The sequence below is a fragment of the Miscanthus floridulus genome, chromosome 15 (assembly GCF_019320115.1).
Source record: "Miscanthus floridulus cultivar M001 chromosome 15, ASM1932011v1, whole genome shotgun sequence".
Classification (NCBI taxonomy): domain Eukaryota; kingdom Viridiplantae; phylum Streptophyta; class Magnoliopsida; order Poales; family Poaceae; genus Miscanthus; species Miscanthus floridulus.
Genome location: NC_089594.1, coordinates 68,855,593 through 68,927,681, shown reverse-complemented (window position 1 = coordinate 68,927,681; position 72,089 = coordinate 68,855,593). Strand labels below are relative to the sequence as shown.

At 44.8% G+C, this 72,089-nt stretch overlaps 1 protein-coding gene and 1 pseudogene across 4 annotated transcripts; both read right to left on the bottom strand.

Moving 5' to 3' along the window:
* Nucleotides 1-42,009: 42,009 nt before the first annotated feature.
* On the bottom strand, nt 42,010-43,303 carry LOC136507871 (myb-related protein MYBAS2-like). 4 transcript variants are annotated; one of them, XM_066502466.1, is made up of 3 exons: nt 42,935-43,303; nt 42,683-42,812; nt 42,010-42,595 (listed from the first exon to the last, which is right to left on the bottom strand). In XM_066502466.1, the coding sequence occupies exons 1-3, from the start codon at nt 43,062-43,064 to the stop codon at nt 42,124-42,126; spliced, it is 732 nt and encodes a 243-aa protein (XP_066358563.1). In that variant the 5' UTR covers nt 43,065-43,303; the 3' UTR covers nt 42,010-42,123. The 4 variants fall into 4 exon arrangements, with proteins under 4 accessions (XP_066358563.1, XP_066358564.1, XP_066358565.1 ...); XM_066502467.1 differs by having other exon boundaries at nt 42,944-43,298; XM_066502468.1 differs by having other exon boundaries at nt 43,002-43,298.
* Nucleotides 43,304-51,902: 8,599 nt separating this feature from the next.
* On the bottom strand, nt 51,903-53,739 carry LOC136507601 (protein ALP1-like; annotated as a pseudogene).
* Between the last annotated feature and the right edge of the window lie 18,350 nt (nt 53,740-72,089).

Below are 72,089 nucleotides of genomic sequence, written 5' to 3'. Positions count from 1 at the left end.
AAAATTAGACATGGTCCAAAAATATGAGCTCAAAATGCACTTGCCCATCCTTCAAAATTACACTCAAATATGTATCACTATGGTGATGTCGTACGTTGCCTTTCCAAAAAATCATGGCACTCACATCCCATATGGAAGATATGTGTTCCATTCCCACTTTATGGAATTCAACACATCTACAATCCTGCCCATGTCAATCAAAATGATAAAACATACGAGTAAACCTATGTTGACAGAAAATGATTGCCTCGATCAATTACAAGATAAATGTAACGTAGTTACCTGTAGATGTGTGTATCGGTGATTGCATGCGGTGGGTCAGCGTACACCCTCTTTCTTTTGAGCGACCGACAGCTAGAACCCATATCGGCAACTAAGAAACCAAAATCATGAAAAATATACAGGATGACATTGGTCGAACATAATATACTATTATTCTATGGAGATCGGCAAGTAATTAAAGATTTAAAGTTGTCCGCGTGCTCTGTGCCTCTATCCTGTTATCTTGATGACGTCATGTGAGGCCTCTGAAATAACTACAACACCTACATTGTTAATTTGTTAGCATACATGACCGCAAATTTGATGCCCATGCGTGGCCACATGCCAGACGACGATGGCTACTGCTCCGTGCTCTGGTGTTGCGACAAGCAGCTATGGCTCTGGCAGCGAGGCGCATCTAAGGCAAGCGGCTTTGAGCTGGACCCATCCGAGACGAGCGGCGGCTCCGGCGGCGCGGCGCATCCGAGGCGAGGTGCTGCTGCTCTGGCGGCTCATTGCATCCAAGGCGAGCGGCTGTTCCAGTGGCGGCACGGCACACGGCGGCCTGAACGGCGACACAGCACACGACGGCTACGGGACAACTAAACTTTTGTATACACGGATCGCACGATAAGATAACTAATATTATGAAATTAAATACCGACGTTAAAGTAACATTTAATCTAAAAAGCAAAGTTCATGACTTGCACATAAAGAAGCATGCGTGCCAATAACCATATCAAAATCAAAATGGCTTCTTAATTCTATGATGACACATGCATCTAGCGTTGGTACTGACAAATAAGTGATTGAGGAATTCCATCATGCATGCCATTCCACACCTTTGGACTCGAACTCTACGGGTCGAATTGTCCCAAGAAGAAAAGTGATACTAAATTCAGATCAGCATCTCCATTGGCAACTTGGGTTTTAATTACACAACTCATTGTTTTTCTTTCTTTCTTTTTGGGTGGTCTACAGAATTTTAATGCTTACTAATGTGGTGATTTATTCAGTACTCAACCCCATCCTTGTCCTCATCCTTCTTGCCAATGCTCTTCAGGCACCAGAATTGCTATAGTTGAATGTCTTCTGGTTATGCTTTCAGAAAAATAATAATCACATATAAGCAATTGCTCTGTGCTTATTGGTTTTTCTATTCAGAAATTGCAGGCTTACTCCTAAGAAAGATATGAGCAGAACAGAAGAACACAAATAGTTGATGAACATCACAGAGAAAGCGATATCTCTCTCTTTCAGCAACCTGCCACTTGAATGGATAAGTACCTGGAGACGACGGTGCTGGAGCCGAGCGAGGTGCACTGCGGGTCGCCGTCGATGGCAGCCTTGGCATGGAGGTCCAGCGTCTCCGGGGCAGTGTCGTGTTGGTGTCCGTGCTGTGCTCGTCGTCTGGGTGATGGCGCCAAGACAGGAGATCACGACAAAAAGAGGCGGCGGCGCGACAGTGGCTGGCACACCACGATCCCAACGGATAGTGGCTGGTGAGGGTGGGCACTATGGCGAGGCCACATGATTTATAGCAAAGGATTGATAGCAATCTCTCTCTTTCCTTTTTTCTTAATTCTCTTTCTTTCTGTGTTAATTCTCTTTCCTTGGAGCAAGGCACAGGGGAGCCTAGGAGAGGCTCGTTGCCATGTATGCTGGTGCATGCAAGCATGCAGTGTGTATATGGATTGACACAATAATTTTCTACTTCCTATTTTGTCGTGATTCCTCTATCACATGACTGGCAATATTCAATCAAATAGGAGATGTAATCGAGTACTATTAGAAAAGTAGATTCAATGGATTGTACAATGGCACTATATATGGATTGAGAGCTAGATTGTTTTTTAAGTCGGAATCCTATAGTGAAACAATTTGATGATGACAGTCAAATAGTTGGTACAACAGAGCAAGCTGAAAAGGGCAAGTCGTATGCATAGTTAGGCCACTTAGGCTAACAACAATTTAATTCAAACAACAGTGATATCTAAACGATATTTATAAAAGCAAGATTGGCCATTACACAGGGCAATGGAGCTTATAAGTTGTCAATGGAAAAATTATTTCTGAGACCCAAGACCACTGGAAGGAGGGTGTCCTGAAAGCACACAGAGAGAGAGCGAGTAGGCTATGAAACTAAACATTGTATCGTGCAAAAAGAACAACAATAAGCAATAAATCGTTATAGTTAGATATATTTTTATTACAGTGAACCAAACCAAAACCGAAGGCAGCGCTTGTTCGTTGCCTGGCACTGGACCATTTGTAAACAAATCGATTATGGTCTCCATCTGCAAAAGCATTTGCCTCCATCTGCAAAAGCATTTGTAACATAGGGTTAACGTAGGTTTCCTTCATATGGTGTATCCATGGTCAAGAAAGGAAAAAAGGGATATAGCTATGCATTCAGGAAATAACATGAGCACATGTACATATGTGTGCTGACATGTTGATGGCATCATACATCATTTTTGTGAAGAATGTTGTATATATAACCAACAATAGAGAACTGAATTAAAATATAGAGAACACGTGAGAAAGACGGGGTGGGGGGGGGGGGGGGGGGGGGAGGATGGAAGAGAGCTCCATATGTAACTGACAATAGAGAACTGGATTAAGCTAAAGGGAACACGCAAGAAGAAATGGGGGCACATCTGATAGTCTGCTGGAAGCATTCATTTTTTTTAAAAAAAAAATTGGTTTGGAATGGAGGTGATGGTGGAAGCATACGATAGGAACTGTTGATAGGTGAAAGTGCATCTAGCCCTTTAGTGGGTTTTGGATGATTGAATGACAACGTGATTCAAGGTCTTAAGAATTAATTAATGAGACATGAGAGATTGCATATGGAATGGTCTTATATTTGAAGCTTGCTAAATTGAAATGAAAAAGATAACAATACAAATGAATGGATGATTCAACACAAGATGTGATTTGATGGCTTGAGATGGTGAAGATAGCAAGGAAAAGCTTCGAGGTACTAAGCAAGGGTGAAGGGCAAGCGATGGTTTGGCGGCCGAAGAACCGAGCTAGGGTGAAGAAGGAAGTACTTGCATTTAGTTAAGGTACTAATCAAGCTATGATGGTCATATTGATGTGGAGGATCAAGTCTATATTGGACAAAGTGTTGGAAGTGACTTGATGCATTTAGAGTTATTCATATTTAATGAATGGAATCAAGTCATGTGCTCAAGATGGCTATGCTCAAGTGAAAAAGATCAAAGTTGACATGTTGGCACACTCACTTGTTGAAGATTGAAATACACGGCTTCGGTTGAAAGAGAACGACTCAAAAGGTTTAAATTCGTTATACTTTTAAATTTGAGTTAATAGGAATGTCATACTATTAAGAGGGATGCATCACGTTGATAGATAATGTTTCATAAGTGCTCAAGCCAACCCATGTGAATTTTTAGTGTTTGAGAGACAAAAGAGCTAACCTGTTTTTTGCTGGTCTGGCAATACCAGACGTGTTCGGTATTTGCCCAGCAATGGTAAAATTATTGTTCTCGAGTTGGTTCATCAGGAGTTCCGACGGTCGTAAGTTTCGGCAATGGTCGGGAGTTCCGACGTCTTGTGCTTAACTGACTTGGAGTATTCACTGTTCTGGTCATACCGGACGTGTCCGATATGGATGGCCAGAGGCCAACGGCTATTTTTCAAATGTGCTGAGGGTCGGGAGTTCTAACGTGAGTCGAGAGTTCCGATGGTCGGGAGTTTCGGCATTCATCAGGAGTTCCGACGCCTCACAACGACACTGTAACTCGGTTACCATTAGCGCAGTGTAAATCATACCGGACGTGTCAGGTATGCAATGACAACGACTATAAAACGACTAGTTTTTCAAGGGGGCTATAAATACCTCCAAGCCTCCACCTTTGGAGGCTGTTGATTCTGCTGATACACATACACGTTTTTGAGCCTTGCCAACTCTCCCAAACCCTCTCTTAGTGAGTGTGTGATACAAATCACAAAATCCACTTGTGGGTTAAGAGAGAATTTGAAAAAGAGAGAAAGCCACCACTTGAGCACTTGTGCATATTGTCTATTTTATGATTTGCATTTGTTACTACTGGACACTTTGGTCCTAGATGGTTAGGCATCGCCGGAGAGCATCCGAGAGATTGTGGTGTGACTCAGAAAGTTTGTAACGGTCGATTTTGCCGCCTCGGAATCAACTAGTGGAAGGAGAAAAAGGAGTTGGAAAAGACTCTGGCTAGAGTGACCTTCATGGTATCCTCTAGGGCTGACCTTCGCTGGGTCGCTCACAACCCCCTCAACGGAGAGTAGGACTCGAACGAGTCCAAACTTCGGTAAAACAAATATCATGTCTCAATTCGCATTTCATTCGATATATGTGTTGCTCTAGCTCTTGTGTAGGTTCTCTGTGTATATTGTCATCTCTAGTAGGTGTCTGCAGTTTGATTTGAAAATAGAAATCAAAAGGAGCAAGTTCGGGTCTGCTCTGCAGAAATCGTGTATGCCAGACACGTCCAGTATTCATACCAGACACGTCCGGTATTAGAGCTTAGTGCTGAATATTATTTGATCTCTGTTCTAACTTTATGTTATAGGGTTGTAGCTTCTAGATATATTCTTTATACCTTGTTTACTCTGTGGCTAACTTGTGAGGGGTGGTATTACTCTTAAATTGGAGTTTCCATTTTGAAAACTCCCTTTTCTAATTGTTTCCGCATTTAAATGTGTTAATTTTCAGAAACGCTTATTCACCCTCCATCTAGGCGGCATCCTAGGTCCTTTCAATTGGTATCAGAGCGAGGTTCTCACCTAAAGCTTCACCGCCGTGAGAAAAGGATGTCGACGCCTATCGAGTTGGAGCCGGTGCTTCTCCAAAATGATGGTTCAAACTTTCTACCTTAGTCAATTCATGTAGTCAATGCTTTTAGGGATATTAGTCCTCTTGTTGAGTATATTGTGGATGCAAGCATACCTCTTCCTATAGTTGATTGGAGCAACTACAAAAATTTGTCAAAAGAGGAAGAGATATGCGTGTAACTCAATGCTCAAGCTATTAATGTCATGTTGAGTACATTGAGTGCAGAGGTTCAAGATGAGGCAATCTTCAATGGACAACCACCTTCGGAGAGTGCTCATCTCATTTGGACGAGACTTTTTGATTTATATGGAAAATCCAAATGTGATGATGCACTTGAGATTGAGTCAATGGAAAGTATGTCCATTGTGTCTTTATGCAGCGAAAAAGCATCACAAGACCTTAAGAGCGCCGAGCCGGAGCAAGAAGTGCAAGCAGCACATGACCTGTTGTTTGCCTGCACATACCGGATGTGTTCGGTATGCCTACCGGACGTGTCCGGTATGCCGTGGCAGCAGGACATCATGCAGTCTATGATGATGAGGCTCAAGCCCGGTGGCGACCAAGTGATGAGTCAACCTCAGTATCTCATGATACTCATCACTTGTGTCTCATGGCTAAGAAAAGCAAGAAGAAGAATAACAAGAAAGATCAAGAAAAGGAGAAAGCACAAGTGGATGATCAAGATAAGAGTGATGTTGAAGTTGAAGACAACTACAACCTTGATCATCTCAACCGCAAAGACAAGTTCATCATCACGAAGATAGTTGAAAAGAATGATGAGCTTGAAGAGGAAAATGAGAAGCAAGAGCAATCACTTCAACGGCAAGAAATGTTTCTCATCTCCAAGTTAGAAGAACTAAAAGAAATCAATGAGAGGTATGAAAAATTGTCAATTGAGCATGCTTTAGTTACTAACTCCTCTTCTAGTGTTTCACAACTAGAGAAGGAAAACTTTGAGCTCAAGGCAAGGCTAGATGAACTATCAAGCAAGTATAATGTGCTACAAGCAAACTATGTTCATCTAAAGTGCTCTCATGAGGAAGTAGTAGAATCAAGCATCATGCTTGAGGTAGCTCATGAGGTTGTGATCACATCGGTAAAATTTTCTCAACCTCTTACACATTCACTCACTAGTACACCATCTCAATTAAGTATTTCTTGTACTAATGAGTGTGCTCCTCAAGCAAGCCAATCTTCGATTGAGCTAAATCTCATAGAAAACATAGAGCCCAAAGAAGAGGTGAAAAGATTAAAGAAAGATGTGATTCGGTTGAAGGGTAAAGAGAAAGCACAACCTTCTCAAGATAACCGTGATAACATGGTGAAGAAGCTTGAGAAGGGTTCAAACCTTGCTTCCTCCAAAACCCAACAAAAGAATCACATTTCAAGTAAGGCCAACACAACCAAGAGCAAGAAACATAGAAAAAGGTTATGCTATGGTTGTGGATTATATGGACATGAGTGGGTCATGTGTCCATATAAGAGTTGGGCCGACAAGTGTGAAGTGGCCGAACAAAAGGCCTCAAACAAGTTGGCTAACCAAAAGAAAAGTGATGAACAAAGCGCTTGTCTCATGAGCAAGAAATTGGGGCATCCTACCAAGAAATGCCCAATGTACAAAGAGGCAAGAAAGGAAGCCCAAGTTGCAACAAGAAGATGCTATGGATGCAATGAGATGGGCCACAAGGTTGATAGATGTCCATACAAGCAAAGCAAGCATAGAGCAAACCAAGGTCGCATATGCTATACTTGTAGAAGAAAGGGGCATTTAAGCTATGAATGCCCAAATGGTAACACTCCTAAGCCAAACACATTCATTTATAATGATATGCTTAGGAAGACCACAAATGAAGTTAGCACTAGCAAAGTGATGTGTTCACCACAAACTAGTATTAAAGCCATTTGGGTACCTACGCACTTATTGACTAACCCTAAAGGACCCAACAAGAGTTGGGTACCAAAGTATGCTTAGGTTAATGATGTAGGTACTTGGTGATGAAATGAAGGCTTCGGGGTGGTTGAGCAAGCAAATTGATAATATTTACTCAATCTATCAACCAACTCTCATCATAATCTCCTATATGGTTGACCTGAAGATAATTCAATGAATATATCATTTACTTAATCTTCACCATTGGTAACAAGTACCTAAACCTTATAGGATAGCCACTTCGTTTGTTTTGTGCTCAATGACTCACAAATAGGCATATTTGTGAAAAATTAAAAGTGGCTAATTAGTTTTACTAGATAATATCATGTTTGCCATATGGTGCTTTTTAATAGCTCTCTAGTAGAGCAATTTATTTGTTGAGATGCATGGCATAAAATAAATAAAACAAAGAATCACAAGCAGCAGGTTATTTGTCTCTGTCCTGCACTTATCAGATGTGTCTGGTATCACTATCGGACGTGTTCGGTATGGCCAGGGACAGAAAGAAAGTGTTTCTATTCTGCGTATTCCGAACATGTCCGGTATACCTACCGGGCAGTGTTCGATATTGCAAAGAACCTAGAACACTAATGGGATTGCAATTGAGTCTTTGATCCATATATTTTCATATTTCCTCAATTTACTGGTCCAGGGGTTCAAAGGCTAGACCCCAAAAGGTTTCGACAGCCGCCCTAGGATAACAGAGTCAGGGACGACCGTGGGTGAGCCTATACGGGGCCGAGACCCAAGCAAGCGAAACGCTTGGGACGCCCAAAGTCATGTCCGAGACCGGCAGGAAGGTCTCCGAATGGGATCCCACCGTAGGGAGGCACCGAGCCACCGAGGCCCAGCGAACGGCCTCAGCACCCACTAGAGAAATCCTCTAGTACTCTTGGAGTGTGTCTCTGGACCACTAGCCATCCCCTAGCGAACGGGGTTCGGGCCTCCACTCGGACTACCCGATAACAGCTCACCGGAAGTGCCACCGCTCGTGCCCATCGAGGGTAGCGAGGCACATTCCACCCCTCCTTCTGAGCGAAAAGGAAGTGTGAGGGTCGCACAAAAAGTCAGGGGAACCCTCGATGGCCTTCTTGCTCTATGCAGAGGCTAGGGGGCTCTTCCTGCAACCTTGCCGAGACCCAGCGACCCCGGCTCGCACTCGAAGGGGCTCGGCAAAACAAACCCTCCTTCCGAGTGAAAAGAAGCGTGAGGGTCGTACAAAAAGACAGGGGAGCTCCTGACGGCCCTCTCACCCTGTGCAGAGGCTAGGGGGCTCTTCCTGCAAATATGCCGAGACCCCACGACCCGGGCTCGCGCCCAAAAGGGCCTCGGCAAACAAACCCTCACGCGCGAGGGGCGTATAAAAAGCCAGGGGAACTCCCGACGGCCCTCTCACGTAGAGGCTAGGGGCTCTTCCTGCAACCTTGCCGAGACCAGAATGGGCTCGGCAAACAAACCCTCCGTTCGAACAAAAAGGATATGTGAGGGTCGGATGAAAAAGCCAAGGGACCCCTGACCGCCCTCCTACTCCTGGCGGAGGCTCGGGGGCTCCTGCACCCAAGACATAGACAAACGGTCTAAGTCCGTGCTAGAGGTTTCGTTACAAACACGATAAAGGGCACCGAGCCCGTTACGGTCCAGGGGTTCGAAGGCTGGGCCTCCAAGAGGTTTCGATAGCCGCCCCAGGGCAACAGAGTCAGGGACGACTTCGGGGCGAGCCTACGAATGGCCGAGGCCCGAGCAAACAGTCACTCGGGGCATCCTAAGTCGTGTCCGAGACCGGCAGGGAAGTCTCCGAATGGGATCCCACCGTAGGGAGGCACCGAGCCACCGAGGCCCAGCGAACGGCCTCGGCACCCACTAGAGAAACCCTCTGGTACTCTTGGAGTGTGTCTCTGGACCACTAGCCGTCCCCTAGTGAACGGGGTACGGGCCTCCACTCGGACTCACCCGATAACAGCTCACTGGAAGTGTCCACGCTCATGCCCATCGAGGGTAGCCTGGCACATTCCACCCCTCCTTTCGAGCGAAAAGGAAGTGTGAGGGTCGTACCCAAAGTCAGGGGGACCCCTGACGAACCTCTCGCTCCGTGCGGAGGCTAGAGGGCTCTTCCTGTAGCCTCGCCGAGACCCCCGCAACCCGAACTTGCGATTATGGGCTTGGCAAATGCGATAAAAACTACTCGCTCAAACGTAAAAATGAAAAAAGCCCCCTGGAGGACTCCACTCCTCCAGGGCCTCAGGGGCTACACCCAGCGGGTGCGCTCGCGCGCACCCACCGGAACCTCAAAAAACAAAACCCAATTCCTACGGAGCGGGTATAAACCAAGCCTCGGCAAACCCTCAGGGAGAGTGCACGCACTCCCCCGGAGGCACGGGGGCTACTGTCGGGTACCTTGGAACGGGGTACCCCGAGCGAACATCAAAGGGGTCGCTAAAGTTCCATAAAAAACAAAGCTAGAAGGTAAGCCGTGGGCCCCTCACCCGCCACATCCGAGCCCACCAGGCCCTCCGCCTCGCCTCGAGCCTCACGCAGGAGGGTCTCGGCATCCTGACGCAATCTCCGCCTCGCGCGAGGCTCTCCACGGGAGGCCTCGGCAGGGAACATGATCTCCGCCTCGCACGTGGCTCTCCACGGAAGGCCTCGGCAAGGGGTGCATTCTCCGTATCGCGCGAGGCCTCTCGCAGAAGGCCTCGGCAAGGAGTCTGATCTCCGTCTCACGCGAGGCCTCATTCTCCGTGTCGCTCGAGGTCGGTTCGTCCGCAGCCCGTCGCCCCCCGCCTCGACTGACCCTCTCGACAGCGCATCATGTCTCATTAATACTTTAACCACTCCCGCAATCTCAGCCGGACGATGGCTCGACGCCACAGAATGGCCGATGGGACCCGAGGTCGCATCAGCGCCATACCGGCTGGGACAGGGCATGGTGGGGATTATCGGCCACTGTGTTCTGACGCTGATCCCACGATCAGCGCCCACACTGCACTGTGTCCCATGATCCCCGCCTCGAAAACAACATCGCACGGACAACTTGGCCCGGGTCATCACCGCCTCCAAGCCGGCGCACCACATCAGCCGCCCACTCGGGGCCTCGGCACTGTGCACCAAGGTCTCGGCTATCTCGGGGTTTGTGCCCGCCGAGACCCCCCACTGTGGTGCAGCCTCAGCACCGACAAAGCCTCGGCCTCGCGCACAGTCCATCCACAGCGGCTTGCACGTTCACCGCCGCACCCACTCCGAGGCAGCCCAGGGGCTCCCATGACGCACAGGGTCGGACGTGACCAGCACGTCGCCCCAGTGCTCCAAGGACGGACCACTCCGACGACCACGCCGCCACAGGAACATGTCATAGGGCTTAGGCACACCACCCCTGTTGGCACGACGCCATATAGTTAACACATGTACTGTCCTTGTCCTCCCTTCAACTATAAAAGGAGGGGACTTGGGCCACTTAGAGGGGAACTGGAAGAGAAGAACACCCTGTAACACACACACACACATGCACACATCCCAGTCGCCTGAGAGCAACGTCTCAAGCAGCCCACACGACACCTTGCCGAGACCTGGGACTAGCTCCCTCTCTCCCCCAGCTTGTAACCCCCTACTACAAGCACTTCGGTGCAAGGAATACAAGATCGATCTCTCAGACTGGACGTAGGGCATCGATTGCTTGAACCAGTATAAACCTTGTGTCTCTTTGCATCACTATCCGGGATTAGGGGCACGCAGTTCAAATTCACTGGTTGGTTGAGGACCCCCCGGTCCGAAACACCAACACATGTGTTTTGTCTCTGTCTCATGTACACCACTAACATTAGTGATGCGTCATCTCATTGTAGTTCTCAGGTTTATTTTTTGTTGGTAGTGTGACCTTGATTTTTCTAGTAACATCTCAATGGACATTACTAGAGTCTATTAGATAGCGTGTCCGTACGTTACTACAGGATAATTAAACTTTTATACTAAAAATATATAGATCGCATAATAAGATAACAATACTGTAAGACATTAAAATGACATTTAATCCAAAAAATAAAGTTTGTGAAGTTAACAGTCACTAAGAGTACGGCATCGCATGCTCATAAACTCTACTATATAGACCTTTTCGTGATATGGCTAAAATAATATTTTATATCGACAAAAAGTCTTCGATATTATAAACTAAATGAAGCAATTAAATATGTCAGATAAACATTGCTCAATCTACATATTTTGAACCTGTTTGACCAATGAAAATGCACAAAATGACTATTATATTAAACTAAATTCATGTCCATCATCTATTCAAAGTGCATATCACAAGCGTGGAAATAATTTCAATATTATTTAGTTCTCTAAATCTATGAGACGCGACATGGTGTCCTTAGTAGATTCTTGAACTCGGCGACGGTCTGGCTTCATCAACAAGCAGACGATTGCGTAGGCCTATAAATAAATAAAAAAACTTTTGGGTCCGTGTTGTAGTCAATAAATTAAATCAATGAATTACCTCAAAGAACCTCTCTTTGAAAATCACTGCGCCTGATTACAAATAGGACTGAATACCAATTCGCTGAAATCGTTAGTAGTGGTCACTCCGTCTATCATACACGAGCAAAAAAATGTAATAACTGATACTTTATTTAGTCAATACATACGAGGACATCAGTGATACAATACCTCTCTATTCATTTGTACATGGAGACCAGCTAAAATGTGCAACTCTGATGCCGCTCGCCGCCATTCTAATAAGTGGCGGCATATGTGTGTATACTTGACTGGTTATTATGATGCAGTGGTACCTACGAGTTACAAAATTGATTAGCATCAAACAATAAAAAATTGATAGCATGGAGCAATGATAAAATTTTTAATCTAAGTACCTTTTATTCATCAGCACCACATATCTGTACGGTCGCATCCGCACGTCGTCCCTTCCTTGAATATTAGACACATACATAACTATACCAATGACATCTACAAACATAAACGATAGTTATTGATGGAATAGGAGCATGAATAGTTAACTATGTATTTTTAAATATAGGCGTATGAGGTATACCTGCAAAAAAGTACTCAGCTTGAGCATATACATCCTTAAATTCCATAAAGGTACGAGGACACTGATAAATCCATAGCTCTCTCGGTGGTGCATTAGCCATACTTTGTGAAGATAGAACCACAAAGTAGTCGGCAAATAAATGGAAGATATAGCCTAAAGGACCAACATGAGTAGGCGCGAAGCTAACTCTCATGAAGTCATAATATTCTCCTACACGAAGCAAACGGGTGAACCTCATGGTTTGGTCGCCGTACGCAACCGCTTCCATTTTGGTTCCCTGTAAGAATATTAGATCCAACAGATAGATAACAATGGTCTGTAGAAAAAAAATTAGACATGGTCCAAAAATATGAGCTCAAAATGCACTTGCCCATCCTTCAAAATTACACTCAAATATGTATCACTATGGTGATGTCGTACGTTGCCTTTCCAAAAAATCATGGCACTCACATCCCATATGGAAGATATGTGTTCCATTCCCACTTTATGGAATTCAACACATCTACAATCCTGCCCATGTCAATCAAAATGATAAAACATACGAGTAAACCTATGTTGACAGAAAATGATTGCCTCGATCAATTACAAGATAAATGTAACGTAGTTACCTGTAGATGTGTGTATCGGTGATTGCATGCGGTGGGTCAGCGTACACCCTCTTTCTTTTGAGCGACCGACAGCTAGAACCCATATCGGCAACTAAGAAACCAAAATCATGAAAAATATACAGGATGACATTGGTCGAACATAATATACTATTATTCTATGGAGATCGGCAAGTAATTAAAGATTTAAAGTTGTCCGCGTGCTCTGTGCCTCTATCCTGTTATCTTGATGACGTCATGTGAGGCCTCTGAAATAACTACAACACCTACATTGTTAATTTGTTAGCATACATGACCGCAAATTTGATGCCCATGCGTGGCCACATGCCAGACGACGATGGCTACTGCTCCGTGCTCTGGTGTTGCGACAAGCAGCTATGGCTCTGGCAGCGAGGCGCATCTAAGGCAAGCGGCTTTGAGCTGGACCCATCCGAGACGAGCGGCGGCTCCGGCGGCGCGGCGCATCCGAGGCGAGGTGCTGCTGCTCTGGCGGCTCATTGCATCCAAGGCGAGCGGCTGTTCCAGTGGCGGCACGGCACACGGCGGCCTGAACGGCGACACAGCACACGACGGCTACGGGACAACTAAACTTTTGTATGTAAAATATACGGATCGCACGATAAGATAATAATATTGTGAAATTAAATACCGACGTTAAAGTAACATTTAATCTAAAAAGCAAAGTTCATGACTTGCACATAAAGAAGCATGCGTGCCAATAACCATATCAAAATCAAAATGGCTTCTTAATTCTATGATGACACATGCATCTAGCGTTGGTACTGACAAATAAGTGATTGAGGAATTCCATCATGCATGCCATTCCACACCTTTGGACTCGAACTCTACGGGTCGAATTGTCCCAAGAAGAAAAGTGATACTAAATTCAGATCAGCATCTCCATTGGCAACTTGGGTTTTAATTACACAACTCATTGTTTTTCTTTCTTTCTTTTTGGGTGGTCTACAGAATTTTAATGCTTACTAATGTGGTGATTTATTCAGTACTCAACCCCATCCTTGTCCTCATCCTTCTTGCCAATGCTCTTCAGGCACCAGAATTGCTATAGTTGAATGTCTTCTGGTTATGCTTTCAGAAAAATAATAATCACATATAAGCAATTGCTCTGTGCTTATTGGTTTTTCTATTCAGAAATTGCAGGCTTACTCCTAAGAAAGATATGAGCAGAACAGAAGAACACAAATAGTTGATGAACATCACAGAGAAAGCGATATCTCTCTCTTTCAGCAACCTGCCACTTGAATGGATAAGTACCTGGAGACGACGGTGCTGGAGCCGAGCGAGGTGCACTGCGGGTCGCCGTCGATGGCAGCCTTGGCATGGAGGTCCAGCGTCTCCGGGGCAGTGTCGTGTTGGTGTCCGTGCTGTGCTCGTCGTCTGGGTGATGGCGCCAAGACAGGAGATCACGACAAAAAGAGGCGGCGGCGCGACAGTGGCTGGCACACCACGATCCCAACGGATAGTGGCTGGTGAGGGTGGGCACTATGGCGAGGCCACATGATTTATAGCAAAGGATTGATAGCAATCTCTCTCTTTCCTTTTTTCTTAATTCTCTTTCTTTCTGTGTTAATTCTCTTTCCTTGGAGCAAGGCACAGGGGAGCCAGGAGAGGCTCGTTGCCATGTATGCTGGTGCATGCAAGCATGCAGTGTGTATATGGATTGACACAATAATTTTCTACTTCCTATTTTGTCGTGATTCCTCTATCACATGACTGGCAATATTCAATCAAATAGGAGATGTAATCGAGTACTATTAGAAAAGTAGATCAATGGATTGTACAATGGCACTATATATGGATTGAGAGCTGGATTGTTTTTTAAGTCGGAATCCTATAGTGAAACAATTTGATGATGACAGTCAAATAGTTGGTACAACAGAGCAAGCTGAAAAGGGCAAGTCGTATGCATAGTTAGGCCACTTAGGCTAACAACAATTTAATTCAAACAACAGTGATATCTAAACGATATTTATAAAAGCAAGATTGGCCATTACACAGGGCAATGGAGCTTATAAGTTGTCAATGGAAAAATTATTTCTGAGACCCAAGACCACTGGAAGGAGGGTGTCCTGAAAGCACACAGAGAGAGAGCGAGTAGGCTATGAAACTAAACATTGTATCGTGCAAAAAGAACAACAATAAGCAATAAATCGTTATAGTTAGATATATTTTTATTACAGTGAACCAAACCAAAACCAAAGGCAGCGCTTGTTCGTTGCCTGGCACTGGACCATTTGTAAACAAATCGATTATGGTCTCCATCTGCAAAAGCATTTGCCTCCATCTGCAAAAGCATTTGTAACATAGGGTTAACGTAGGTTTCCTTCATATGGTGTATCCATGGTCAAGAAAGGAAAAAAGGGATATAGCTATGCATTCAGGAAATAACATGAGCACATGTACATATGTGTGCTGACATGTTGATGGCATCATACATCATTTTTGTGAAGAATGTTGTATATATAACCAACAATAGAGAACTGAATTAAAATATAGAGAACACGTGAGAAAGACGGGGTGGGGGGGGGGGGGGGGGGAGGATGGAAGAGAGCTCCATATGTAACTGACAATAGAGAACTGGATTAAGCTAAAGGGAACACGCAAGAAGAAATGGGGGCACATCTGATAGTCTGCTGGAAGCATTCATTTTTTTTAAAAAAAAATTGGTTTGGAATGGAGGTGATGGTGGAAGCATACGATAGGAACTGTTGATAGGTGAAAGTGCATCTAGCCCTTTAGTGGGTTTTGGATGATTGAATGACAACGTGATTCAAGGTCTTAAGAATTAATTAATGAGACATGAGAGATTGCATATGGAATGGTCTTATATTTGAAGCTTGCTAAATTGAAATGAAAAAGATAACAATACAAATGAATGGATGATTCAACACAAGATGTGATTTGATGGCTTGAGATGGTGAAGATAGCAAGGAAAAGCTTCGAGGTACTAAGCAAGGGTGAAGGGCAAGCGATGGTTTGGCGGCCGAAGAACCGAGCTAGGGTGAAGAAGGAAGTACTTGCATTTAGTTAAGGTACTAATCAAGCTATGATGGTCATATTGATGTGGAGGATCAAGTCTATATTGGACAAAGTGTTGGAAGTGACTTGATGCATTTAGAGTTATTCATATTTAATGAATGGAATCAAGTCATGTGCTCAAGATGGCTATGCTCAAGTGAAAAAGATCAAAGTTGACATGTTGGCACACTCACTTGTTGAAGATTGAAATACACGGCTTCGGTTGAAAGAGAACGACTCAAAAGGTTTAAATTCGTTATACTTTTAAATTTGAGTTAATAGGAATGTCATACTATTAAGAGGGATGCATCACGTTGATAGATAATGTTTCATAAGTGCTCAAGCCAACCCATGTGAATTTTTAGTGTTTGAGAGACAAAAGAGCTAACCTGTTTTTTGCTGGTCTGGCAATACCAGACGTGTTCGGTATTTGCCCAGCAATGGTAAAATTATTGTTCTCGAGTTGGTTCATCAGGAGTTCCGACGGTCGTAAGTTTCGGCAATGGTCGGGAGTTCCGACGTCTTGTGCTTAACTGACTTGGAGTATTCACTGTTCTGGTCATACCGGACGTGTCCGATATGGATGGCCAGAGGCCAACGGCTATTTTTCAAATGTGCTGAGGGTCGGGAGTTCTAACGTGAGTCGAGAGTTCCGATGGTCGGGAGTTTCGGCATTCATCAGGAGTTCCGACGCCTCACAACGACACTGTAACTCGGTTACCATTAGCGCAGTGTAAATCATACCGGACGTGTCAGGTATGCAATGACAACGACTATAAAACGACTAGTTTTTCAAGGGGGCTATAAATACCTCCAAGCCTCCACCTTTGGAGGCTGTTGATTCTGCTGATACACATACACGTTTTTGAGCCTTGCCAACTCTCCCAAACCCTCTCTTAGTGAGTGTGTGATACAAATCACAAAATCCACTTGTGGGTTAAGAGAGAATTTGAAAAAGAGAGAAAGCCACCACTTGAGCACTTGTGCATATTGTCTATTTTATGATTTGCATTTGTTACTACTGGACACTTTGGTCCTAGATGGTTAGGCATCGCCGGAGAGCATCCGAGAGATTGTGGTGTGACTCAGAAAGTTTGTAACGGTCGATTTTGCCGCCTCGGAATCAACTAGTGGAAGGAGAAAAAGGAGTTGGAAAAGACTCTGGCTAGAGTGACCTTCATGGTATCCTCTAGGGCTGACCTTCGCTGGGTCGCTCACAACCCCCTCAACGGAGAGTAGGACTCGAACGAGTCCAAACTTCGGTAAAACAAATATCATGTCTCAATTCGCATTTCATTCGATATATGTGTTGCTCTAGCTCTTGTGTAGGTTCTCTGTGTATATTGTCATCTCTAGTAGGTGTCTGCAGTTTGATTTGAAAATAGAAATCAAAAGGAGCAAGTTCGGGTCTGCTCTGCAGAAATCGTGTATGCCAGACACGTCCAGTATTCATACCAGACACGTCCGGTATTAGAGCTTAGTGCTGAATATTATTTGATCTCTGTTCTAACTTTATGTTATAGGGTTGTAGCTTCTAGATATATTCTTTATACCTTGTTTACTCTGTGGCTAACTTGTGAGGGGTGGTATTACTCTTAAATTGGAGTTTCCATTTTGAAAACTCCCTTTTCTAATTGTTTCCGCATTTAAATGTGTTAATTTTCAGAAACGCTTATTCACCCTCCATCTAGGCGGCATCCTAGGTCCTTTCAATTGGTATCAGAGCGAGGTTCTCACCTAAAGCTTCACCGCCGTGAGAAAAGGATGTCGACGCCTATCGAGTTGGAGCCGGTGCTTCTCCAAAATGATGGTTCAAACTTTCTACCTTAGTCAATTCATGTAGTCAATGCTTTTAGGGATATTAGTCCTCTTGTTGAGTATATTGTGGATGCAAGCATACCTCTTCCTATAGTTGATTGGAGCAACTACAAAAATTGTCAAAAGAGGAAGAGATATGCGTGTAACTCAATGCTCAAGCTATTAATGTCATGTTGAGTACATTGAGTGCAGAGGTTCAAGATGAGGCAATCTTCAATGGACAACCACCTTCGGAGAGTGCTCATCTCATTTGGACGAGACTTTTTGATTTATATGGAAAATCCAAATGTGATGATGCACTTGAGATTGAGTCAATGGAAAGTATGTCCATTGTGTCTTTATGCAGCGAAAAAGCCTCACAAGACCTTAAGAGCGCCGAGCCGGAGCAAGAAGTGCAAGCAGCACATGACCTGTTGTTTGCCTGCACATACCGGATGTGTTCGGTATGCCTACCGGACGTGTCCGGTATGCCGTGGCAGCAGGACATCATGCAGTCTATGATGATGAGGCTCAAGCCCGGTGGCGACCAAGTGATGAGTCAACCTCAGTATCTCATGATACTCATCACTTGTGTCTCATGGCTAAGAAAAGCAAGAAGAAGAATAACAAGAAAGATCAAGAAAAGGAGAAAGCACAAGTGGATGATCAAGATAAGAGTGATGTTGAAGTTGAAGACAACTACAACCTTGATCATCTCAACCGCAAAGACAAGTTCATCATCACTGAAGATAGTTGAAAAGAATGATGAGCTTGAAGAGGAAAATGAGAAGCAAGAGCAATCACTTCAACGGCAAGAAATGTTTCTCATCTCCAAGTTAGAAGAACTAAAAGAAATCAATGAGAGGTATGAAAAATTGTCAATTGAGCATGCTTTAGTTACTAACTCCTCTTCTAGTGTTTCACAACTAGAGAAGGAAAACTTTGAGCTCAAGGCAAGGCTAGATGAACTATCAAGCAAGTATAATGTGCTACAAGCAAACTATGTTCATCTAAAGTGCTCTCATGAGGAAGTAGTAGAATCAAGCATCATGCTTGAGGTAGCTCATGAGGTTGTGATCACATCGGTAAAATTTTCTCAACCTCTTACACATTCACTCACTAGTACACCATCTCAATTAAGTATTTCTTGTACTAATGAGTGTGCTCCTCAAGCAAGCCAATCTTCGATTGAGCTAAATCTCATAGAAAACATAGAGCCCAAAGAAGAGGTGAAAAGATTAAAGAAAGATGTGATTCGGTTGAAGGGTAAAGAGAAAGCACAACCTTCTCAAGATAACCGTGATAACATGGTGAAGAAGCTTGAGAAGGGTTCAAACCTTGCTTCCTCCAAAACCCAACAAAAGAATCACATTTCAAGTAAGGCCAACACAACCAAGAGCAAGAAACATAGAAAAAGGTTATGCTATGGTTGTGGATTATATGGACATGAGTGGGTCATGTGTCCATATAAGAGTTGGGCCGACAAGTGTGAAGTGGCCGAACAAAAGGCCTCAAACAAGTTGGCTAACCAAAAGAAAAGTGATGAACAAAGCGCTTGTCTCATGAGCAAGAAATTGGGGCATCCTACCAAGAAATGCCCAATGTACAAAGAGGCAAGAAAGGAAGCCCAAGTTGCAACAAGAAGATGCTATGGATGCAATGAGATGGGCCACAAGGTTGATAGATGTCCATACAAGCAAAGCAAGCATAGAGCAAACCAAGGTCCGCATATGCTATACTTGTAGAAGAAAGGGGCATTTAAGCTATGAATGCCCAAATGGTAACACTCCTAAGCCAAACACATTCATTTATAATGATATGCTTAGGAAGACCACAAATGAAGTTAGCACTAGCAAAGTGATGTGTTCACCACAAACTAGTATTAAAGCCATTTGGGTACCTACGCACTTATTGACTAACCCTAAAGGACCCAACAAGAGTTGGGTACCAAAGTATGCTTAGGTTAATGATGTAGGTACTTGGTGATGAAATGAAGGCTTCGGGGTGGTTGAGCAAGCAAATTGATAATATTTACTCAATCTATCAACCAACTCTCATCATAATCTCCTATATGGTTGACCTGAAGATAATTCAATGAATATATCATTTACTTAATCTTCACCATTGGTAACAAGTACCTAAACCTTATAGGATAGCCACTTCGTTTGTTTTGTGCTCAATGACTCACAAATAGGCATATTTGTGAAAAATTAAAAGTGGCTAATTAGTTTTACTAGATAATATCATGTTTGCCATATGGTGCTTTTTAATAGCTCTCTAGTAGAGCAATTTATTTGTTGAGATGCATGGCATAAAATAAATAAAACAAAGAATCACAAGCAGCAGGTTATTTGTCTCTGTCCTGCACTTATCAGATGTGTCTGGTATCACTATCGGACGTGTTCGGTATGGCCAGGGACAGAAAGAAAGTGTTTCTATTCTGCGTATTCCGAACATGTCCTGGTATACCTACCAGGGCAGTGTTCGATATTGCAAAGAACCTAGAACACTAATGGGATTGCAATTGAGTCTTTGATCCATATATTTTCATATTTCCTCAATTTACTCAAAAGCTTGTGGTTTACCAAATCTAAGTGGTTTGTGAGCATCTCTTGAACTTAAATTTAAATATGGCAAATTATTTGGTTATGGTTCAAAATAGAAAATTGACTCCCAAATTTTTAATAGAATAAAATGCTAGTTGAAAGTTATTCAAATTACTTAAAGCACTTATTTAGGGGGAGCTCAGTTTCTATTTTGCACCTTTTGTGGACTAACAAATTTACCTAGCATTCTTTGTAGTCCTTTAGGATGAAAAATTGATTTCGTATCTAGCATGACTATTTGACAATTGAGTTCAACATAAAGATTATCATGCTATGTATCTTCTCAGTGGAATTCTTATGGGTTCAAGGCAACGGTATGTATTTACATACATGCATTGTAAGTGCATCTAAGGCCCTTTATATGTAAGAATGTGCATTTGTGTGACATAGGAGAGATGTTTTTCAAAACCCATAACTAGCATGTGTAGGTGGTGTGAATTTGAAAAACTATTTGAATCTTGGTCTTTGTGACCTAGCCTTGTCATGTGATGATTATAGCTCTCCTTGATTGTTTGATTGGCTAATCACACATGACATGGCTTTCTTAAGTCCACAATCTACTATGTCTCACAATATCTCTCTCAAGTAATCTACATCTATATATGCCAAATATTTGGAAAAGAGAAGTGATACTCTTGGCATTCAGATCAGAAAAATTATTGCACCGTATTTGGATTAAGAACAAATATTATTTTGGAGTAAGAAATATTTGAGAAGGGTTTTGGAATCAAGACATGAAATTTTGGAGCATGGGATCTACCTGCAAATACCGGACGTGTCTGGTATAGCCGCGTGGTGGTCAGAATAAATTACCCCTTTGGCCCAATTCCGAGGCCCAGTCATTCTTTTCATCCTCTTCGCCAAGCAGTGCCGCTGCTCGCTTTGCTCTCGTCCTCACCACCGGCCGTGCCTCCACGTCCTCACTCTCCCTTGCCTCCACACCGTGAGCCTTCTATTCTGCAGCTCTCCCTCGCCCTCAGCCGCAACGGCGGAGTGCAGGCCCTCAGTAGGACCCATTGCAGCCCGTACTATCTCCTCTGACCAAGGCCAAGCAAGGAGAAGAAGAAGAGAAGAAAGAAGGGGAGAAGGAAGAAGGATTGGAGTGCCCTTGCAGCAAGGATCAAGGATCTTTGCCGTGGATTTGAAATCAATTTCGTGTTCCTCAACCTAGGTATTTCAAATCTCAGAACCCGTTCGATCTACTCCTTAGTGCCTCATTTATAAATTCATTTGGTCAAGGTGTTGCATTGGAGGTCTAGAAGCCATGGTTAAAATTTGGATTGAATTGGAGATGAGATTGAGCGTGAGCCCCTGGTTAGGGTTGCTATGTACATATACCAGACGTGTCCGATATTCATACCGGATATGTTCGGTATGAGCCAGCAGTGTAGACTAAGCTACAGTTTTAACTCAATACTCTTTGATTTTTGTCCCTATATATTTTATTGTTTGTCTAAATTAATTTTGCAAACCTTGACCACGGATGGGATAGGTGATTGTGAGATTTTGGATAAATAATTATATATATATATGGATGATGATATAAGAAATATTGTTTGGTCATGTATCTAAGATTCTTTGCAAATCATTTTGGATATAGGGCAGCAACCATGAGTGGAAGATAGGAGCTCAGATCCAAGCATAGGCATGATCTAGCTTTAGAGAAACACAAAAAGGCAAGGCAGGACTTGCATCCTAGATTCAGTCAGCAGCAGGAGACCCTCTAGAGCCACTAGGGCTGCTCCACAGTACAGAGAGGGTGGTAATGGTGATAGCAGCCCCTCTTCTGGTAATGAAACTAAGGATTACTAGAGTTGAGCACAGAAAAAGGAAGAGCACTGACAGAGACTCAGATAGAGAGTCAAATGATGGTGACAGCTCTGAGGAAATAGAGGAGGAGCAACAGGCACCTCCAGTGCACCACCTAGGTCAGGGCATGGACTATGGCCTTCTTGAAGTACATGCTCCAGTTTTACCCAACTATGTTGTCAGAGTCAACTACAAAGGAAATGGTATGACTGAGAGAGCAAGAGATCAGAGGAGGATTGATCCCAGAGGTTTGCCTAGGATTCAGTATGATCATCGCTTTCACACTATGTTCCACCTAGATTATTACACTAGTGTGATACTTGCTAGGAATCCTGTGGTAGCCAAGTCTCAGTGGATAGATTGGAAATATGTTAGAGAGCTATGGGAAGTCCTCCATTGACTATGCTATTGTCACTTGTCAGCGCATAGGTGTATACACGCTCATGGAGTTTGTGCATGATTAAAACTCTGAAGTCATTGCATAGTTTTATGCCACTCTGTTTCTGGAAGAGGAGCCAAGGCATATGCATTGGATGCTTGAGGGCCAGTGGTACAGTGTTGACTACAACACCTTTGTAGCTTTTCTTGGCTTCTTAGAGGAGGACCTTCAGGGAGACAGGATCCACACCGAGGTGTTACCTCCTGAGCAGCTCACCTATATGTATCCACCAGGAGGTGAGAGAGGAGCAGTGGGGAAGGTTCTAGGTCTTCACCCTACTTACAGATACCTGGATAGGATGTTTATAAAGACTATTAACCGTAAGGGTGGAGACAAGGGCAACATTGTAGATTATTCCAGGAACCTGCTCCACAGGATGGCACCTGATGCTCAGCCATTCAGTGTTTTTGACTTTATTTGGTCAGAGATCAGGAGTGTGGGAGAGAGGCCCCTCAAGGGCTGTGGATTTGCACCTTACATTATGTTTATGATTGAGAAGGTCATAGGACATACATTTGAGTATGACAAGAAGCATAAAGTCCTAAAGATAGTAGATGACTTGACAGAGGTTGGAGTACCCCCACCTAGTCTACGGGGAGCCGCAGAGGTAGATGCACCTGAGAGTGGTGCAGCAGCAGCAATAGGAGCTTCACCTCCACCACGTGCTCCTTCATGTTCTTCTTCACACCATGGCAGTCCTCCCTCGCCAATCCGTAGGTTTTTTAGTTCCATATTTGGGATGTGTAGAGACATCCAGACCAGGCAGCAGAGTGAGAGGGAGGCTAGGAGGAAGGACACCCGAACTCTGAAGTAGAATGCTGCTTGACTTGAGCTTGATCCTCCTAGGTCTCCATTATCAGATGAGGTAGCCAGTGAGCCTGAGATAGAGGAGCAACAGTAGGCTAGGTATGACAGAGAGTATGCTGAGTTCCTTCACCGACAGCAGTAGCAGCAACAGGCACCAGAGCACCCTGACACTTTACCTCTATAGGCTCGTGTGCCTACTCACTCTCAGCCACATCCCAGTGTTGCAGACTAGTATGCCTTAGATTGGTGGAGTGACCTCATAAGGTGGTGGCGGCTACTACAGGGTCTAGTGGCTATGACCCGTCTGGTGCAGGGTGGTTCTCATCCAGCTAGTGCTACATGCTCAGATGATGAGGATCAGCCTGTTCAGGTTGGCTGTTTCGTATCGTTGCTGGTTCATGAAGAAGTACTGCTGGCTGGTTTGTGTGAGAGAAAAATACTGTTTCGGCTAGAAATTTACGATCGTTTACTGACAAGCCACAGCCAAACGAACAGGCTAGATGTTGGTAGAGATGAAGATGATGATGAGTGATCATAGCCTTCAGAGACATCTTGCAGCCCCTTTATGCTTAGTATGTTATTGTTGGACCTTTGTGGTGATAGATGACAAAGGGGGAGAGAGACTGATTAAAGCTTCAGGATATTTGCTTCATTTTAATTTTTAAGCTTCATTGATGTATCTTGAGTTTGAGATAGATTGTATCATGTGAGAGATGAGACTTATACTCATGCTTTATCTATGTATCTCTTGAGACATGATCTTTTTTTAATATATTAGTGGCTTGTGGACTTGAGAAAATGTGTAATGAGTGCTATGTGTGACATACATGTGTTATATTTATTTTTATAAGGACTATGCATGCTAGAATGAAAATATTTGATTAGATGCCTTTATATTTATTCTTGTGTGATATATCTTGTCATATGCATTATGGTTTTACTTTGTCACACACACATGTATCCCACGGATGCAATGATTTAGAGGGAGTCTCCTATACGTTTTAGTATGTGCAATTGACATTTGAGGTCATTTTGTGAATTCTAATCATAAGCACATATTAAGGGGGAGCGTCTCATAAACCATTGAACCCAAAAGCTTAAATGTTTATATTCTTTTATAAGCTTTAATCAAGTTGTCATCAATCACCAAAAAGGGGGAGATTGAAAGTGCATCTAGCCCTTTGGTGGGTTTTGGATGATTGAATGACAACGTGATTAAAGGTCTAACCTGTTTGCTAAGTGTGGACAGGTAATAAGGTTATCTCACCAGTACTTAATGAAAGCCAAAATGATGTGTTGTTGTATAAACAATCTAGTTCAAGCATAAGACAACAATGCAAATGGAATTCATACAAAGGCTTATTTATTGTGGGATTTCCATGTGCTATGTGAAAGCAAGCTCTTGAGAATTAATTAATGAGACATGAGAGATTACATATGGAATGGTCTCATATTTGAAGCTTGCTAAATTGAAATGAAAAAGATAACGATACAAATGAATGGATGATTCAACACAAGATGCGACTTGATGGCTTGAGATGGTGAAGATAGCAAGGAAAGGCTTCGAGGTACTAAGCAAGGGTGAAGGGCAAGCGACGGCTTGGCGGCCGAAGAACCTAGCTAGGGTGAAGAAGGAAGTACTTGCATTTAGTTGAGGTACTAATCAAACTATGATGGTCATATTGATGTGGAGGATCAAGTCTATATTGGACAAAGTGTTGGAAGTGACTTGATGCATTTAGAATTATTTATATTTAATGAATGGAATCAAGTCACGTGCTCAAGATGGCTATGCTCAAGTGAAAAAGATCAAAGTTGACATGTTAGCACCCTCACTTGTTGAAGATTGAAATACACGGCTTCGGTTAAAAGAGAACAACTCAAAAGGTTTAAATTCGTTATACTTTTAAATTTGAGTTAGTAGGAATGCCGTACTATTAAGAGGGATGCATCATGTTGATAGATAATGTTTCATAAGTGCTCAAGCCAACCCATGTGAGTTTTGAGTGTTTGAGAGACAAAAGAGCTAACCTGTTTTTTGCTGTTTCTGGCAATACCGGATACCGAACGTGTCCGGTATTTACCCAGCAATGGTAAAATTGTTGTTCTCGAGTTGATTCATTGGCAGTTCCGACATGAGTCGGATGGTCTGACGTCTCGTGCTTAACTGACTTGGAGTCTTAACTGTTCTGGTCATACCGGACGTGTCCGGTATTCATACCGGACATGTTGTCTGATATTCATACCGAACGTGTCCGATATGGACGGCCAGAGCCCAATGGCTATTTTTCAAATGTGTTGAGGGTCGGGAGTTTCGGCGTTCATTGGGAGTTCCGATGCCTCACAATGACACTATAACCCAGTTACGTGTCCGGTATGACAACAGCTATAAAATGACTAATTTTTCAAGGGGGCTATAAATACCCCCCAAGCCTCCACCTTTGGAGGCTGCTGATTCTGCTGATACACATACACATTTTTAAGCCTTGCCAACTCTCTCAAACCCTCTTTTAGTGAGTGTGTGATCCAAATCGCAAAATCCACTTGTGGGTTAAGAGAGAATTTGAAAAAGAGAGAAAGCCACCACTTGAGCACTTGTGCATATTGTCTATTTCATGATTTGCATTTGTTACTATTGGACTCTTCAATCCTAGACGGTTAGGCGTCAGTCGGAGAGCACCCGAGAGATTATGGTGTGCCTCGGAAAGTTTGTAACGGTCGATTCCGCCGCCTCGGAATCAACTAGTGGAAGGAGAAAAAGGAGTTGGAAAAGACTCTGGCTAGAGTGACCTTCGTGGTATCCTCTAGGGCTGACCTTCGCTGGGTCGCCCGCAGCCCCCTCAACGGAGAGTAGGACTCGAATGAGTCCGAACTTTGGTAAAACAAATATCGTGTCTCAATTCGTATTTCATTCGATATATGTGTTGCTCTAGCTCTTGTGTAGGTTCTCTGTGTATATTGTCATCTCTAGTAGGTGCCTGCAGTTTGGTTTGAAAATAGAAATCGAAAGGAGCAAGTTTGGGTCTGCTCTGCAGAAATCGTGTATAACGGATACGTCCGGTATTCATACTGGACATGTCCGGTATTAGAGCTCAGTGCTGAATATTATTTGATCTCTGTTCTAACTTTATGTTGTAGGATTATAGCTTGTAGATATATTCTTTATACCTTGTTTATTCTAGTGGCTAACTTGTGAGGGATAGTATTACTCTTAATTTGGAGTTTTCATTTTGAAAACTCCCTTTTCTAATTGTTTCCGCATTTAAAGATATTAATTTTCAGAAATGTCTATTCACCCTTCTCTAGACGACATCCTAGGTCCTTTCAATAGGCAAGAAAAGGTATGGTACTATGCTCTTTACACATGAGAAATGAAAGTGAACCTTTATATAGATGAGTTAATTTGAATGCACCTGCTTATTTTATTTTTCCTAGATAATCCTTGTCGTAACATGGAAGGATCCAAACAATAAACCGAGACAATCTGCACAGAACGGTAATATGTATCGATATATGGGTCATGAAATATGGTAAAAATGGAAAAGATAAAGTCAGTAAATACAGGTATATACGCTATGGAGAAACTGAATCATTTATTAGACTGAAATCAGGAATTGTTTTTATATGGCCAATATGAGTGAGTCCTTGTGTCAACGTACACACTACTAACTAAAAAATGTATAATACATAGTCTAAATATATGCATAAGGAACTGAATACTGCATGGACGTAGGATACACTGCACAACTGAATCTAAATTCAGAAAACCAGAACTGAATTTGATCATGTAAAACAGATGTAAACAATTAGCAATAAAAATTCAGGAGTGCAAGCTGAGAAGCATATCTATCTTGCTGCCTTTGCCCTTACAATGGGGTGCACAAACATAATATGCAACTATTAAGTTGGGTGTGCAACCCAAAAAGTGAAACATGAATAAGTTTACATTTTTAAGCTTACACGTACAGGAAATAACTTTGAGAATTTATGGAACGTTGCTTGCTCTGACCATCTGTAAATTAAGAAAGAAAAAGTGTGGATTGGACACTTTAAATTAACATACATGACTACATGAAGGTTGACTGTGAATGGCTTACACAGTCTACTGGGAAAGTTAGTGGTCTGTGAAGCACAGAAATACATAATAAACTTTATTTCTCTCATCGAAGCATGCTATTAATTTACAGGTATGTAGAAGGATTAAAGCTTACATGTCAGAATGAATGCAGAAGGCTGTATATTTATATGGCCAACTGTATTCACTACCGGAGACGGCTTCTTTTCCGAGTGTCCCAGACTTTGTCGAGTGCTTTTTATCGGACATTCGGTAAAGAGGCTGTTTGTCGAGTGCCAGAGAGAAAGCACTCGGCAAATAACTAGCACTTGGCAAAGAGGTGGAGCACTCGACAAACAATAACATTCGGCAAAGAGGTGGTTTGCCGAGTGCTCGGCACTCGGCAAACCAGAACAGTCGGCAAAGGGACGCCTCCGTTAACGGCCGGCAGCCGCTGTTAATCCTTTGCCGAGTGTCTTTTCCTGACACTCGGCAAAGAGGCTCCTTTGCCGAGTGTCATTTTTTGACACTCGGCAAACCATATTTTTTTTCACTTTTAACCTCCAAACTTTTTCTGCAGTCCTCATACAATACCTGGTACTCCATGTTCCAATGTGGCACATTTCTCGAACTTTTTCTATATTTCTTTAATTTATTTTATTTAATTGAATTTCCTTGGATAATTCAAATTATAACTGCTAGTCATTCGAATAATGAAAAAAATGATATTCATGTTATTTAGTATAATATGAGGCCGTATCCAGGAACAGACCACCAATTTTGAACATCTTGTTCACGAAACATGACCACGAACTTGCGGTCGAGTTGTTTTTAAATTCTATAAAAATCAAATGAAGTCCGAAAATCATGGAACTTCTCAAGATGTCAAGATATCATATGTGGAAGGCTATGATAAAAAATTGAGAAGATTTCACACAAGTTGTCACGTATGATGCTTGCAAACCGAAGAATCTCCGAAGAAGTTTCATGATTTCGTGAGGAGGCTGACGAGGTGGCAAGCATCGTACGTGACAAACTTGCGCGAAAACCTCCTCAATTTTTTATCACTAGCCTCCACAAATGATATCTTGACATCTTGACAAGTTTCATGATTTTCGGACTTCAGTTGGCTTTTTATAGAATTTAAAAATAACTCGACCGCAAGTTCGTTGTCATGTTTCGTTAACAAGATATTCGAAATTGGTGGTCTATTCCTGGATATGGCCTCACATTATACTAAATAACATGAATATCATTTTTTCATTCATTTTTTTTCATTATTCGAATGACTAGCAGTTATAATTTGAATTATCCTAAGAAAATTCAATTAAATGAAATAAATTAAAGAAATATAGAAAAAGTCTGAGAAATGTGCCACATTAGAACATGGAGTATCAGGTATTGTATGATAACTGCAGAAAAAGTTTGGAGGTCAAAAGTGAAAAAATATGGTTTGCCGAGTGTTAAAAAATGACACTCAGGACGACTGGCACTCGGCAAAGATTTTTTAAAATTTTTTAAAAAACCTATTTGCCGAGTGCCAGGCCAGGTGACACTCGGCAAAGAATTAAAAAAATTAAAAAAAAACCTTTGCCGAGTGCCAGATCGGGGCACTCGGCAAAGGGGGGATTTAACCCCGCCGGTTGGGCCGGCCCACACACACCGCACACACGCACGCGCCAGCGCCGCCGCCGCCACCGCCCGCGCCTGCGCCCACGCCAGCAGCCGTGCCTGCATCGCGCCGCCGGAGGAGGAGGAGAGGAGGAGAGGAGGAAGAAGGAGGAGAAGGAGGAAGAGAAGGAGGCCGCCGAAGCAACGGCTGCCTTCGCCCTCGCGCGCTCCTGCAGCGGCGCTACAGCAACGCCGTCGGGGTGCGACATAGCCCCGCAGCAGTGGCGACCCGCATCCGGCCATCTCGGTCGCCATTCTGCAGTGGTGAGCCCCTATGCCGTCTCCGCCTGATGGATGTGGATGCATGAATAGATTGAGATGTCCTGGTCAGGGTGCCTTTGTGGACGCTAGGTTATGGTGCATAGTTGCAAATCTGAGGTTTAGCATGGATGGATTGTGGACTGCATGGATTGATGTTTGTCATAAATTAATATAGCTTATGGAATATATTAGTAATGGGATATAGATCCTGAATTTGTAATCCCTAATCCTTGCTTATCCTGATTACGTTGCTAGGTGTTCCTTACATAATCTTATGCATGTCGGACCATCACGTCGTTCATATATATGTGCATGTCGGCCATTGTGTCAGTTGGTTTTCTTATAGGTTTTGGAAACCTCACCATGCAGGGGGAGGTGTTGCCAAAATTTTGTATTGACAGTTTTATGTTTCTTTTTTTTATAGAGAAGAGCCCGTCGGGGCAGAGCCGGAGTACCTCGGTGACCCCGATCGCCTTCCTCACCGCTACGGGTCTACCTGCACCGCGTCGCCTCACCACTGCACTAACCCACCACAGGCCCTGCTAGCCTGACTCCACCACCACCCTAGGTATAACCCCTCTTTCAGTATCATGGTCAGTAGATCACATAACCCAGTTAGGCGTCTCCCGTTCGAAAGAGATACGGTTAGAAATATGTAGATATTTCCATATCTAAAACCGTATCTGTTTCGAATTGTCCATGTTTTTTGGACAGCCCACGGATGCGTAGGTGGGGTTAGTTTCCATGGTCTGCTCTGATCCGAGATAGAGTTTCGACATCATCTCCCTTTTGTTTTCTGGATACACACTCTCCCTAGCAGGACGTGTATTTGTGGGGAGGTGCTGCCTGAAATTCTGTCTCGGATAGGAGTAGAGCATGGAAACTAACCTCATCTATGGATCTACGCATGAGATTATGACCTATCCTCACCTATTAGATAGTAGGAACGTCGTGTAGATGCAAATTGATGTTTATATTACTCGCCGCTATATATGTTAGAGGATGGAGGACTGTGAGTGGATGTACACGGGCCGCGCAAGTCAGGGTTAGGTCACCAATGAATGGATCAACAAGACCGATGCTTTCTTGGAACGGGCATTTGGCGTGTGAAGGGTCGAGATGGCAGGACTAGAGGGGGGGGTGAATAGTCTTTTCTAAAATTAATCGCGTCGGCTAACCGATACAAATGCGGAATTAAAACTATCGGTCTAGCCAAGACTATACCCCACTATATATGTTCACTAGCACTTTGCAAAGATAACAATTATGCAACAAAGGTGCCGGGCTAGCTAGAGCTCTCCTAAACAATTCTAGGAGCAAGGTTACACAAACCTATGCCACTAGTACTTTGAGCAACAAGGAAGCTCCTATACATGCTAGTAAGCAAAAGCACAAAGCTAACTAAGCTCACTAGCAATGCTCAATAACAAGGCAACCAATGCCTAATTAGAGAGCGCAAATACTTAGCTACACAAACTAAGCAATGTGACTAACAAGGTTACTAAAACCTAAATTAGCCATGCAATGGAGCTACTTCTATGCTACACAAGCAAGAAGGTAATTAGCAAGCTACACAAGCTATCTAATTACAAGAGCAACTACACAAGCTTAATGTGTATAAAAGTAATTGCAAGCTTGTGTAATGGGGATGCAAACCAATAGGGAAGAACAAGGTTGACACGATGATTTTTCTCCCGAGGTTCACGTGTTTGCCAACACGCTAGTCCCCGTTGTGTCGACCGCTCACTTGGTGGTTCAGCGGCTAATTAGCATCACCCGCTAAGCCCGCACATCGAGCGCCGCTAAGAACCTACCCCTTGAGTGAGGGTAGCTCAATGACACGCTTTACTAGAGTTGCTCTTCACGGCTCCCGCTGGGCGAGCACAATGCCCCTCACAAGCACTTCTCCGAAGTGCCGCACAAGCTTCTTGCGCGCTTCGACGGAGACCACCACCAAGCCATCTAGGAGGTGGCAACCTCCAAGAGTAACAAGCACCATCGGCTTGCAACTCGATCACCTAGTGCCACTCGATGCAACCTCACTGATGCAATCGCACTAGAATCGCTCACTCACACAATTCGAATGATCACTATCAAGTATATATGTGATAGGAGGGCTCCCAAGCACTCTCAAGCATGGACACAAAGTCCCCTAAGGTGCTCAGCACCAGCCATGGCCGAAGGCCACTTCTATTTATAGCCCCAAGGGCTAAACTAGCTATTACCCCTTCACTGGGCAACGGTCGGGCCGACCGGACGCTCCGGTCGTGTTGACCGGACGCTGGACCTCAGCGTCCGATCGCCCGCAGATGGCCACGTGTCCTGGTTCCAATGGTCACTTGACTTGACCGGACGTAGCAGCTTCAACTGACCGGACGCTGGTCCCTCAGCGTCCGGTCGTTTCCAGTAAGCTCCCAAGCATGACCGGACACGTCCGGTCGAACGCGATCGGACACAGCCAGCGTCCGGTCACACTCCTAGCCACTGCGTCACCAGTACGTCAGCCTGATCGGACGCAGCCAGCCAGCGTCTGGTGCTTTCAGACCCAGCGTCCGGTCAGTTGACCGACGCCAGCGTCTTCGCGACCAACTCGTTTTCACTTCTAACTTCTTCACCCTTGCTCCAATGAGCTAACCACAAGAATTTGCATCCGGCGCAATAGAAAATAGGCATTCCTATTTTCCCAAAAGCGCCGAATCTGAGGGACCCAAACCCATCTCACCCTTGCAAACACCACCTCCTTTGTAAATGTGCCAACACCGCCAAGTGTACACCACCATATGTATGTGTGTTAGCATTTTCACAATCATTTCCCAAAGGATGTTAGCCACTCAACTTGCCACGCCACTCGATCCTAGCGACAATGCAAAGTTAGATCACTCGAGTGGCACTAGATGACCAAATGGCAAACAAGTTTGCCCCTCTTGATAGTACGGCCATCTATCCTAAACCCAGTCATAAACTTCTCTACACACCTATGACCGGTGAAATGAAATGCCCTATGTTATACCTTTGCCTTGCGCATTCCATTCCATCTCCTCCAATGTCGATGCAACACATGCACCAACATGATCAACAATGATATGATCCACTTCATATCATCACGTGATCATATTGGTTCATCGATCTTGACTTCACTTGCTCTTCACCGTTGCCATCGTCCATCGGCGCCAAGTCTTGCTCAAGCTTCACCGCCACGCGGTCCATCACTCCAAAGCCTTCGACTTGCCCTTCATGCTTGCAACCGGTCCATCAAGCCAAGTCTTGTCTTGATCTTCTCTACCTTGATCACATGACTCAATGTCATGTCTCATGTGCATTTAAGCTCCTTCATCATCACATGTGTGAGCTTTATAACATCTCCAAGCCATTTTCACCTTCATGGCATATGTTGCTCACACACATGTACCTGTGGACTAATCACCTATGTATCTCACATAAACACAATTAGTCCACCTAGGTTGTCACTCAATTACCAAAACCAAACAAGGACCTTTCAGCGTGGTTGCTAAAGGAGCGAGTAAAATTTGTTGTCCCTGCAGCAAATGTGCAAATAGGAAAAGACAAACGAAGAAGGTCATGGGGGAACATCTTTGAAAGAATGGATTTATGACAGACTATACCCGGTGGGTCTACCATGGTGAAGCCGATCGTATGAGAGGGGAGATTGAAAGCATCTAGGCCCCTAGTTGGATTTCAGTGATTAATGTCAATACAAGATTACTATGACTAATGTGTGTTTTGCAGAGGCAATTGAGTTAGGTCATAATAATGGTGATCGATTGGGCAATCGAGATGGTCATGCCCCTACGATGGAAATCGTTTCAGTTTTCAAAGGATGGACGACAAGGTTAAGGATGACTAGTTCTAAGTGTCGATTGGAGTTGGAGAGACACTTAGAGTAGTTTAGGACTTTGTTTTTCCTTTGGCCGTACTATTAAGGGGGGTATGGACAGGTAGCTTGACCTAGTTAAGTCTAGTGAGTTAGGTGTGGTGCACACTTGTTTAAACTAGCTCTAGGTAGCTCCTATGAATGCCTAAGATCCTTTGGAGCAAACTTCATTCACATATGATCGAGAGTTGTAAGTGAATGAAGGGTCAAATGCTGACCAGACGCTGGCCCCAGGTGCGACCGGACGCTGGCCGTAGGGTCCGGTCAGTTCATTTGATCAGCTGTCTGTGTTCGGTGCGACCGGACGCTGAAGAGGTCAAGTGACCGGACGCTGAAAGGCAGCGTCCGGTCGACTCCAGTAAGGTTCCAGAGAAGGGAATCTGTGACCGAACGCGTCCGGTCAGTACTGACCAGACCCTAAGGGTTCAGCGTCCGGTCGAGTCCAGTAAGGGTCCAGTAAGGGTTTCATGCGACCGGACGCGTCCGTCAGTGCTGACCGGACCCTGCCAGCATCCGGTCAACTCATTTTTACTGGTTCGCGGGTTGAACTGACCGGAGCGTCCGGTCAACACAACCGGAGCGTCCGGTCACCCCGCAGAAGCTCATAACGGTTCGTTTTTTAGGCTGTCTTATGAATAGAAGCTCCACTCGTGTGTGGAGTTACTTTTGCTCATTCTAACAGCTGAGGAACATGTTTGTGAGTGCCAAGAAGAGCAAGGTCCTAGTGAGGTGATTGAGATTTGAGAATCCAAGAGAGTAGCCTCATTAGTGAATCAAGAGTAGCCAAGTGTGCATCCATCTTCTCATTAGGCTTCGCGTGGTCAAGTGAGAGTTCAGTGCTTGTTACTCTTGGTGATCGCCATCACCTAGATGGCTTGGTGGTGGTTGGGAGCTTGGTGATCACCCGGCGGAGCTTGTAGGGTGACCCAACTCAAGTTGTGAGTGGCTTTGGGTGATTCGCCACGATGGAGTGTCGAAGAATCAACCCATAGAGAGCACTTGATCCTTGCGCGGATCAAGGGGGAGCTACACCCTTGCGCGGGTGCTCCAACAAGGACTAGTGGGGAGTGGCGACTCTCCTGATACCTCGGTAAAACATTGCCGCGTTCCTCTCTCTCTCTTTACTTTGAGCATTTACTTTGAGTATTTACTTTGTGCAATTCAATACTTGTTGTTACATTCATATAATTGCCATGCTAGAGTAAGTTTGGAACATAGGTTGTAAGTCCTTTGTGCGTTAGTTTGATAGAAACACTTTTCTAGGCATAAGGGGTTAATTGGGCTATCCGTAGGATTTGATTATTGCAAGAAAATTTAGAATTAGCCCAATTCACCCCCCCTCTTGGGCATCTTGATCCTTTCAGAGGTGGTGAGACCACATGTCGAGGACTATGATGCTGATGCCAGGGTAGCAGACATGTTAAATGACTATCATGAGGCACAGTTCGCTTGAAGGACGTATGGAGGAGGAGCTAGAGGCAACCAGCAAAGGTGTTCTACGACATGTTTGCCGCGGCATAGAAACCCCTTCATGGCCAGACAAAGGTTTCTCAACTGGATGCCATTGGACGCATAATGGTGTTAAAGTCCTAGTATAGCCTGAGTCGAGACGCCTTTGATGGTATGTTGATAGTTATTGGCAACCTGCTTCTAGAGGGTCACCTTCTGCCAAAGAGCATGCACGAGTCACAGAAACTCCTTCGTGCACTTAAGATGCTGCATGAGGAGATACATGCTTGCCCTAAGGGGTGTGTCCTATTTAGGAAAGAATACGTAGAAGCAAAGTACTGTCCAAAGTGTAAATCCTCTAGGTTCCTACGGCACCTTCCGTTCATACCGAGGATCCAATGGCTATACATGATCGAGGAATCCATGAAACAGATGACAATGCACAAAAATGACAACCTGATACAATCCTGACTAGGATGGTACATGCATCCGATGGTGAAGCATGGACCCACTTTGATGGCATTCATCATGAGAAAGCTAAAGAGGCTTGTAATGTATGTGTTGCACTAGCAACAGATGGGTTCAATCCTTATGGAATGATGGCTGCCCCATACACATGTTGGCCCGTGTTCGTTATCCCCCTCAATCTCCCCCCCCTGGAGTATGCTTTCAACGACAGAATGTATTCTTGTCGTTGATAATTCCTAGACACTTGGGGAATAATATGGGTGTGTTCATGGAGCCTGTGATTAATGAATTGGTCCATGCTTGGGAGGAAGGGGTATGGACATACTACCGAGCTACAAAGAAAAACTTCAAAATGCATGTTTGGTATCACTACTCCCTACATGACTTCCTGGCGTATGGGATATTCTGCGCCTGGTGTGTTCATGGGAAGTTCCCATGCCCAATATGCAAGGAAGGTCTGAGGTTCATTTGGTTGTAGAAGGGTGCAAGTATTCATCATTCAACAAACATCGGCAATTCCTCCCTCTTGACCATGCATTCAGACAAGACATCAAGAACTTTACGAAAGGTGTCATAGTGACAGACCCTGCACCACCGATAATGACTAATGCCATGGTTCGTGAACAGATAGATGGTCTCGTGGTCAATCCAGAAGGTGGTTTTGTGGGATATGGAGAGCAACATATGTGCACTCATAAGTCAGGCTTGACTTGGCTCCCCTATTTTGATGACCTTCTCCTTCCACACAAGATTGATGTAATGCACACTGAAAAGAATATCGTCGAGGCACTTTGGGCAACAATCATGGATATTCTTGACAAGTCAAAGGACAACGTTAAGGCTAGAGTGGATCTGGCAACGTTATGTGATAGACCAAACCAACATATGAAGCCTCCTAGTCACGACAAGACATGGAGAAGGCCTAAGGCCGATTTTGTCTTGAGCAAGCCCCAAAGGAGGGAAGTACTAAAATGGATCCAGACGTTAATGTTCTCTGATGGGTATATAGCTAATCTGAGGAGGGGAGTGAACTTATCTACTATGCGAGTCTTAGGGATGAAGAGTCATGACTACCACATATGGATTGAGCGGCTTCTTCCGACAATGGTTCGAGGGTATGTCCCTAAGCATGTCTGGCTAGTGCTGGTAGAGTTGAACTATTTCTTTCGTCAGCTTTGTGCCAAGGAGTTATCTTGGACCGTGATTGCTGACTTGGAAAGAATGGCACCTGTGTTGCTCTGTAAGTTGGAGATGATCTTTCCACCCGGCTTCTTCAATCCAATACAGCATTTGATTTTGCACCTCCCGTATGAGGCACGAATGGGGGGGGGGCATGCAGGGCCGTTGGTGCTATCCAATCGAGAGATGTCTAAAGGTTCTTCGAAAGAAATGTAGAAATAAATGCAAAATCGAGGCTTCCATTGCAGAGGCATATATTCTAGAGGAGGTGGCGAACTTCACAACAACATACTATGGTGACAACCTCCCTAGCATGCATAATCCACCCCCTCGTTACAATGCTGGTGAAAATGAATCGAACCTTAGCCTTTTCCAAGGGCAACTCGAAAGTACAAATGCATCAACCCCCAAGACCTTGAATCATGAAGAGTAGCGCCATATCATGCTATATGTGTTGACCAACCTTGATGAAGTGGCGCCATACATGCAGTAAGTTCTCAACGAACTTGTTAAATACGCCGTCACTATTCTACATCCAACCCCCTTGTTTCTCGTTGGTACAGGGAATTTCTTCATGAATTCTAGCGTCAATCAAGGGATCCTACCCCGCAGCAGGTAGATAGATACCCTTCTTAGACAGGGTGCGGGAAATGGAATGCCCGATTTTATTTCTTGGTTCAAACGGAAGGTACCGTCCAATTTAGCTCGTACTTAGTTTGACATTCCGAGTTACTCGTACGTGCTAATAATATAACCATGTATCCTGCTTGAGCTTGCAGGGCTAGAGGGATGCGTCTATGTGTGCCGAGTTGAGACAGGTTGCCGATGGCTTTGCCTATAGGGTCAGGTCATTTTCCAGTTATGACGTGAATGGATATCGCTTTCGCACAACAAGCTACGAGCAGAGTCGGCCCAATCGAAGAACTACAAGTTCTGGAGTTTTTATGCCCGGCGTTGATGAGGTCGAGTATTATGGAAGAATTGAAGAAATATACGAACTCAAGTTTCATGGTTCCAAACCTTTTAATCCTGTCATATTCAAATGCCATTGGTTTGATCCTAAAGTAACGAGACGGACATATTCTAATCTTGGGCTAGTCAAAATTCGACAGGATTCCGTCTTACCAGGAGACGATGTCTATATTGTGGCCCAACAGGCCACACAAGTTTATTATCTCCCATATGCGTGTCAAACCAAAAGTCATCTTAAGGGTTGGGATATTGTGCACAGGGTATCGCCACACGGTAAAGTGCCTGTCCCAAACGATGAAGATTACAACTTAGACCCAAACACATATGACGGAGAGTTCTTTCAAGAAGAGGGACTAGAAGGGAGGTTTGAGATAGACTTAACCGAAGCGATCAGAATGGAAGTAGACAATAAAACGGTTATTGAAGAGGACGCTGGAGATGAGGTGCAAAATGTGAAGGACTTACAAATGCTTGAGCGATTACATTTAGACAATGACAATGACAACATTGCTCATTCGGATAGTGTTGATTATTTCAACATGATTGATAGTGATGATGAGACTTATGATCCAGCTAATCCCGATCATGAAGATTATTTCTAATACATGTAATACTATGTTATTTTGTAATTATGTTTTGTTTATTTTGCATCTCTTTCTAAGTACTTCTTGTTTATCTGTGCATATATATTGGTTTACTCTTTTTAATTGCAGGTGATTGAACAAAGATGGTGGGCGGTGGGATGAGGAAGCTAGGTGATGATACTTGTGGTTGTTAATGGTAGTTCTATTTGCAATTGTGGTTGTAGATATGGAGCACTTGGATTACTTGTGAACTTATTGATATTGTGAGACATGTGACATTTGTGATATATATGTGGTGTTGGTGATATATATGTGTTGTTGATGATATATATGTGATGTTGGTGATGTTTGTTATATATATCTTCTGTTTATTTGGATGGAATGTAAAAAACAAATGAAAAATGTTGTTTTCAGTCACTTTGCCGAGTGCAATGGCCATGACACTCGGCAAAGTGACGACCTGAGAACATGTCTGGGAATATGCTTTGCCGAGTGCATAGGCTATTGCACTCGGCAAACATCACAGATTTGCCGAGTGCCACGGGCCAGACACTCGGCAAAGGTTGCCTATTTGTTGAGTGTCTTGACGGTGGCACTCGGCACAGTGGCCACCTTTGTCGAGTGTCTGAGTCAACGGTGCTCGACAAAGAGGCGACCTTTACTGAGTGCTGGACCTTGACACTCGGCAAAGCCGCCTGTCACGGTGGTGCTCGCCGTCACGGTAACTTTTCTTTGCCGAGTGCCCGATAAAGTGTACTCGGCAAAGAGGTCTTTGCCAATAAACTGTTTACCGAGCGCCCTTTGCCGAGTGTAACACTCGGCAAAGGCTTTGCCGAGTGTATATCGGCCTTTACCGAGTGCCAAGCTGAATCTGGTAGTGATTTTACATGTTCCATGGCTCTTCCAAGAATCGCAAGCAGCAATGCAGCAACAACGATGGAACCTGCAAAAACAATAGGCAAATGGAAATGCAATCAAAGTCAGAACACAAATCCAACCAGGAGTTAAATAAACTCACATAGAAGAAAACGCATTAGAGCTGACAAATCCAAGTATCGGAGGTAATTAATCCACAGCGCTGATTGTGTTTTTTCAGCTAGAGATTTCTGAACGTTTCAGGTTTCGTCATCAGCACAAGATCTGTGGGACTTGCAGATTCATGAGGAATCCCCTGTTATTGGTACAGTTAATCTGTTGTCTGCTGAAATGCAAGTGCACGACCAATTTTATAAGTGAACAAAACTATACAAAGACATTTGAGGTCCAAATCTGAAGGAGACATATATGTTATTTTTCAAATAATTATGAAGGGAACATGAAAGTATAGTTCAGCATGTATATATTTTATAACCATGTACGAAACTGAACCAGAGGAAGTCATGTAAGAAACAATCTGCCAAAATTTAGAGGTAGCTAAATGCGGCAGCCAATCGTGAATCAACCGCCGCCACTGCGCGCAAAAATGAAATCCTACCGGAGGTGGAAGAACTGGGCGAACTGGTCCCTATAGACGAGAATCGTTCTTGTCCCAACCTATGAACTAACCAAGCACTAATCCAGCAAACGTAAAAAAATACAGGCATTCACATGAGCAAGAGGGTTATGAACAGGCGGCTCACCATGGAGGCGATGTACTACTCGAACGATTCTCGGCACCTGTGGTACAGCTGCTGCGAGTAGTCGTGAGGCGGCCTCAGCGTGCACATGCTGTATATCTTCCTGCGACAAGATGTTGAGAACGGTAGATCAGAGCCGGATCGATGCGGGAAACCCTAGCGCCGCCGCGAAGAAGACGGCGTAGGCGACGAGGACGCCGGCACCGTGCGCGTCGAGCATCGTGAGGAATGAGATCCGGGAGGGAGAGGGCGCGGAGGGGGAGATGCGGCGGTGGGGCGACGTGCCGCCGCCGTCGGCGCAGAGCACTGTGAGGGTCACCGCTGCCGCCATAGGTCCGGCCGCTACACGCGCTGAGGGCGCTACCGCAGCCTCAAGCCCCGCTGGCTGACGCACCGAGGACGCCGCTGGCGTGTGCGTCTACCACCACGAGGGCCGCGAGCCTCCGTGAGGAGAGAGATCCGGGATGGAGAGGGCACGGAGGAGATGCAGTGGTGGAGCGCGCGGAGGAGACATCGAGGGAGTGGGGGAGTCGCGCGGGGTGGGAGGTGGCGTCGGACGTGAGGGGGAGGCAAAAAAAATTCGCACGGACGGACAGAGCGACTGACGCGAAATTTTGTCGCAAGGGGTAGGGGCGGACCAACGTAGCGACGATTGTCGTATGAAACAGTGGTCTTACTTTCTTTCTTTTTAGTTGCAGGAGATTGATGACGCACGTTATGGATGGTAAATAGTAAGTGAAGCAGAAAGGGAAAAAAGGAAAAACCCATAATTTTTCCTATCCCCATCAATGTTACCTCAGTCATTCATTATTTTCCTGGAAGCACCCTATGAAAGTATGGTTGGGTCCAGGTGGTTAAGCACTAGCCATTTATTCAATTAAAAGATGGCGTATGGTTAATTTGTTGCATACCAGTTTCACTAAAGTAGATGGCTACAAAATTCTCAATGCATGCCACTTATCATTACCTATTAATTCCCTTATCGCACTAACATTACTTTTTCCTTGCGTGCTTGACCTGCGAGGCTAACTCCTAATGTGCAAAACTAGCTTCTTATTGAATTCTAGTGCGAATTATTTTTTAATAAAGGAACAAGAAAAGAAAGAAAGGCAGCCCACTCAGTTTTTTCTCTTAACTTGTCTTCTCCATGCAAATTATAGACCCTGATAAATTGATAATTGTTTCATAGTACGATTTTATGAAAGGGCATATAAGCCAGTGATCTGCTTTCCACGAAAGAAACAGGCGGACTTTCCTTTCTGCTGCTGTTTCCGGTGTGTTTCAAAGTTTTTCTTATGGACTAGATTTGGTGTGCCTAGATCAAAATAATTGTGCCTCTATTTTGAATATATGGTTTGATGTGCACTTCTCTGGGTAACCCTTGAACACTTTGATGGACAGTTTATAGGTTTGGCTACACAAAAACTAAGACGTGTATTTATAGTGCCAAACACAGTAATTACCTCATTATTGTTACTAATACACTGTACTTCTGTTACTGTCATTGTCATTGAAAACCTTGGAAATGCAAGAATGTATTTTTCCCAGCTTTCATAAACCATACATGCTTATTCATTGATTTCATTGAAATCAAGGCTTGAGTTGAATCATTAATGGTTTTTACCTGATTGCAGAGAGAATATTTTTATAACTTGCACTTGTATTTAGAAGTCTAGTGCTTGTATAGTGATTTGACACTTACTTTGACCAAATTGTACCATGATTCCCATCTACTTGAATCCTCTCCTTGAGGTTATATTTTGTTATTTGGACTTCCATTCTTAATGGAAAATTTCTACTGTCTCTGTTACTATAAAAAAAGGGCAGACCCAGTGTCAGAGGCTTCCACATGAGTGGGGTCTGGGAAGGGAAAAACCGAGGCAAGCCTTTCCTCCCGCAAAATCTGCGGAGATGCTGCTTTAACCCACGACCTGGTGACTCAGTGAGACAGCTCTCACCACTGCACTAGGCCTACCCTTCTCTCTGTTACTATGTACTCTGAAATCAATTTCATCTGGGGGAACAAAATGAAAAGATGATTATAAGCAAGATGATTGGGATTTTACAGAAACTCATCTGAACTTAGGTTTTAGGCTGAGGAAAAAGTTGGAGCTAGTCCTTTGGCAACAGCTTTTTGTGCTTGATCAGACTATGGTACCTTTTCACCTTGAGACTTGGTGGCTCCTGAGAGCTGTCTTCTCTTTCCTAATACCATGACTTGCAAGTTGCCAAGTTGGTACAATGGAATAATACATCTTTTTTATAAAGGTAGGCAACTCTATCAGATCACTAATTTGGTATGTCAATTGGCTTCTTTTGGGTTAGTAGTTTTTGCTTGAGGCCATCAACCAGCTGATCCACTTGTACAAAACAACCTTCACTGTTTTTTATGGACGGGTTAAAAGTGAACTATATTTTCAACTGGGTGAGCTTAATGTTCACCTTAACAGTTGTTTCTTTGGACTGAAACTGTAAAATCATTCCAAGTTAAGACCATCTATATCAATTAACATTTATTCTTGGCTTCATGTCCAACAGAAAAGTCTCACAGGATAGCTAATTATACTGTGAGTAAACAGTACATAGTACCTTTGCCCTTGTATTCCATAGCATCAAGGACAAATTGAGATGATCTTGTCTTGCACACTAGATAGATACTATAGAATCATGCATAGAGCCATAGACCTGTAATTCTAAGCGGAGATAAATATTCAGATCCATGCTAAAGCTTGTTTCTACAAAAGCACTTCACTTCTGCTAGGTAGGTGTATAACTTAGTAATCTGACCCAATATATGGCATCAGAAGCAGGGGCCAACTCCTTCACTATAACTGAACTGTGGTGCCATCTTGATCTCATCATCAATCTTCCAGCACGCCTCTGGGTAGTATTCCCAGACAGTAGGTGGTGGCAGAGGTGTGGCAAGGCTGCTGCACACATTCTCGTTCCCTCCAACAAAGCCCACCTCCGAGGGCACCTCTGGCGCCTCAATTTCCATCCATATCTGGTCCATGGGATAGCCATCCATGTCCGGAGGGGTGCCCTTCAGGATGCTTGTGATGCAGCCACTGGCACCATGAAGCTCCTGTCCCTCAACTCCAATGGTTGATGGAGTATCTGGGTAGCCTGACTGGTAAGTCAGTGAAGATGAGGACGATGACGGAGACATGTTCCTCTTCCTCTCCTGTGCTTTCTTCCTCGTGTGTGTCCTCCAGTAGTTCTTGATCTCATTGTCAGTGCGCCCTGGCAAGCGGCGTGCTATCCTGGACCACCTGTTTAGGGGAAGTTATCGAACATGTCAATCAAATATTAGAGAAAACTGTCCTCTTGTTCTTTTGATTATCTTTTGGTGATCAGACCTGTTTCCCCACCGAGCGTGCAGCTCAAGGATGAGGCGCTCTTCATGGGGAGACATGCGCCCACGCTTGAGGCCAGGATGGAGGTAGTTGACCCAGCGCAGCCGGCAGCTCTTGCCTGTCCGGTTGAGTCCTGCATGAAGATACAGAAGGGGAGAGGGGAAGCAAGAATAGAGTCGGTTAGAGAGGTTGATACATGCTTTTGCGACTTAGCGCGATGACTTCAATTTAGCTACCTAATTTGTGGATCCCCACCCCTCAAACCTGATACTTCGGCAATGAAATCCCAACGACGTTCACCGAACAGACGGACAGTGCATACCAGTTGCAGGTCCTCCTGCTCTGTCCATGGCCCCTTGCGAGTCTCCTCTCTCACTGTCACCATATCGACCCTGCGATATGATGAAACTGCCCTAACGCTGCTCACTCCTACCTTGTATCGGCTGAGAGCCGGTCTTCTTGCTCTTCTTTCTCTGTGTGCTTGTTGGCTCCAGTTTCAGGATTATCTTGATGAAATCCAGTCTGTTTGGAAGGAAGAGGAGATGAAGAAGAAGAAGAAGCTAGTACAGAGAAGAGTACGCCACTTTGTCTTAGTTGCCTACTGGTTTGGTGGCTTTTGCCTCTCATTTATAGGTAAGAGAGGGGGAGGTCTTGGTGGCCAGGTGATGTGGTGGGTGTGATTTGGAGCTCCCTAAAGATCCTATATTCCACCATTGGGTTGCCCTCAGATTCTAACAGATAAAGTTGCTTTTTTAATTGGCTCATGCTGCGCATATTGTATTGCAAATTCATAGGTGTGCATGTTAGGACATCAGCTTTATTGACGTCTGTAATTTGCAGAGGTATTTTCTTGCTTTTTTGTTAATAAACTACAGTACACCATAAAAGTTAATTTTGTTTACCATTGATGTATTTTGAAATTATTGTCCCCGTATGTGTTATTCATAAATCTACCTGAAACTTAGCTTTGAGTTTCTTCATAGATCTTTGCTATGGTGAAGTCATTCTTGTCGAAGCTTTTCTGCATGTTAAAAGGCTACTACCTCCGTTCCAAATTATACTTAATTGTACTTCACTTTGGTTTTGCCCTGAATTAAACTTCTCTAACTTTGGCAAAAATTTACAAAAACATATTAACATGTACAAGTTGAAATAAAGGCACTATCAAACATATTTTATGATGAATTTAATGAACTAATTTGATATTGTAGATGTTGATGTAGAGAAGTTTTGAGCTAGGACAAAGCTAAAATGAAGAATATTTTGGACGGAGGAGTACATAGTGTACTACTAACTCCATACTTTTACTGGCTACTAGTTAATCCAGTTACTACTGACACTGGACTGGACCAGCATACAGTTAAAGAGCACTGGCCGTGTAGTTGAAAGTAAACTTTTTTTTGGTTTCATCAGGCGGAGACATTTTTTTTTTCCTGCCTAAGTAGTTCTTAAAGTCTCTATCACTGGTTCAAGCAAATACGGCAGAATTTTCTACTTTTGATATACTAGCGTTACAATAATATGATGCTTTCTGAAGGTATATGCTTGTTCCTTCTTTTATTTTCTTTCTTTACGTTTTGATGTGATTTTTTTTCTTCTTCTTCACAAAAGAAAAGTGCCTGTACTTATCAACTTTTTGGTGCTTTGATTATTGAACGACTATGCTTATTTCTATTTATCAATCAGACACATTGTACAGCTATTATGAAAGCAGATAGATATACAGATGCTATATATTCACTCTGTTTTTGCCAGCATGAAGTTGCCGCTTGGCTGTCATCATGTATCTTGAGTTCTCTTGCTGTCCAATTGGAAGATACTTGCTCATATATCAGAATTCCCTGTTTTCCCCCGTGTTATTATACATGAAACATACTATGTGAACAAGCTGGTTTACTAAGGCAAACGTGTAGCTAACATATTTACTTTCACTGGGCTGAACATTGGAATTCAGTAATGCATAATAATCGCCTGATAGGTGTTGGTTGCAACTCCATAAACTTGTGTTTTTTGAAATTTTGAATACGGTGACCAGTGTTGTATTTACAATGAAATTTCACTTTTTTGGTCCTTAATGCAGCTAGTGTATCATAGAAGTTCAGCAGGCTGATTATACTATTGAAAAAATGGGGCATCTTGGCAAAGTCACCATCTGGTTTCTTCCACATTTTTCTTCTTCTTCCTGCTATCCTGATTCCTGACGTGAGCACTAGCCTTTCTGCCACCCATTATCATTGGCACAGAGGACTCCATCCCTCCTTTTGTGTCAGCCATTATCAGAGGCACAGGAAAAAGATCTTACAAGTTTACTGCGCGCGCACAGCAGCACAAGCTGTCCTTGGAAAGGGGCGACCCTCGCTTGTCCCTCTAGAGCTGCTCGAGCCAGCAGCTGCCTCTGCCTGAGAGCAATCTTTTTCTTTTTCCTGTGAACCTGCGCGCAGGCCAGGCCAGGCCTCCTCAGCTGACCTTAGTTTTGTACAATGGCTCATCATTGTTGCTCTGCTCGTACAGGTGAAACGACGAGCGGGCAGCGTCTAAAGCTTCATTTCATGGATCGTCTTTTTTGAACGTTCGGTGGTGTCAGGTCCATTGGTCAAACTGAGCACAAGATGTCCTCCATTAGCTCCAAACTGGTAAATCATCTCTAGATTATGGTTTCTCGATTAAGAAACGTTTTGACTCTTGGTGGCACACAGAATGATTGTTTTGTGCGACTTGGGATTGTGCGTTCGTGTGTGTTAGGACACGCCGCTCCTTTTTTTCTGCCCAGCCCTAGTAGTAGTAGTTTGATTTGATACGGTGACAATCCCTCCCTGGGATCTTATCACCTCTCTGTTTCTGAGCAGTGACTGGTGATGAGTGGGGGGGAGGGCCTCCATAAGAAATCGCCTCGTCTGGGACCTAACTTCTCCATTATACTGTGCTGTGCATCTGTTTGTTTTCCTTTTCCTTGTTCTGAAAAGGGCCTTTTTCCCAGCAGGACAACTGATATGATGATTATTTTCCTGGCGCGCTTGTGTGTGACTGTGAGGCTCAGCTGAATTCGAAGATGAAGAGGAGACCACCACCGAGCTCAAGTAGCTGCGATCTGTGCTGTGCTGTGCTGTGGTGCAGTCCACTTTGGGGCTCCTGGCATGGGCATGGGGTTCTCGGCTTGGCTGCTCCCGTCCCACTACAAAGAAGCCCTTTATTTCGGTCGCATCGTTTGTGCTTGTTGTTTTGCTGCGCCCGGCCGCGGGTGGTCTCCCACCTGCGGCGGCCTGCCCTGCCCTGCCCGGCTGCGGCTTTGTCTGTCTGTGTGGGGGGTACTGGGCCGAGGGCCCGGGGGGCGGGGCGCCCCCTGCTTCTTCTCTTCCTCTCCCTGGCATTGGCAGCGGCAGCACCGCACCACCGTCAGGGTTGGTCGGCTCGCTCATCATCGGCGTGACGACGGCGGCGGAGTTGGTCCGTCTGGACCGTCCCTCGTCGATCTCGAGTGCCTCGTTGAAACCCAGCTAGCCCCTGGTGCCGTGCTGCCTCGTCGTCGTGCAGCTGCATGCAGCCGCAACAGCATCGCTTTGCTGACCCGCGCGCCTGGCTGCCGGCTCTTGCTTGACCTGGCTATAGCTAGCTAGCTGCCTGTGCGCCCTGCACTACACCACACAGGAACCCCCGATGTGCAAGCGCAACGAGCCACCGAGCTAGCTAGCCTCGTCAGTGGAGCGGCACGTACGCCGCCGTGCTGTTTGTGTTTGGGCGGACACGTTTTTACCGCGCCCGCCTTGGCCACCCATGTGCACTGTACAAAGAAAGGGAGAGATCGATCGCCGGCCGGCCGGGCGCCTGGGCCTGGCTGGGCACACAGCGTCGGAGTTAGTCAACTGTTCATCTTCTTTCTCCCTTTATCTGACACCGACTGTGCGCCCCCCCTGCTGATCGCTTGCTTTGCTTTAGTTCGCCATGATTTTTTCTCTGCTGCCCTGAGACGACTCTCTGAGTGAGCTGTGAGCGACTGCTCGAGGCCACAGGGGTCAGTGCGGCCATCAGTGCGCCCGCAGACCCCAGGCCGGCCTCTTTCCCTCGATCGCAGACCTTGCTTCTTTTTTGTTTAATGCTTGCGTGTGTGATCTTACTGATCCATGACCCGTCGATGATCCCATCCAGAGTAACGTATGTACGTACACTCGTCGTATATAAATTAAACACTGTCGCTGACCAGTGATGAAAGACCCTAATTAGCAGGCGTATGTAATGTGGTACAGTCGTGTCGCACCAAACGCCTATGCATGTATTTCTCGTTCCAGTCGTTTGATGTACTATGAATCGGAGAATTCCTTGTGTGCGTGCGTGCCCCGGCCTGTTCTTCTTTTGACGAAAATGTCTCGCTCCTTTTTAGATTTTTTGTTGACACTAACTAAAGCTAGTGACCTACGTACGTACGTGATCGATGTTCTCGAAAAAGTTATTCGGATGGCACTAAAGCTTTGCACTTGTTACTATTCTGCTTTACTAGCTACTTCCCTTTATTTTAATTTATTCCTTGTGTGTAGTCTAACATATAGTTGTGGCTGCAATTCAAGGGCTGGGCTCGTATCGCACGCACTAGCTAGCTACTTGTGTATGTTCACAGCCAGGGCAACGACGACATAGGAATTACGTCTGGAGCATGCATATTCGTTTGCTTAGCTATATATGGGCTTGTCGACGCAGCTGTAGTTTCCATCAGCTCATCAGCTGTGACACTTCCTTGGCAGCTGGATTCTCTCTCGCTCACACGTAGGAGTACAATAAGGGCAGCGTACGTGTCGATTAATTCTGTACATAAAACTCCTATCTTCTACGTACTCCTAATGAATGGCAGAGCTCCTGCCCTTACATTCAAAAAAAAAAACTGCGTCCAAGGCCTTGGACATGCATGTGGATTCGATAAAATGTGTTAGACCACTGGTCCATCGTCATGCATGTGGGCAACAAAAAAGAAAACAAATTTTGTATATACAATCGTGTAATAAAAGGTAACAATAATAAGGGTATATGGTTAGTTTGGATTGGGACTCCATATGTAAAAAGCGGTTAACTTTGACACCGAAATATAGACGTGCGTGACTCCATGCTGACCTAACTAGCCACTGCCCGCTGGTTCGCGGCGGCACGTCAACCAGCCTACCAGGAGGCCACCAGCAGCACGATGGGCGGGCGGGCGCCGCCGTGAGCCCGTGACATGGACGCGACGGCTGATCCCTGATGGATACACGTGGTACCTGCTCTCGATCCGGCCACACGCACGCACGTCCGGGACGAGCCGGAGCTCCGACGCAACCTCCTTCTACGCCGCGGGGCCGGCCGGGGACGGCGGCGGCTCATCGTCAGGCCATTTTCGCACTGCAGCAGAGAGAGAGATAGATGTCACCTGACGATGCCGATCGGTAGGATACGATTGATCAATCGAGGAGATGGCTGGATCGGGACATGGCGTCGATCGTCGTTCGAATTGGGCGTGGGGTTCCGTGCTCGCTCGTCTCACCCTCTGTTAGTGGTTTAGTGCCCTCTCGCGCGCGCGGTAAAGCGGCTCCATCTCGCCACTTTGCCAGTGGTGGCTGCGACGCCATCTGTGGCGTGAGCGCCTCTGCCTGCGCCCTTCTCCGATCCATCCGTTTCTAGCTAGTGCGTTTTTCATTTCTATTTCTATGTTTACGATACCTCTTCTTTTTTTCTTTTTTTTGAGGGGAGATACCTCCGCCAGCTGCCCCTGTCCTGCTTCCTGCATGGGCGATGGGGATGTGTGGGAGGCCGTCAACCGTCCGATCCCAGGCCCAGGCCCGCGGGCACACAAGGGAATATGGATACAGACTGACAGTGATCGCTAGTGAAAAAGGCGCGGGGAGAGTTTCGATTTCCCGTCTTTGATTCCCCCATTTGCAGGAGGGATCCAAGTGGCGGCGATGACGAGACAGCCACCGGTGGATGCACAGTAAGTGGCTCTTATGGCACAGATTAAGCACGATGGCAGTTCGCTTAAACTTATCAACCTATAGTTTATCAGCCATGAAATAATATTTTCCTCACACAATAATCAGTTTCAATCAACTTATCGGCCGTAAAAATCATCAGCCGAATAGTTATATATACATCAACCAGGTAGCCACTTTAAACTATCGCATAGAGTCGTTGCCGCCGTGCTATATATGGGCGGTAGCTAGGGTTCAGTGGACGTACGTACTACGTCGCAGTGCCCTTTAGCTTTTCGTTCTTGCAAGTAGTTGTTGCATATTGCATGGTGCGTTTACATTTCAGGGCGGAGCGCGCGCGCGTGGCCACGTACGGGTTGGCCTGGAACATGTGGTCGCCATGGAACTATGGAAGGACAGCGAGTTGTCCACAGGCGGCACACGTACGCAGGATATATACATGATAACCACACACGCACGCATATACATACTGAGCTCGTGACGTGCCAGTGACATATGTGTAAACGTCGTCGCATGTACAGTACTAGCTAGTGTGTTGCCGACTTTGCCGTGTCGGGATAAGATGGTGTAGAATATTGGAAGCATGGTAGCACGTACATCGATCCCTCTATTCTAAATTATAAATTACGCTGTTTTTTCTAGGTACATATATTTTACTATACACTTATATTAAATATATATTACGTCTATATATATATATATATATATATATATATATATATATATATATATATATATATAATTATTTATCTATACAACTACAAAAGCCAGAACGGCGTTATGATTTGGAATAGAGAGAATATATATGCTTATTTAGTACGCAAACACAAGGCGAGTTTGTGGTGAAAGTACGTACGTGTAATACAACTATAGAAGAGAGTTACACATATACGTTGTGATTGTTTATATATGAAGGGCTTGTTTGACTGTATACAAATCCACCCTAATTCACATGGTTTGGGAGAAATTGAGGTGGAACTTAAACTAAATTCCACCTTAAAGTTCCACCTCAATCCCTCCCAAAACCACGTATATTGATGTGGATTTACGTGCAGCCAAACAAAGCTGAAAGCGTTTTAATACGTCGTCATTATATTCGATACGGGCGCCTTGAGGGACCGTCAGTAAAAGTGATGACACACTGTAGTTGTACCAGACATTGGCTTAAATGCTTAAATCCAAGTGGAAGAAACCAAAATTTCCAAACAGGACTAACAAAGAAGAAAGTGGTAGCCGATGAACACACAGTTGTGGGCCTGCGGTTTTAAGGCTGCTGACTAGCTCATTTACAGCCCAGTCCGTTGACCTGTCGGCCCGTCTGGACGTTAGCCTGCTCTTGTGGGTCGGATAGAGGCATTAATTAATAAAAAAAGTTCACATTATCTCCCTCAACTTTTACGAAAGCCTATTTTTTCTCCCTGAACTTTAAAATCGGGTAAACTACTTCTGAACTTTTAAAACCATTCGTTTTACCTCCCTGACTGGTTATAAGCAGTTTTCAAAGGTAATTTTGTCTTTTTTTTATTTTGGCTGAATCTTTGAAAAATCATAGTAAATCACAGAAAAATCATAAAATATAAAATCTAATTTTGTTGGACTCCACATGAGTAGATCTACATAGTGAATATATAATATGGTATGCTTTAGTATAAATTTTTTGTTGTAGCTTTAGATCTATACTTTTCTGTAATTAATTCGTAGCTACAATTTCTATGGTCCAATTGTGGTGAATTTTTTATGGTGGGCTAATTATTGTATGCTTAAATTGTAGTAAAAAATTCATACTCATTGGATCATGTATAACTTAGCAATTGTGGTGAATTTTTTATGGTGGGCTAATTATTGTATGCTTAAATTGTAGTAAAAAATTCATACTCATTGGATCATGTATAACTTAGTATTACTAAGTTATACATGATCTAATGAGTATGCAATTTTTATTATAGTTCAAGCATACAAGAATTAGCCCACCATAAAATTTTCACCATAATTGGGCTATAGAAAGTATAGCTATGAATTAATTATAGAAAAGTATAGATCTAAAGCTACAACAAAAATTTATACTAAAGTATACCATATTATATGTTCACTGTGTAGATCTACTCATATAGAGTCTAATAAAATTGTATTTTCTATTTTATGATTTTTCTATGATTTACTATAATTTTAAAAAATTCAGCCAAAATAAATAAAAAAAGAAAAAGACGAAACCACCTTTGAAAACCGCTTATAACCGGCCAGGAGAGGTAAAACGAACGGTTTTAAAAGTTCAGGAAGATGGTTTACCCGGTTTTAGAGTTCAGGGAGAAAAAACAGACTTTCGCAAAAGTTAAGGGAGGTAACGTGAACTTTTTCCTAATTAATTAAAGTTAAGGGCTTAAAGCCCTCCGGTTGACCCTGATCAGCCACGTCATGTGGGACCCACAGCCTCTGATCCCGTGATCCAAGACGTGCCAAAAATATGGTTGGTTTTTGTTCAGGTCAATTCTTAATTTTTTTGCTGTTAGAATTTAATACGTAATAGTTTTTTTTATCAATATAATGATATATCTCTTCTTCAAGTAACACCACACGCGCAAAAACCATGGGACATGATTGCCAGCCAATGGTGTGAGAGGTTTTGAAATCAATGGTACCAATAGCAAAAAATAAAATGTGTTAGGTGATGATGTGAATGCAAAGTTTAAAGGTGTTGTTTACAAAATGAGTAAGGGGATGACGTTAATGTTAGGAGTATTGAGGACGAAGTGACGAACCGAAAATTTCTATTTAAGATGCCTAGCTATCCATTGCAGTATTGGACTGCAAAAAAACTGATTTGCTATTAGGCTAGTCTGAATGAGAGTTTCATAAGAGTTTCATGGTATTAAATAACCTAACATGACAAGGAATATACTAAGGCCCTGTTTGGTTTCCAATCCTCTAAAATTTTAGCTCCTAAAAGTTTTAGACAAGCCTTCTAAAAGCTTCTAAAAGACTGTTTGGTTTCACCTCCTAAAACTGACTAAAGACAATAAATGCTGTGGCAAAAGGACCATGATGCCCTCCCGCTTGCCCCTGCTCCTTCTCTGCATGCCCCTGCTCCTTCTTCTCTACATGGCGCCACACCGTGCGCCTAGGTACTTCCAGGCACCGAATTTTTTTTTGTTACTGGCGCCAACATAATGAAGTATCCATACAAATGTTCGTACACTCATACAATCAGAAATAAGTGTCCATAAATCATCCATACAACAATTCAACACATCAATAAAATCATCATTACAAGTTGACATCTATGATCTACTAAACAACCCATCGGCTATCCAATCACGAAACTCAGTTCATGTTAACATCTTCGTCTCCATGACGTACATTTGACACATTACCGGCAGAAGAGGATCCTTCGGCGAATGGAACATAGTTCTCATCATTATCAACCAAATCAAAGTCCACATCTCTCAAAAAATTGTCCCTAATAAAATTATGCATTGCCATGCACGCAATAATTATATGGCTTTGCTTTTGCATTAGATAGCTAGGAAGGTCAAGCAAAATCCTCCACTTCATCTTTAGAACTCCAAACGACCGTTCAATGACATTACGAAGTGAAGAATGTGAGTAATTAAACCGTTCTTTTTTACCTCTTGGCATTACTCCTTGTCTAAACTCTGGTAGATGGTACTTGATTCCTTTGTACGGTGCAAGATATCTCAGTCGGTTCGGGTAACCCGAGTCAACAAGGTAGTACTTGCCTGCACAATTATAAAAGCGTGGATTTTTTAAGTCATAGAACAAGTGTTGTAATAATGAGAACATGCATACATACAATGGTCATTACCTTCAGGTGGATGCGGAAACTTGTCTCCAAACTTGTCAATTGCATCTTTGAACACCCTCATATCATGAACTGACCTAGGCCAACCAGCCACCACAAAAGTAAACCTCATATCGAAATCACATATGGCCATGACATTCTGACTCATATATCCATGTCTTCCCATATGTTGAACTACCTTGTTACTTGGCACTACTACAAGAATATGAGTACCGTCTATAGCTCCAATGCAATTGTCAAAGAATGGTGTGAAGCGAGGGCTTTGCAACCTAGGATGCACATTCTTAAACTTAGGGTCCTTTGGCTTAATGATGGCGACTGCTAGCTTGTTCACACTCTCTAGAACTTTATCAAACTTTCTACATATTGTTTCTAGTGATCTTGTGAAACGATCTTCAGCTTGTCTAAGAGATTGTGGTGCACCACATATCCACAGAAACAGCCCTAAAGCCTCCATAGAACACATCCTCCTAGTTGATTTTAGCCCATACGATTCAACTAGCAAACTATGTAGCCTAAAAATAGAGCTTGACTCATTCTAAACATATTGTAACAAGAAGTGCTATTTCCTAGTGTCCTCATGACCCATTCATATCCACTTTCTACTGCTATTCTGTAGTCTGCTTTGTTAATGTAGGTGTCAAAGTGATACATACCCATCATGGCAGCTGCAATACTTAAGATTCTCCTCCTCTTCCTCGTACATTGCAGTATATATGATTGTACCCTCTAATCAAATTCAGCCCTATCATCGTCCTCTTCATCCCATAGATCATCCTGAGACTCATCTTCCTCCTGTCATAACCAAAACAAACAAATCAGTACGTAAAGTATAAAGTACACACAACATAGATCAATGATGCAACTTAGAAATCAGCTACACACATCATCAGAAATCAGCTACACACAGCATTAACACACAACATCATTCGCACACTACATCAGTTACACACAGCATCAATTTAGGTCATACTAAAAGGTCTTGACATAACAAGACAACTAAAGTTCTTAACATAATAAAAGGTACTGACATAACAAGACACTCAGACTAAAGTTCCATATCATTCCATGTCACTCCATGTCTTCCTCAACCAAATCAATTTCTCCTCATTAGTGTCGATCATGTCGAAGACATCTCTGTAGTACTCATGCTGAAATAATCTAGTTGCTATGGCAAATTCATCAGAAGTAGGTCCACCTCCAGCCTACTTTACCAAGAATAGACACCTCTTTATGTCATCCTTTTCTTTCTGCTTCTTCTCCAACTCCATTTGTTTCTGCATCTCTTTCTCCATCTCCCTCAAATGGTGTCTCTTTTCTAACTCCATCTACCTAAATTGGTGCATCTTTGCCAACTCCTCTTCCCTTTGCTGGTGCCTCTTTGCCAACTCCTCTTCCCTTTGCTTTACCATTTCAGCTAGTGTTGCTTCTTCCTTACTCCTAGATTCTTTCAACTCAACAAACAGCCCCTGGAACACCTTGACCATTAGGATCTTACTCTTCTTGCTTGGGCTTGTGCCTATGCTTATAGTGTTATTTGTTCTCTTGTGACTACTACTGCTCATAGGACTTGTTAGTAACTCATCTTCCTCTTGTTCCTCACCCTCCTGATCACCCAAGTCTCCCCCCTCAACTCTCTTGTGTTGAGTTGATGATCTTGGTATGACAACAACTTGACCGTCCACTATAATTCCTTTGAACATCTCTTCAAGATATCCAATATACATAGGAACAAATTTCATGAATTTCTTACATTCACTTTTCCCCTGCAAAACAACAAACAAAATTTGAATCTTATTACAAATTTTGAGATTCAAGTACTGATGAATATAGACATAGCATGATATGATAACACTACAAGGAAATTACCTATAACTCCCTTTTCCACCATGCGGCTGATGCTATGATAGTGCCATCAGGTCTTCGCCCAAGACCGCTATCATTTTGAATCTTATTCCAAAAAGTGTACAAAACCTTGCACTGTGGCCATCTGTTCTTTAATTGCTTGATAGAAAGATTGATTCTAGTCTTTAATTGAAATCTTTTTTGAATGTTATTCCAACCTCTACGTGCCATTGTTCCTTTAACACAATTCCCTGCCCTTATTTCATCAACATCAAGTTCACGGTAATAATGTGTGTTTTCCTCAGACCATTCAGCCCTGCCTTGAGCATTCTATAGCAGAAAACAAATTATCATACTAAGTATTGCAATGCCAGAGACAACAAATCACACTAAAGAAACTATTACACTGCTATTTATATTTATGAGAAGTGGTACTGTGCTGGTAAAAACTTATACAATTTCTTATTTTCAAGAAAGGAACATATACTACATTCCACATCTCTCAAATGCTATCCTTAAAGTGTTCATATTTATCCATTCCAGAGAAACAAATATCGTACTGGAAACATAATGCATGCACAAGTACATCACTAATTATCACAACTCACTGTCTACATCCACAAGTACCTAGCATACATTTTACTTCCATATGGCAACCATACATTTCATACATAAGAAGAGAATCATTGACCATGTATAGGCAATTACCTGAGACCGTGTTTCAGATGGCACGTCGTCTTCTTCGTCACCGGCATCTACATCCACTAGATTGTGAAAGCCATGGCCTGTAGAGGAAGATGCACTAGGTCCTCCTCCCAAATGTCCTACACCGCGACTACTAATACTCCCTTGAAGCAAACCTTTGCCTCACCCACGTCCAAAACCAACTTTGCCTCCAAGCAAACCTCTGCTTGTACCATGACCTACGCCATCAGGTGCTCGGACTCTGCCTCTAGGGGCCCTAGGAGGTAGTGGATGCTCATCACCCTATAGAATGGCTTCATACGAGTCAATGCTGGGGAAGACGTCCGATTGTGAATTGAGATCCAAATGCTCCATGTGGCGGCAGGGAGCGGACAGGGAGGCGACCGGATGCGAAAGGAATGGGCCGAAGTTGTCTTTGTCCTCATCTTCCGAAGTTGAGCAGATACTGCCTGCAATGGAGGAAGAACCTTGGGATAGGAAGTCCATGTAACCATACTTGTCCATGGGCACGCGCGTGGCCGGGTTGGGGGAGGGCACGGCCGGCGGTGGGGAATGGCACAGGGAAGGAACCTGCGCACAAAAATAGATCAATGGATACGGAGCTGGGATCGGGCAGGCGACAAACCAATAGATCAGGGAGGCGAAGGATCTGGAGCCTCACCTCTTATGTTGCTGGCGTGCTGCCTTCCTGGGCGCCGCTGGTGTGAATCACGCTGGGCGGCGGGGGAGGGCACGGGCGGCGTCGATGTTGCGGCGGGGGAGCTTCCGTCCGTTGGTTCTTGGGAGCGGAAAATGGCGGATCCAGCGGCGGACCTGGAGGGGGAGGGCGCGGACGACGCTGTGTGGCCTCGGACTGCCGGCGAGGAGGGCTGGATCTAGCGGCGGCGGGGATGGGGGGCAATGGGGGTGCGCCTGGGTTGAAAGGGAGGGAGGGAGAGAGAGAGAGGATGGAGGCGCGGGAGGGAGGGTGGGACAGAGAGAGGGAGGGGGACAATAAATGAGGGCGTACTAGGGGTCCAGGAAGGACTTTAGGAGGTTTTAGGAGGGGGTGGAGCTCCTAAAGAAAAACTAGGCTCCTAAAACTTTTAGGAGGTTTTAGGAGGTAGTGTTTGGTTCTTTAGATAGATTCTATCTAGATTTTAGCTCCTAAAGTTTTTAGGATGTGTAACCAAACAGGGCCTAAGAGAGAGATGATACAAGTTTCACGCGATGAAATGAGTTTTATGAGGATGGAACTCATCTACATTGTTTCTAACACATTGAGTCTTGGAAATTGAGACATGAAACCCACCATTAATACTAGTCTTATGGTGCTTCACAGCTACATATGTGAGCATGGGAGTACAGGGTTTAGGGCATGTACAACGGGTCTCTTAGACCCGTCTCTTCATTGATGTTTTTTTAAAAAACACCCTATCATGTGTCATAGCTTGGAGACAGAGGCTGTGTCGGTCTCGTGAAGAGACAGGAAAGGCCCGTGCTCTGAGGCTGCAAACACCGGCTCCAGGAGCGGTGTCGACGACGTGCAGGATTCTGTGGCAGTTAGAGCGCCAAATCCCTTGTGGTTCGAACTCCGCCTGGTCGCCGCAGGATGCGCGCGGGCGAGCTTCCGGTCGCTACGAGCTCTGGGGGTAGGCAGGCTTCTGGTTGCTCCAAGTTGTGTGTAGGTGAGCTCCACCACGAGCTGCTCATGGACCAGCTCTAGCCGCAGCCGCCGCGAGCTATGTGCGCAGGCTGGCTCCGATCTTCTCTTTGTTCTGCAGTTGGAAGAGATCTGGCGTGTCCAGGTTTTCTTTGTTTTAAGGGATGGTTTCGTCTTAAAATAAGTGACGTTTTTGACTTTCAGACATCTCGTTTGACCGTTCATCTTATTCCAAATTTTTGCATAAATATTATTTATTTTGTTATGACTTATTTTATCATTAGAGATACTTTAATAATAATTTATTTATTTTATAATTTACATAAAAAATTAGAATAAGACGAACGATCAAACAAGATATCTGAAAGTTAAAAATGTCACTGCTTTTGGGACGGAGGGAGTAGTAGGTACTAATCACCGAAATATATTGGCTCTAATTTTTCTTATTACTTTCTGTACCAAAGTGAATTTGATGATATATAAAATGCTATTCATGATTGATTTTGGCTACATGCAAAGTATTAAATTGCTTGCAGACGATCTACTGTTTGTGGGTTGTATGACCTGTATATCAGATTTTCATCCCTTAGAGATAACACCCCGTCTATAGGTTGTACATGCCCTTAGACTTTGCTGACTACTATATTGGAGATCCAAACTGTGTCCCTACCATCCTAGAACGACGATGTATTAACTATGTGACTTCTTACGTAGCATATAATTGGTCAACTCCATCTAGTCAAGTATAGTGTCTACTGATATATTTGGTGATGATATGACAACTAATATTGCTCTTGTATAATGTTTGGTGATGAAAAATTTCGGACAGTACATTGTTTTTTTTTTCAAAATTCAGTAAGGTTTCATCAAAATTGTGAACCCTGGCCATGCCAACCATATGTAACACCTCTGGTGTTACGAGCTTGTTTAGCACCGCGATTTAGGTCTAAGTAAAAATTTACGAAATGAGTTTCTCGGATTTTTGATTTAAAACGTACTCGATACGATAAGCGAATTCTATGTAACTTAGTTTCGTGGACTCAAATAAACGCTCAAGTTAAACCACGCCTGCATAGAAATATTTAAGAATGTCGAACGACGATTCTGGCAAATGGTTTGTTCTATTAGATTAAGAATGAAAAGCAACTTGTATAAATAAAATAAAAATCCATTAATAAATAGAACGATATATATTTATAGCCTTGATTTAAGTGACATGTTTAAGTATAGACTCATTTTAGTCTCTGCAATAGGTTGGTAACGTACCCGCGACAGCTGCCCGTCTGGCCGTTTCATAAATTTACGTGGTTCTGTCCCTGCCATGCACCGTCGAGTAACCACTGCCTCCGTTGTCCTGTCAAACTGATAACCTTGTCGTGCTGCCTCCACGTTTACCATCAACGTCTCTATCTGCCTTTGCTTGTCTCGGCTTCTTTCTTTTCCTTCTACCAGACAAGCAGCTCAGAGCCATTACACCGGAGCAAAGCACGCACGCAATCCTTGTCGCGTACGCCATAGCCCGCTGCCGCCGTGGCGTTCCAAGCCGGCCGAACCTCGTACTGCTCTCCTCCCTTTATCTTTCTGCTGCTTCGGTCTTGTCCTTGCCTACCTTGTTTGTCTCTACGGCCGCGGTCTTGTCCGTGCCAACCGACACGTCCTGATGGCCACGCTGTCCCATGTGCGTTTGTTTCCTCGCAGCGTTGATTGAAGACTGCCGAGCAGTGCGCTGCTTTTCCCCCCTCCCTTTCTTTTCCTGCTGTGCCGAGGAGGAGGCGCCCCTGCTGCCTGCCTTGGCTTTATCTCTGGGGCTACACTACGTTCGCGTACTAGTGGAGGTCTGGTCTCGCGTTGTCCCTTCTCTCTTGCGTCCTTTTCTCTGTGAGTGCCTTAATGAGGATTGGCCGGAATCCTGCAGCTACTGCCTTTTACTCGGCACTGCTCTATTCCACCTCTGCTCCTCGTGTTCACAACCCAGTGCATTTAACCAGGAGCGAGCCCTCAGCTTCTCTCATATCCCGATCTCATTTTCTGTCCGCCACCACATGGCCGCGGCTGCGCAAAGCCTCGACGAGCACCGACGCCTTGGACTCGCCCTGTACCTCGGCACCGATGAGCGCGACGACTCCGCGCCCCTTGCTCGACATGCCGTAGCCACCTCGTGCGAGCGCGCGCAGGCTCTCAGCGCCATCCTTGGGTGCGCCGTGGCCTCACCACTGCAGTAGCTTCGCCGCTGCTGCCGCTTGCCTTAAGCCGTGCATAGCTCCTCCAGCACCGGTGCTCCCTGCTGCTCCACGGCCGTCACCGCCGTTGCCCGAGCCGCATTGCCGGTTCGTCCGCACGCGTGCTCCTTGGTCCCGTGCCAAGTCTACTCTCATCGACGCCCAGCTCCTGCTTGTCCTCCCCGCTCGCTCGCTCTCTCTATTCCTCTGTTGACCTCCTACGTCGAGCAGCTGTTGCCGCACCGCTCCATCTCCGATGCCTGTTGCCCGCCGCAAGCCATAGCCGCGCCCGTAGGCTGTCGTGGGCTAGCTCGGCTCTTGCCGCGGCCAGCCCGTGGCTGCGTGGGTCCCCGTGCGGCTCGCCGGCGATTGATCCGCCGCTGTCGTGCCCTTCCCTGGCCCGTCACCGTTTCCGCCGCTGTCGTGCCCTTCCCTGGCCCCGTCACCGTTTCCGCCGCCGGCCAAGGCTCCCCGTCGGCCCTCTATTTTTGAGGATGAAGCGTGGGTATAAATCCAAGCAAATACTTTACACAGGGTCTTTACTGTTAAATACGTGACTCATGTGAATAGTGCATACTGGACTGATGGGTAGTTTTGAGAAAGTGCAGGGCCCTTTTTGCATAAGTACGTGCCCTCTTTGGTTCCTGGCTACATGGGCCGGCTATTGGGCCACGGCCTACGCGCATGGGCCACCGCGCCGCTGGGCCGCGCGCACTGCACTGCCGGGCCGCCCTGCCGCTGGCTGCGCGCCTGGGCCGCCCGCGCCGTTGCCGCGTGCCCTGCTGGGCCGGTTGTGCCGCTTGGTTGGGCCGCTGACCGCACGCCGCGCCTAGGCCAGCCGAGTGCCATCTCGCATGGGCCGCGCGCGTGTCTACGGGCCAAACCGAGTCGCTGCATCTTTTAGTTTTCTAAAAGTATTTGTTAATTTAGTCTCGGAAATAGACTTGTAAAAATTGTAGTAAATAGTAGAAAAATCATAAAAATATCAAACCAGTTTTGTTGAGTCTCTAAAATCGTGATCTACATGTTAGTATATTTTGTTCACATAATTAGATAATATTCTTGGAAGCTATATAATTAATTTAAGGTACTTAATATTGTAAAATAGAAACTTATAGGAGTTTCTATGATAAATTGGTAATATTGTTGAATCTAAAAATTGTATAGTAGGCTCCTAGCAATATTAGGTACTCACTATAATTTTTGTAGCTCCGGAATAATTAGTCTACTAGAATAGTTAATGGTGTCCTATTATGAATAAAGATTAAATTGATAGAATAGAATAAAGAAACAACTGAGATTTGTATAACTAAAATATTTGTTGGGAAGTAACGCCTTATTCAACAACCTAGATATGTAGACCAGCGTTAGAGCTATCTCGTTAGCTTGTGAGGCGTGATCGGGTTTCTAAGCATATTCGGCTGTCGTTGATTATTTACATCTATGCATTTGCATCAATGCATATCATATAGGTACGATGACGGAGCAACAGATCAATTGAAGGATGATTGGAAATCCGAAGATGGTGTCATGGTATTCTCCCCAGGAGATGATGCGATGGGCTTTCTATTCAGATGGTGGATGATCTGAAGATACAGATACTAACTTTTTAATATATCTTACCTAGGCAAGCCCCGGTGCATAACCTCTACTTTTCTGCAGTTTAAATTATATTTGTGCATTAAGTTTTAAGGAGTTGAATGAAACCCACTTGCATAAATATATCTTTATCCTATGAGTCTTACTAGTATGACATGGTCGTGTAGATTGCTATGCTACAAGACTCCGATAGAAGTCGAGTGATTGCCTGTCACTCGTGAGAGATAGGAAATATATTACTGTATTATTATCACTTGAAAAATATAAATGGTGAAAAGAAAATTGGTGACCGAGCAGGGATATGGTTTGGGTATTGATGGGTGTAAGAGGTTGTGTCGCCGTGGACGCGGGGCATAGCTTAGTTACACTGTTTTTCCTGTCTGTATCGATTAAGGACCGGTCATTGCATAAGCCATCGAAGCAAGTCATAGACTTATTATCCCGAGCACATACTTGGGTATAGGAGCTTGAAAGACTTGTTGCTCTCTTGTCGTGGGTTCTGGCTCTTTTCGGACTGACTGTTAAGGTTTCTTTTTGGTGGAGGGGGGTCCTTGCACTGCACTGAGTCCAGGACTCAGGTACGAGGGCTTGGAGTCCTAGTTTGGATGGTGACCTAGGACCCTAGGACAGGAGAGTGATGGGTTGGTCCTACTTGTGCCTTGGGTACAAGCGAGGCGTGTATTTTCGGGATACCCAGCTGGGGGCATTGATTCGTGAATCGTCGGGCGATCTGGTACGACTTGTTTCATACCTAGCACCGTAGTAAGAACTGAAAGATGGAAGATGGAAAGAAAAGGAAATTTGATTGCTTACCACCTGCTTGAAAGTAGTTGTCGGTGTTTCAAACAAACACCGGCAAGTAAATTTATAATTGATGCGAGTTAGGCCCGGATGGTGCACTAAAGGACACGAGGATTATACTGGTTCGGGCAGAATGTCCCTACGTCTAGTTTGTTGCTGCTGCTCATGTTATTAGCACCAAAAAATGGTTCATAGTAGGGGGTACAAAACAGTCGAGAGAGGGACGAGTCCCAAGTCTCTGATGGAATGATCGAAAAGGGGGCCTTGTTGTCCACGTCTACCAAGTCTTGTTGCCCATACCGGCGGGTACCAGATAATGGTAGGCGCCTTCAACACTGTCAATGCCATTGTAGAATGTCTGGATGGCTACAGAGTACTGCTCCGCGCAGGGTATGGACTCTGGTACAGTGGTTTTGACTTATGAGCCTTGCCCTACCTTTCTCCACACGTCGTCTAGTTCCTATGAGCCCTGGTCGAAGGGACGCAGGGGTCAGAGTCAGAAGTAGCGCTTTAGGCAAGGCTTTCCGATCGGAGAGGACGTCCAGAGGCCGAAGCGAGCGCTCCGATCCATTGGGCCCAAGGGGTCATGGAGCGGGCGCCGCTCCTTTAGGACCATGGTGTGGTGACAGTACATCCGTCCTTGTAGAGGGCGCGAGTCTCTCCCTGGACCGTAGTGGTTGTCGCATGTCTATGTCGGGTTCCATGTCTGAGGGCTGAAGGCGGCGCCTACAATACTGTTTGGACTCTGCAATGCTGGAATGGTCTAAAGCACCTATCCCGTCGTACCCTGGCTGTACTTTTCCTGCCGCGGCGCAGGGCATGGTCCTTGGTGCTGTGTTTGACCCGAATGTCAAGTCGTACCCTGTGCTCATCCTTATGATAGAGCAGGGCGTACTTGTAGGGCGAGGCGGAGTCTGCCCTCGGCCATCGGGCGAGGCGGATTCTGCCCTTGGCCGTCGGGCGAGGCGGAGCCTAGCCCTCAGGGGTCGGGTGAGGCGGAGTCCGGCCCTCGGAGTTCAAGCGAGGTGGAGTCTGACCCTCGGGGGTTGGGCGAGGCGACCTTTGCAACTTCATATTGGACCATGTTGACAAAATATGGTCGGCAATCCACCGAGGGGGGTGCCCATGGTGGTAGATTATCGGTAGATGGTGCATGTAATCAGGAACCAGATGGTGACACAAGGCGCAGAGACAGCGATTTAGACAGGTTTGGGCCGTCTGATCGACATAATACCCTACGTCCTGTGTCTTTGGTGTATTGTATTGGGATGTATATAGATTGATCTGTCCTCTAGGGGACCCTTGTCTCTCCTTATATACTCCGAAGAGACAAGGTTACAAGTAAAGTATCCTATTTGGTACTATTTATAATATCTAGTACAACTTGTAATCTTGCTATGCACGCCTTGATCTTACGGGCCGAGCCACCTCGGATGGTGCGGCCCATGTACCATCTTGTGGTACCTGGGGGTATATCCCCCACAGCTAGTCCCCGAGCGCCATGTATTCTGATGCGACACGCCGTTTCAACCTTCTCCGAACAGTGAGGCTTGAGTTCTTGACATCTTCGACCACCGTTGTCGCCGGAGAAGTAGGTTGTCCGAAGAATGTATGGTGCTCTTAAGAAGAAAGAAAAAGATTTCCGTCCTGGGAAGTGTGCCCACTTGTATTTCTGAAAAGAAATGTAAGTGCGTCTTGAAGCGTAGCATCTTTGATCATCAGAGGCGTAGTGGTCGAAAAACAAGCACATTCACCGCAAGGTGAAGTGTGCCCACTTAGTCCCCGAGCCTGGTAGTAGGTGACTTAGGCACATGGTGCTAGGGTCTAAAAAGAATTCCCAGTTAAATTGAGAACCCAATCGTCGTACAGGCGATACGAGATGCACCGACAGGTGCATCGTACCGATGTAGTCCCCGAGCTTGCTGGAAGGCGAGGTATGAGCCTTGTAGCAAGGTCTAAGTGCGAAAAAATATCCCAACTGTATGCGAGTTGCCAGTCGCATGTAGCCGAGACGCAAAGTCCCCGAGCCGTGGTCGGAGAGTGATCGAGGCAGTCCCTGAGCACAGGTCGAGGAGCGAGCGATGAAGTCCCTGAGCCGTGGTCGGAGAGTGATCGAGGCAGTCCCCGAGCATAGGTCGAGGAGCGAGCGACGAAGTCCCCGAGCTGTGGTCGGAGAGTGCTCGAGGCAGTCCCCGAGCACAGGTCGAGAAGCGAGCGACGAAGTCCCTGAGCTGTGGTCGGAGAGTGATCGAGGCAGTCCCCAAGCACAGGTCGAGGAGCGAGCGACAAAGTCCTCGAGCCGTGGTCGGAGAGTGATCGAGGCAGTCCCCGAGCACAGGTCGAGGAGCGAGCGGCGAAGTCCCCAAGCTGTGGTCGGAGAGTGCTCGAGGCAGTCCCCGAGCACAGGTCGAGAAGCGAGCGACGAAGTCCCCGAGCCGTGGTCGGAGAGTGATCGAGGCAGTCCCCGAGCACAGGTCGAGGAGCGAGCGACGAAGTCCCCGAGCCATGGTCGGAGAGTGATCGAGGCAGTCCCCGAGCACAGGTCGAGAAGCGAGCGACGAAGTCCCCGAGCATAGCTCGAAATTACTGCAATATAAATACATAGAACGGTAGTACATGATGTACAAAATAATAAATTATGGAGAAAAATCAGCAGTGAAGAAACAGCGTATGACGCTCAGCAGTCATTTGCAAATGAGCATGATGTGATAAAGCAGTTGGTGCTTTGTAAACATTAGTGTTAATATGAAGTTTGTGTTTATACTTAATATAAATCGTTTGACCAGTTAGCATGTAGTTGAGTCTCCAGCACTAGCTAGCCCGTTAACCATAACGCGGGGCGCGGAGCCCGTGCACGTGTAGGAAGAACAAAGCGTCGCTAAGGAGCCGCTGCCGACCACCCATAACGCAGAGGGCAGACGCTCGTGCACGTGTAGGGAGGAGCCGGAGACAGGGCCGTCTCTGGAGGCATCGAGCGTCAACATGACTGGCCGAGGATTTGCATTAAGTATAGATGTATGTTATCTTTAAGATGGTATACATGGACAAGCGTTATTTGAAGAATAATCATGACGAGGATGTTATGGAGAAACATCGTAATGAAAATTGTGTTAAATATAAATATTAGAAGTTTACTTATCTTTGATAGAAATCTGGTCGGTGGTGATGAAGTCGTCCGGTCCTCGAGCTTTTCGACCTGTCGTTATGGCGGCGGTCGCGGTTGTCACGGCGATGTTCGAGGCGAGGACCTGTCGTTATGGCGGCGATCGCGGTTGTCACGGCGATGTTCGAGGCAAGATGCAGTCCAAAACCTCCTTTGTTTGGCGTACATGTATGCGCGGAGTTGACCCTTGCATGCTCGTGGAGACGATGCGTACGTGCATGCGCGCATGCAAGTGCCTTAGCAATCTGGAGTTGGCTTTCATGTAGATGCCCTTCGTACCTTAACTACTTTAATTAGCTTCGCATGACTTTTGGCAATCGGTCTTGCCTGTCATGGCTCTGTAGATTACACGGACTCCTTTTCTGCTTGCTTGTCATCCTGGTGTTTGGGCGCGGTTCAAGCGTATAGCATGTCGTGTATGTATGCACACGTATACGCTAGTTGCCCCTTGATTAAATAACTTGCAAGGCCTGTACACGCTTCTAGTTTGCTCGTAATCAGAGGAAAGTCTTGATCGACGAAACCTTGACTTGGAAATTCCAGTGTCAATGCCGTGTTGGAGATGGATGCCGTGTTGGAGATGGAGGCGGCGTTGTAGTCTGACTTGTGCTCTGATTTTGATACTTGGGCTTTAGATCAGATCTGGTCGTCTCGTGGAGACAGGGCGCCATCTTGGGAATCCGACGTGGTGATCTACATGACAGACTGTTGCTTTTGCTATTGTTGTAGAATCCCGAGCACGGAGTGGTCTGGCGAGAAGTCCTAGAGCACGGAGTGGTCTGGCGAGTCCCCGAGCATGGGCGTGGTCTGGCCAGAGTCCCCGAGCACGAGCGTGGTCTGGCCAGAGTCCTCGAGCACCGTAGTGGTCTTGGCGAACCCTGAAGCATGAGCTCATTGACCGAACTGTGTTCCTGAAAAATAAACATGGAGAGCGGTAGTACATGATGATGTACGAAATATATTGACCTCTCTATAGGAGGTGAAGTAAACACTTGGTGTTCGGTTGGCGATGAATTATACTTGGTGTAATATTCGAAAAATAACATTAGCTGTTTTTAGCCCTTTTGTTATGTAGAGGCGTAGCGCGATGTATTAACCTGTCCTGAAGAATGCGTCAGCCTTGGGCTGACCAACATCTCGTAGCGCGAGGTACGGAACGCTGCCGCGCGTAGAGTGCCAGTGTTACCAGGGAGCGACTGCCGACTACCCGTAGCGCAGAGGGCGGACTCTCATGCACGCGTGGGGTGGAGCCGGAGACAGTGCCGGCTCTAGGATTCTCAAGCACGAAGGAAAACGTATCGGCGAACCGTTGTAAAAACTTATACATGTTTTGGATTGTATGTATGGAGAAAATTCGACGCGGAGCGCACCCTTAGGGTGGTCGGCGGAGGTGTACGATGATCGAAGAAATTTTCAATTAAAAATAATACTTAGCTTTATTGACGACCGGTGGGAGTAGTCGGCGTGTTGCGATGTTCGAGAGATGGCTTGACGTGTCGTTGGCGATGAAGTTGTCCGGTCCTCGAGCTTTTCAACCTGTCGTCATGACTGTGGTCGCGATTGTCGTAGCGCCGTTCTTCGCGGCGATCATCATGGCGACGTAGTCTTGTGGTCGAGGTGGTCGGAGCTCGGTAGAGCCGCTCGAGACGTGGTCGACATGGTCGGAACTCGGCGTGGCTCGCTTGATGGCTCGCTGCGGCTCGCCAACGGCTCGGACAGCTTGTTCGATGGCTTGGAATCTCATCTCGGCGATGATGTCGCCGTCGGAGATCTTGTGGTCATGAGATGAGATGCTCCTGGCTTGGCCGCGGCGGTTGGCGCACGATGTTGAAGGTTTCAACTAGAGTCGGTGCATCCGTGTAGGTTACGTGTTCGTCAGACTCGGAACTCTTGCTTGCTTGTCGCTGCTTGATCAGGGACGAGTAGTCGCTTGCGTGGTCATGTACGTAGATGCAAGTACGTGAAGCTTGCATGTGATGCATATATACATGTAAGTTGATCGTAAACATCCTGGTAGCCTCTAGATCGAGTAGTCATTGGATGAAAACAGCTAGCCTGTACGTGATACATATACACGTATATGCATGATTAGCTTGCATGCCTTGCTCCTTCCTTATTGGCTTGTCGTATATCTTGTTGATACGACGTGACCCTGAAGTCTGTCAGGTTCCGTGGGGTGCTTGTAGGCTCTCTCGGAGAGTTGGAGCCGGTCAGGGCAGGTTGCCCACGTGTCGGAGTCGGCGTGGATTCAGCAGAAGTTGAACGCTGGAATCTGCAGGTAGTCAAATCGCCGTAAATCGAGGTGCTCTGCAGGTAGCCGAATCGCTGCAGATGATAATGGTTTCCATGCAAGACCAAAGAACGATCTTGCGGACAACGTCATGTTGATCTTGAGGTCCATCTGGTTCACCGGAGGATCAGCGCGCACGAGCCCCTAAAGGGGTCCCCTACCTGGCGCGCCACTGTCGACGAAATATGGTCGGCAGTCCACCGAGGGGGGTGTCCGCGGTGGTAGATTATCGGTAGACGGCGCGTGTAATTAGGAACCAGATGGTGACACAAGGCGCAGAGACAGTGATTTAGACAGGTTCGGGCCGTCTGATCGACGTAATACCCTACGTCCTGTGTCTTTGGTATATTGTATTGGGATGTATACAGATTGATCTGTCCTCTAGGGGACCCTTGTCTCTCCTTATATACTCCGAAGAGACAAGGTTACAAGTAAAGTATCCTATTTGGTACTATTTATAATATCTAGTACAACTTGTAATCTTGCTATGCACGCCTTGATCTTACGGGTCGGGCCACCTCGGATGGTGCGGCCCATGTACCATCTTGTGGTACCCGGGGGTATATCCCCCACAGACCAGATTATACACGTTAGAGGCGTCTACCATAACCGAGAGTTTGAGTTAGGTACAAATCCTCAGTACCAACACCTTCGCGAGACTGAAAGGCTAGCTCTAGAACGTTGATAAGAATGTGTATGGAATTTGTATATTTAATGATGGATTGTATATATTCTTGTGAATTGGACTTGTAATTGTAGTTTATAGAATACTCTTGTGCTTGTAGTCACGGTCGCGGGGCATTCGGCAACGCGAACGCGGTTCAGAATGTTGGTCGCGGGGCGTTCGGCAACGCGAACGCGGTTCGAAACGTTGGTCGCGGGGCGTTCGGCAACGCGAACGCGGTTCGGAACGTTGGTCGCGAGACGTTCGGCAACACGATTTTAAATTATAAATTTGAATTTTTTTTGCGAGAAAACGTACTGTAGGGGCGGTTCTAGATTGAGCCGCCCTAACAAATACCTGTTTATAGGGGCAAATCGATTTGTAGGGGCGGCTGGTAATACGAGCCGCCCCTACAAATCGATTTATAGGGGCGGCCTAGGAATCGCCCCTACAAATACATGATTTGTAGAGACGGTTCGGTAGGGGCGGCTGGCTAAACTGCCCCTACAAATGGTTACGAGTCGCCCATAAAAATCGATTCTGTAGTAGTGACAGCAGCAGAATCGGAGGTACTCTGTGAACTACATCACATGGGTAATTAATTGAGAGCCTTTCGAGGCCCCAGGAACCATGAAGACCACAATCGCCCAAGTTAGATCGCCGTCAGCAGGCCATGGAGCGTGCTCTTAGGAATTTGTATTTGTTAAACTCATGATGGTTAATAAAATACATGTTCCTACCTTTTTTATTTGTGTACTTAGTGCACTGGCACGCCAGCATTATTCCCTTACAAGAAGCCGCTTAAGGCAGATTTTCTGGTGTCCAAACATGTAATAATTGTAATATACCTCTAAAACATTTAAAACACTTGAAACATACATTTGCAATATAAGAGAGGCGAAGGCTAGCGTCGGTCGATTCCGGTCGTCGGGGTGAGATTCGGCGGCGAGCAGCGGCGCGCGAACACCACTAGCACCAGCAATAGCCACGGCGCGCGAGCACCACCACCACCAGCACTGGCCTTGTATCCACCGGGCGGGCGACATGCGCTACAGGAGGGAGCAGGTGGCGCAGCGCACGGCCGAACTGAGGAGCAAGGTGCGGGTGGGGAGCGCGATGGGCGGGAGATAGGAGCGAGGAGCTAGCGTCGCAGGTAGGACGCGCGACGGGCGGCAGCGTGGAGCAAGCGAGCGAGTGGCGCAGGGTGAGGCACGCAGTGGAAGAAGGCCGCAGCAGCGAGTGGAGTGAGGTGCACGACGTCCAGATGGGACGGACGCTCGTGGCCAAGCATTATCGTTTTCTTTCTTTAATTTTTTATTTCTCTATTTGTTCCTTGCTTCCAATGGCATAAACTAGCAATGCGTTGCGACCCATGGAAATAGCATGCGATCCGGGCGCTCGTGGCCAAGGATTACCGTTTTCTTTCTTTAGTTCCTTTCTTTAATCTTTTATTTCCCTACTTGTTCCTTGCTTCCAATGGCATAAACTAGCAATTAATGCGACCCATGGAAATAGAATGTGTGGTAAGCTTTTGTCATTGTAATCTTTAAGTTCTTTTTTTACTTGAAAACAATTTTTAAAAAAGGATTGTTTATTGTTTAACTATAATTGTCTTCTCTCGATGCTCCGCAACAACGTCTATCGGCACGAACTCCATAAAGCTATTGTCTATATATAGCCTGGCTTAAAGACTTCTCCTCTTCCTTTTTATTTCACTCCTATCCTGTGGCAGTGTAATTTCTGCCTATCCATGTAGCCTTCGGTTCATTGATGAGCTCGATAAATTCACTGTCCAAGTATCTCACAAATTTTCTAATTATTTAGCTATTTTGTAATTTCAGGTCTTGATTCATCTTGTACCTTTATTATAGATTCATAGTTGCATTTTTTGACCTAAACCATTACCAGATTTGTCCGAGTGCTGCTCATGTTTGCTGGGGCCATTGGTTGCCTCAAGCAGCTGCTAGCCGACCTCGTAATCTCACCAACATCAATTACCGCAAGCATACAAAAAAGAAACTATGCAACTACCACTGACACTAGTGAGTTGCGCTGATCTCTGGCATACTGCTTATGCCACTCCAATGCATTGTTGTGAACCATGCAATGACCATGTTTCTTTTGCACTTATGACCACCTTTTAATAACAAAGGAAAAAGTCCAAATTATTTCCCTTGTGGTGCTCGCGAACTTCTCACACATGACAGATGATGACTCTGAACGTCTTATCCTCTCTGTGGTCATCATATCACCATGACGAAAGACAAATCAAACTTAACCACAATCACGGTAATGACACATTCTATTTAATTGCTTCCCCTTCATCAATATCGATTGTGATGCTAAAACTTTCCTGCTTGGAACATAGTCAAAGAGTGGATCAACAATTAATTCAGGGCTACAGCGAAAGCATAGTTTGAGATGGTGAGACTGAGAACACAAGGGGTAAGGAGCGATGTGAGAATGTGAAGTGCTTCATTGCTTTTTATATGGACATGCCAAGAAATTGGTGGCCAGCTTGGATAGCTATTTTGCATGTGTTTTATCCCTCCCATAGATGTTTCATATAGTTTTATTATGTTTTATTACCATGAAAAAACTTGAGTTATAATGCTTTTGAATTTCTACACCATCATCTCTTTCCACACTTCAATCAATACTGGATTTTTTTTATTTTCTTTAGAAATATGTTTTGATAGATCTAGACTAGTATAATCTCATTGCCTAGCTACCTACCTCGGCAACGGAGCCAGAAATGCTTGTTGGCATTTCTTAGCATTACTACTAGTAATGACACTAAGGAATACTGTTGGTATTTAAATGTGACTTAGTAATATATAACTACTACTCTGTAGCTGGCTACAAAATAACTTATTCTATAGCCACTTTGAGTTACAATAATTAATATGTTAATTTACGAGATTATAGTAACTCCTTACTAAGTGGTTTACTATAATGTTATGGTAAATATCCCCATGTGTTATCGTAATCCAACTATCGTAAATATGTATTGATATTATCGTAAATTAGTATATAAAATTATCGTAAATGGAGGTGGCTACAAAATAACTTATTTTATAACTAGCTACTGAATATACTATATATATATATACAAAATTCTGCAAACGCACAGATATACCATTGTAGCATTTCACCCGAGAGTATTCTATGTATCGTTATTTATATTTTTACCTTAGGAAAGGGCTGACAAAGGAACTTTGATAACTTATACTTATGATGGATCAATGAGCCAAACACTTACTCTAAATAGGGGTAAATAAAAAAATAGAATAATATATATATATATAAATGATAAATGTAACAATCAGAGTACTCCATAAGATATCAATAGCAAGTCTAAATAGATACAAGAGAGATTAATTTCTAAATCTATCTAGTCACAAGTCAAAGTATACGTTGATGTGCATATATACTTAGCAATGATTAAAGGTTACTTCATATCTACGCATAAGGGACATTACTAAGGAAGATCAAGAACAGAGTCTGACTTCCTTCGTAACCGGATTCTACTTGACCTGCAAACGGGAGGTGGACTACAAATAACTCAACGAGGCTGTCACCCTCGCGACCTACCACACGATCCAGAATGTGGGGTGCATCCGCAGGTAAACAACGTATAAGCACCACGCTTACACAATGTCAACCACTCACCCCGTTCGAACATAAGAGTGAACACTTTGTGATCCTATGCATAAACATAATAATTATACTAAGCATATAATCAAAGTAAACTATGAACATGAATAATATGAAGAACAATATCATAGCAAATGTATGAAAAATAAAGGATACAAGAGGCTTTACTAAGCCAAACTCTTGACAAGATCGAGAATCCAAGCAGGAAGCTTGACTCTCTCTAGATATAACTTAATTAGCTATGCCTATGATATTTATGTAGGGAACTCAGAGGTTGTAGCCTCTTCTTGATCAACTTTGATTTCTGATGATGCCCTGTTGGAGGAGGTATGGGGGGGCCTTTTATAGGGGGCACCAGGAGTCCTGTGGGCCCATGAATCCATGACAAATCTTCATCTGAGCCATCAACACGAACCGACCTTGATCCACGGCGTAGATTGAATCTAGGAGACGGTAAAGAACCGATGTAGGAAGGAGGGGCTGCCAGGTGGGGTTAGCAAGCTGGCGGGCCTACAGGTGGGGCCGGCCAGCCCCACCCTCTGACACCTCGGGCTAGGTCACGGTGATTTGGGGGTCCTCTAAGTCGATTTCGTTGCGGATGGTCGTGCTTTGCTCTGACGATTGGGTCCACTTTGCCTGTTTTCTGAATAAATCCTCCTGAAAACACAGATTCACCAAAACTTATGGAATTTGTTAGTTTAAACCCCTAGACCTATGTTGATGATCATTTTCATGCATTTATACAAGTTATATTGATGGTTTATGATAAGTGTTAACTACCGTCAACAGTGGTAAAACTAGAGTTAAATTTGGACGCTTGTTTGGAATGCGGGGAATATTTTGGCCTATTTGGAACATAGGAATTTCGCAGGAATCACGTAGGAATTTTACAGTAATCCATTTAATTTCATAGAAAAAATGTAGGAACAGAGAATATTTCCGGCGTTCCAAACAGGCCCTAGAAAAACTTTGAATGGTTTTAAAGGCTTTCACATGTGTAATGCGTTTAGATGATGTCAGCTGATTTGTCTCTGCTCGTTCTTTTACCGGAGGTCTCCGC

Excerpts from the sequence above, each read along its gene's own strand:
- LOC136507871 (XM_066502466.1), bottom strand. The coding sequence starts at position 43,064 with ATGGTGACAGTGAGAGAGGAGACTCGCAAGGGGCCATGGACAGAGCAG. Across the intron at positions 42,813-42,934 it reads CGAAGTATCAGGTTTGAGGG|GACTCAACCGGACAGGCAAG; the intron begins GTGGGGATCCAC and ends ATCTTCATGCAG. Across the intron at positions 42,596-42,682 it reads CACGCTCGGTGGGGAAACAG|GTGGTCCAGGATAGCACGCC; the intron begins GTCTGATCACCA and ends TCCCCTAAACAG.